The sequence below is a fragment of the Nipponia nippon genome, unplaced genomic scaffold, assembly GCF_047370975.1.
Source record: "Nipponia nippon isolate SJK-2023a ecotype South Korea unplaced genomic scaffold, ASM4737097v1 scaffold_6, whole genome shotgun sequence".
NCBI classification, from domain to species: domain Eukaryota; kingdom Metazoa; phylum Chordata; class Aves; order Pelecaniformes; family Threskiornithidae; genus Nipponia; species Nipponia nippon.
In genome coordinates, this window is record NW_028262380.1 from 60635615 (window position 1) to 60689953 (window position 54339).

At 42.8% G+C, this 54339-nt stretch overlaps 1 protein-coding gene across 3 annotated transcripts; it reads right to left on the reverse strand.

Annotated features, from left to right (window-relative positions):
• Window positions 1-24656: 24656 nt before the first annotated feature.
• Window positions 24657-53819, reverse strand: LOC148051507 (uncharacterized). Of its 3 annotated transcripts, XM_087737521.1 has the most exons (6): window positions 53559-53819; window positions 35744-35820; window positions 33529-33601; window positions 32529-32741; window positions 31560-31763; window positions 24657-24693 (listed from the first exon to the last, which is right to left on the reverse strand). In XM_087737521.1, exons 1-4 carry the CDS (start codon window positions 53664-53666, stop codon window positions 32661-32663), a joined length of 339 nt encoding a protein of 112 aa, XP_087593647.1. In that variant the 5' UTR covers window positions 53667-53819; the 3' UTR covers window positions 24657-24693; window positions 31560-31763; window positions 32529-32660. The 3 variants fall into 3 exon arrangements, 2 of the variants coding, with proteins under 2 accessions (XP_087593647.1, XP_087593646.1); XM_087737520.1 differs by lacking the exon at window positions 24657-24693 and having other exon boundaries at window positions 30297-31763; XR_015700018.1 differs by lacking the exons at window positions 24657-24693; window positions 35744-35820 and having other exon boundaries at window positions 30297-31763.
• Between the last annotated feature and the right edge of the window lie 520 nt (window positions 53820-54339).

Consider the following 54339-nt stretch of genomic DNA (forward strand, 5'->3'; position numbering starts at 1 on the left):
ACGCAGTGACGGTGCGGGTAGCTGTTCTGGGAGAACGGTTCATGGCACACTCCTGTTCACCTATGGGCCCTATGGCATGCAAAGGGATGCCAAGGGAGCCCCGGGGCTGTGTACCACAGAAAGTTTGTGCTGCCCTCAGTTACAAGTATGCAAGAACATAGCCCCCGTTAGGTTTTCAGACCCTTATTTCAGCTCCTCCAAGACACTTCAAAGGTGTTCAATCAGCAGCTCCCCCTCACCATGATCAAATCATTGCTGTGACACCTTTAATTTTATTCTTTTTAACAAAACGCCTACTATGCATGTGTTGTTCCATGCAATGAGGAAGAGAAAGCTGCCCAGTGCTTAATGTGGCAGGCCAATACGTGGGTAGCCATTGATTTAACATCTCCTACAACATCCTGGAAAGGCACAGATTGTCTGGCTATGGGACTGAATGTGTGGCTTATTGAGTTTTTAGCCACTCTGCAACCTGTTCCTTCCCTGCAGTAGAGCAGAGAAAGTTCCCATTCCCACCACCCTTACAGTCAGTCAGGCCTGGAGGGCCGACTCACAAACACGTACACAACCACAGCAAGCTCAGTGTGCATACAGCAGTCTGCTAGGATGGCGTTGCACCCAATGGCAGGCAGATGTTGGCCTTGCGGCGGCTCCAAGCCAGTATGGACTACTTCCAGGCACTTAGGTGCTGGTAGCCCACACTGTACGTAGGCTCAAGAAGCCACACTCCTGTCCCTATTCTGGGAGCCAAGCCTCAGACTGTAGTAGCATCTGTCTGCTGACCATCTGAAACAACTGCAGGAGGTCTGTCATGGGCCAGATACGGATTAGAGTTAGTTGCTCTCTTCCAGACAGAGTATTTCTGGTCCTGTGGGAGGTCTCACAGTACTGCTCGAAAGAAAACATCAGTGGCCACAGTACCTGGCAAAGTAGAGGCACAGAGAATCACCAGCAGCAAACATATGAATTCAGGTTTTCTGAGTCTCAGGCCTGCACATAAGCCATTAAGCCAAGCAGGGACCATCTAAATACATTCAAGGAAGCTTTTTTCCATTTTAAACACAGTTACTGTTTGAGAACAGACAGAAAATTAACAGAGTAATCATTCTGCCATGCACTATCAGATGTTATTGCCAGCAAGGCCTTTGCTAACCACTTTAATTCCTGAAATAGCTACAAGAAAATGGGGTCAGTAAAGTGCCAATTGTTCATTTAAATTACAGGGATGGAAACCAGGCTCTAACAATATTTGCAGAAACAAGCTTCAAAGGAACACAGGTGGCAATAATTAATTCCCAATTTCCTCCTTTTGCGTAGACTGACCTGGATGAAGAAAAATTGTCTGAAACATGAAAGAATACAAAATAGTTTCTTCAAAAGCACCTCTGATGAAGTAAACTATACTAGGAGAAAGGAGCAATTCTGCTCATTCTGCCCATAAACAAGCAGCTTCATTAGTCTGAATCACATCCAGCATGGACAATACTGAAGGAGTGTTTACTGGAGGAAGGATGCTATGTCTGCAGATAACTCTTCCAAGGATGAAATAGGAATTAGAAACTGAATGCAAACAAAGAGGTCTTTGTTGAGATGACATGAGTGTACACTGGGAAGACTGGAAGATTTACCAAGCTATGTAGCAATATCATCCTTTTTTATTTGTTCAGTCATGCAACAGGAATGGTGATATTTAATTCATCACTTAAATACTTCTACCTCACACAAGTGATTTTCAGGTGGTGGCAGGCAATTCATTCCATGCTGGATAGCTTCATCACCAAGATTCACCTCAAGTTACATCATTTCTTCTCTTGTTCCCTGGAAGGTGCATCAAAATTCTGCAGTTGAAAGAAAAACAGAATCTCAAAGAGTGGCCAGTCTGACAGCTACAGCAATCATTTGGGCAACCTTTACTCACAGAGAGCCAACAGGAGATAGCCTGAAGATGGCTGTGCATAAGCAATGAACCTCCTTATGCTTTTTGGAGTCGGTGAGATAACTCACTACACGTGAGGAAGGCTGTGGATGACCCAGTGCAACTACTTTGGGACAGAAATGTAAGTTCTTCTATGCTTAAAAAGGCAATGATCAAGGCCTCCAACTCTTACCACAACCCACAGAAATACTCATAGTAGTAATAAGTGACTTACAGCAGATGAAAGGCCATAAAATCTTGCTCTCTACCATAACTGCACCTCCTGAAAATGCTATAATTGAAAAAGCAGTGGTCAGTAAGGAAACGCCAAACAGGCATGAGCTACTAACCATTCATTTCATTCAGACGCCCTGTGCTGTAACCCTTTAAATGAATTTAATTTAGAAGTCCCATCAATAACTGTGCCAGCATCAAAACACCTATGGGCTGAGACTCTGCAAACAGCCATTCCATCATGTCAGAGTTTCTTCGCTCTGGAAACTCTGGCTGCTCATCAGCTGCAACATTTCTGACAATGAACCATAATTCACCAAGGTCCTTCACAAGTGCCTATTTTCTCAGAGTTAGTGTATTTTCAAAGCTTAAAAGAAAAGTGACTCCTTTAGCCAATTCTCCATCTTGGCAGTAGTTTGCTTTATCTTGCACTAGCTATATTTTGCCAGGCATGTGATAGAGTAAAAACTGATGTTAAAGAGATGATGGTGGTGTTTAGGTCAGTATTTAATCTTGGAAAAAATCTACTGTCAATTAGGGAAGTCAGCGCATAGTCTAGGACAGATTCTGAGTTGGAATAGTGTACCTCCCTGTACAACCTCCCTGGTTGTGCTATACTGATTACTGCAACTGAGGCCATGGATTTCAGCAAGAGTAAGCTGATTTGCACTGGCAGAGAATTGGTCTCATTTTATAAAAATTTGCTAACAGTCCTGTGTGCTCTAGGACTCACTAGGGTGCCTGGTACTTCTTGGTCCCACTGTAATTCAGGTGAGTGTTCCCATCAACTTCTGTACAGCATATATTCTGAAAGGGGCACTGCCGTGCTCAATCTGGCCAAAACTAACATTATAGGGTCCACCTCCCCTTCCCCAGTGGAATACCATCTTTGACTAGCACCCTTTCCATCAGGTGTCAAAGGGACATGGGTGCTATGCAACTCCGATGTGTTTGGAAATCTTGCCCTTAGATAGTAAGACTTCTTGACCTCTAGACAGAAGGTTTTAAACCACCCAAACATTAAAAGAGTTACATCTTCACCTCAAAACATGATTACCCTTAAAGGGGATTTTTAAACAATTGGTCCTCCAAAAGCTGTCTGGTTTTGGTTGGTATTAACAATCTACCCAGGAGAATCAGATCCTTCTCCTTCTCACAGAAGCTCTTCCTTCTAATGTTTAAGCTGTGTTTACAATAATGACACCTCCTACTTATTAAACTTAAGAGTTGTCACTAATCACTGCTTACAAACATTATTGCAGTCAGGCACTTAGACATGTAAAGTTTCATTCAAATTAAGTACCACCTTCTTCTCTGAAATGCCAAAATCACTGCTAAACAAGACTTCTGAGCACTCTTAACACTTTTCAAAATGCTGCCTTTACCCAAGGTAGGGAGAGATTCTTTTTGATGTTTTGTATTAAACACTTCCCGCAGGATTACTCCAGTAAAAGTTACATGTATCAGCGAGCTGCCAGAGTTGGGTGACTTCTCAAGGGAAGGCAAGCTGGGAGCTGAGGGTGGCCACAACGCGAGCAGGAGAGTGACCTCACCGACTGGGCACGGTCCTGCAGTGTCTGAGCTGGGCAGCCCAGGCTGAGCGGTGGCAGCGACAGCTTCTATCAACAGTCCAGCATCCATAAGGGAAAGTAACAAGTCAGGTCCACTGTCAACCCAGGAAACGTGAGCAACAATCTGGGAACAGACCTGTAACAGGTGCACCTACAACTTTTCTCAGGCCAAGACTGAAGGCCTAGGCTTGAGATTAAATGGAGCTCCTGGCCAATGAGCACACAGTGAGGGTGGAGGTCCCAGGTAAGGTCTCTTAGGGTAATCAGAGCCCACTGGTGCACTCTGGACTCTGACAAAATGCAAAAGAATACAGATTTTAATTACAGCAGGACCAATCACACAGTATGAACAACAGATTCAAATGAGTCTTAGCAAGTATTTCCGTAGGCTGAAATATAGCTGCAGAAGATACCTGCTTAATTATTTAGAAAGATAGAAAAAAATCAGTCTCATTTGCAAACAGTGCAGTACAAAAGTTTAAAGGGGTTAAATTAACCAAATAAATTATTAATTACAATTAGCTCATCCATTAGCGTTATGGTAGCATCCAAACGCACCAGCCAGCATCAGGGTTCTTTGTACTGGTCCCAAAGGGGACCTTGCAAAGTACAAATGCAGTCCTATAGGGAATAGGAGAGACAACCTCCTTCAATTGAATGTTCCACCACCAATCTGCCAAGGTCAAACTACTATTCTTCTTACCTGGCCCAGGAAATCATTATGTTCTACAAGTGAGAACTTCAGCAAGAGTGACTGTGAATGTTGCTTAGCAAGACCCTGCAACCATGAGGTTAGGCCATCCTGGAAAGTGGAGAGCAGAAGGACAAGGGGAAGAACATTCTGGGCAAGATCAGAGCTGAACTGAGCCCATTTGCTTCTTCTGTAAAGAATTTAACCACTGAATAGGAGCACTGATAGGGTGGGGGTTGTGCGTGTTGCTTTTTCCCCTGAATATAGTTCAAAAGAAAATAATTCCTTTTGGAAGAGAGGGAAAAAGCATTTATCTTCCAAACAGTGAATATGGGGATTGGGAAGATGTCCCCCAGAAGCAGTATGTCAACCAAACTCTATGAAGGTTGGATTCATAGGTTGATGGTTATTTCCCCCCTTCTGACATCCCTGCCCCTATGCACCCAATATATGCAGGCAGGTGATGGGATCCTGGATTGTGCCCACGAAAGAGGGAGCACACACCTCAAAGTGAGCATTACAGCACTCAGCCTGGAGGAACTCGGGTCAGCAGCTTAGAGTTTCAATGACAGAGCAAGGACCAGGGTGGGGGTCCCACAAGTCACAGTCTAGTACCTGATTCACTGGACCACAACCCAGATTGCTTAAAAAAAGCCTTAAAATATATGTAGCATGAAACTTTTACCTATTTCTCTATCAGGATCAATAGGACAATTCCATTCTGCAGAACTATGTTCTACTAAAACTCAAAAGACTGATTAGAACAAAAGTTTCAATAGTATATTTTTGTGATACCATTTATTATCCCACATAGTTTGACACAGTGTAGTATATTGCACCTATAAATCAGTTGCAGCAAATTATTTAATGATGCATTAACTGTAGAATTTCACATATATTACAGTTCTTTAGCCAATGTTGAATGCTTTTTCAATAGCTTAATCCATCCCAGAAGTACCGAAGCAGGCATATTCATCCATCATCAGAGTGCACATAGTCTTCTCTTTGTTCTTTTTATTTTATTAAAGCCCTCGATCTACAAGCATGGCATTAAATAATTCCCCAGAGCTTTTTCTGCACAATATTCCCACCATCATCCTCACCCTTCTATCACAAAAAAAATCTTTTCATTCTCTATTACATTCTTGCCATCCTCTGGCACAGCTTAAGCCTGGCATTGACCTGGGCCACGTTGCTGAGAACTCACAGATGACCCCACAGCTATATGTGCGAAGGGATTATAGCCAATTACTTTTACATTACAGAAATTAAGTATTCAATTTGATGAGCAGTAAGTCTACCTAGAATAGGACAGAGAGGAGCAAAAGATAGGAGAAAGTATGATTATAGAAGATGAGATTTTAATTTTTTTTTTTAACTTTGAAGGCACCCCTTGCTGGAGATTCACCTGAGGTCCTTGAGGCATCCAGAGTTGGACCAGAAAAGGCTTTTGGAATTGCTTTTTAAGAACACCAGACATTGAAATAACCTTCTCTAGTTTTATGGTATTCAATTCATGGTGCTGAACACAAATGGCACTTTCACAGATGGAAACCTAGTAGTTTTACTCCTCAGCACTACATTTGGCACCTGCGTAAGAGGATGAGCGCTCTGGACCTTCATGGAGTTCTAGCTGTGCACCTCAACAAGTTCCTCCATTTGGGGAAAATCCTTACAACCTTTAGCTGTTAGGATCTTTCACGATCACCTTTCCAAGCATCTTCTATTCCCTCTAGCTGCTGCATGAAACAGCTTCAATCCTGGAGAGCAATGTGGAGGGTGATGATGGATCTCCCTTCTGCCACTTGCTAGCACAGAAAGACAGAATAACTCACTTGTGGCTATTCCTCTTGGCAGTTGTCCCTCCTCTCCACTCACTCACAGAGATAAATGCTGCCATGGTAGAACAGAGCCTTAAGGTAAGTCTTCTGTGCAATATGCAATGTTAGCATTGCATTTCATTGTATAACGTTGGTTTTAAAAGCTCCTCCCCTTCAGCTGGTACCTCTTTCACTGTAATATTAATTCTCATTTTGCTATGTGCTTGTTCTTCTACCTATTCTTTGTGTCCTCTCTCTGGTAACAATTCATGCAGGTCCTGCCAGTTCAATCTTCTTTATGCAGATTAACGATGGCACAAGGACAAAGAGTTAGATCATGTTGCTTTCTTTTTCTTCTTTAGAAATGAAGTCTAAATCTCTGAGGCATTGTTCCTGGATCTGGATATCCTCCTTAGATCGAACCTTAGGATACTGAATTTGATAAATGGAAGCACTTTGGAAAGTCTGTGTGGTCTCTAGGAGAAGAAATTGGGCTAGAACTCTGGAGGCAATGAGGAAACCAAAAGCCTGTAATTCAACAGCATACAGGGAGAAAAGGTCACCCCAGCTGCCTTTGCTAACAACTGCTGTGGAAAGAAGGAAGAGGGACAAGACCAGTTTTCTTAAGACACAAAGCCCCTCCTTTCAGTGGAGCCAGGAGGACGTCTCCAGCCAGCGTACTATCCTAGCACCCAACACTGAGCTGAGTTACAGCTACAGACTTCTTATGTCACCTGTACAGCGCGCACACACGCAGAAACACATGCGTAAGACGTAGGAAGTAATGTTGCAGCATTGTAGCAACAATGTGGGAAAGGTCAGCGAGAGACCTCACAGGAAGGGAAAGTGACTTATACTGGCACTCTTATGCCACGTACTCACAAGTACCGAGATGTGTCCATGCAAACAATTTGCTCAGCATTCAGGTACGAAGAGGCTTTTATCCCACAGTCATCATTCTCCTAATGACACAGAGAACGAGGGACACTGGCCATCCAGTCCACCTTAACATCTTAGGATGACGACCACATGTTGGTTTTTGACATGCCTTTTTTTTTTTAAGCCTGCAGAAGCTGGCAGCAATCCCACTATTAATCCATCTCACCTTTCAGGCTCATATAAACAGTCAAGAAAATTTCCAAAGACAAAATATTTCTTAAGGAAATAGTCCTTTTATAACCAGTCCTCCCAGATGCACATACTTCAGTGAGTAATATCTCAAGGGTTCAGAGCTTATTTTTTTGTGCTGAAAACTAAGCAGGTTACAACATTGCTTTTGGAGCCCCTCGCATCATCCCAATACACAAGCACTTTCCTAAAGGTCAACAGGAAATAATTCAAGGCTCACAGTTTAGAATCAGCTTGTTAAAACCACTAGTTGAGGTTGTTTTATGCAAATATCTCTTCCTGCCCCACACAGGATTATGTTTTGCACCTTTCCACATGCTCCTATCTTATCTAATGAAGTCATTTCTAACTTGACAATTCGGGTATTCATCTCAGCTAAGCGTATTTTGCAATGTGTCACTGAACTGGTAATCCATCTCCTCCTTTCCTTATCACTGGGTACGGAACATTTAATAATTGACACTTTATACAGTCAGTATTAAATCATTTTGGCAGAACTCTTCATTTATTGGTCTCAAGAGAATCCTTTTTTTCCCCTCCCTGTGCAAGGGGTGGAGGAGTAGGAAGAAAGGAGAAGCCAATCTGTACCCCTGAGAGGAATGGGATTTTCCAGTGAGAGGGTGGAAGAAAGAGGGGAACTTGTTCCATTCTTGGGTGGACTCTCAAAAAACATGTGGTAGCAAAATCCTGGCCTGACCTCAGTAAGCACAAGGCACTGTCTGCGTCTACTTCAGTGCCGCAACTTACTTCCTCTAGCCAAGGATCAGCAAGTTCAGGGCTGACTCTGACCTTTCCCTTACATGTATCAATGCACTAAGTCTTTGTGCATGGGCAAAGAGACAAAGAGCAGAGCTATGTAGAAAAGAAAGGAACACAAGAGCTGAAATTAGGGGCTTGGTGCAGTTTTTCCGAACCTCCTGCTCACTGTCCCTAGCGTGCCAGGCCAGGGAGCTCCAGCCCGTCCCCCTCCAGCACTGCGCCTGCTCTGTTCACTGCTGCTGTCAGGGTGCCCTCGGTACTGGGGGCATTGCCTCCCTCCCTGTGCTGGCAGAAGCACTGGCTCACGTCTCATTAGCTGCATGAAGTCAGTTGCTTTCTCTCCACTTACAGTTGTGCAGACTGCATATCTGTTTCTATTCCTATCTCAAACCTCTTTGTCCCTTTGATCTCTCTGGGCTGACAAGTAAATCTCTTTCACCGCACATGCAAGTTCTGCCTTCCCTATCCTCCCCTTCCTTCACAAGCCTGTGGTCTCTTTGCACATCTGTCCTTGCCCTCACCCTAAGAGGTAAACGTCTGCTAGGGGTGAGCGGCATCACACCCTGCACCCAAGGCGCCTCCTCTGTCCTGGCTGGGCAGCAGGTGCCCAAACCATGCGGTTCCTGTCTCTCTACGTACACAAGTGCATTGTCACCTTCCAAATGGGAAGTTCAGGGGACACGTCTGAAAATGGCACTGTGTCTAAATGCAGACAGATCTGTTTGTTGGGCAACTGCCTGGCCTTAGCACCCAGCTGCCTCTGGGAGTCAGTTCTGGATGTTCCCTACTGATCATTCCCCTCTAATGTCCTCTGTTTGCTGAAAGGCACTGAGATTATTATTGGGAAACTTACCATTTGAGTCATCTCTCTCCCTAATAAATTTGGTTTTATAGTTTTGCAAACAGGAAGATTTATTTTCCCCTCAAGATAAATATTGATAAACCTACTTCAGTCAATATTTACAATCTGGTTTTGGGAGGAAGCAAAAGTGTAGCCCAAAGTTTAATAGAGTTTAATATCTGTTTTTTATCTACACTACAAACACAATATCATACTGCTGCCTTGGCAGAGGAAGAAAAATCAGTTTTTATTCATATTACTGAAACGCTACGGGGCACTTTGTAGTGGGAGAAGGATGGGAGCCTGGGGCTTGTGCACCAGATATAGCCACGTTTTTTACGGCCAGCAGCTTTATGTTGGTTTTGTTTTTTAGGGGGAATACTGAGGTGTGGGTTAGACATGACTTGCCACTTCTGTTATAAAAGGCTGCGCCTCCATAACACAGAGGCCCTCCTCTCATTCCTGCAGGAATAGATGTTTCACAAGCACCTTAAATACAACAGTGCTTGCTTATGGAGCTCTTCACTGTGCTGTGTGAAAACATGTACATTAATTTGACCTGGCATAACTTCGTAATTCTTGACACCTAGAAAATGAACATATTACCTTATTAAATGCTGCTCACTCACAAATGTGCAGACCAGCTGTTTCCTCCCTCCATTATTGAACTGTAGCAAGCACTTTCCAGAGGAAAATTAAAAGTAATGATTACAATCAATTAAAAAAATTCAATTTAAATTCTTCTGCTACACAGGAAGCTACAGCATATTTTCAAGAATGTTGGGTTCTGTCTTTTTTTAAAGTTCCTGTGTGTTATGTTGGACCCCCTATAGATAAAATATCCTTCTTCAAAAGCACAGGTTTGTTTACTTTGGAGAATGTGCATACACCTAAGCAGAAAAAGAAAACCTGACTGGAGAAATATGGGACTCTTTTCAACCTAAAACAACCTGAAATTGTGGTGAAATATAGATACAGACATTTCCTCAGGCAGCTATGTGGATGATGACTAAACTCTCTAAAAGATGGCTGAAATTCAGGCATCCCCTAAACCTATCTGAGGGCTCTGATCAAGTCATAAGAGAATTTGGAAGATTCAAGCCATTTCAACCAATATCAAGCAACTACACTCTTTTGCCAGTTCTGGTAATTTTTCACGGTTCAACATGGAATACTCTAACTTTCCCTGCACGTAAAATGCCTTTAGATACGGCTCGCACTGAATTGCACCCAAAGAACATTTTCAGTGCAGGCATGGGATGAAAATTACTCCCTTGCAGGGTTATTGATGCAGGTAGGCAGCAGGTGTCATTCCCTGTCCCCCTCCCCCATTTTTTCTTGCTTTGTAAAGTATTGATTTTTAATGGTTACTTTTCCTTTGTATTTTAGCAGCTTTGATTGTAGAAAGCAAAAACCATGTCTTGATAAATATGCATTCTGCAAGACTGCTTTACCTGGCAGAACAAATCGCTAGCATTGGAGGCAGCATGCAAATCTTGATTTATGACCGCCGTCAGTGCTTGCCAAGTGATGGCTCTGATGAAGGGAGCCAGAACAGCCTTTGTTTGCTGTTCTGATTTAGACACATCCTTCCTTCCCCTTGCAACTTTTCTTTTGTGTGCCTGTGTATGTCAATGTGCATCCACTAAGATTTGTGTTCCAGTTACTTACTTGTTTTTTATCACATAGTGATTGCTGCTGGTCCAAAACACTGACATTATTTGCTGGGTGCTATTCTCCCACTCACTTGATGCTTAGATGACCTTAGCTTCATTGGTATTCAGTCAGTGTCAGAGATGCGCTTGCTTCAGCTGCTTGGGCCTTGGTGAGCAGGTGGAGAAATGACCGGTTGAAAATGAGTTGTTCAGACCACTATAGCAAGAAGATTGATGCAATTAATTTTTCATTACGTACAGTGTCTGTGGATTGTAATCAGCTTGGATTGTTCTTCCTCTGAGGCACAAATAAAATGCAAATGGTTTTTGAACGAAAGGAAATCTTCTTTATGAGGTACTGTGCTACTCAGAGCAGCAAAATGTCTTGAAATAAATGGGGATTATGAGGGATGTTTTATGAATCCACCTAGGAGAACTTAATATAAGTTTCATGCAGGGAAAACCACAGGTGAGTTTCCCATCAGATGAACATATTACTGCTCAAGCAACTGCAAACAAGAAAGAGCTGAAGGTTTTAAGCCTTATTTAATAAAACTAATACCTAGCTCTTTTCATGAGGAGATGTCAATGAGCTTTACGGAGAAGGTACTTATCTTACAGATGGGTTTAAATTAAGTATCTTTTCCAAGCCCCCCTCTCCTCTCTACAGCAAGCAGTAGAAGGTATGTCTACTGCGCCCTGCCAAGCGCTTTACCCCTTGGCGATGCATTGCACCACAGCAGCGATCAGAGGAGTTCTGAGCAAGCCTATTCACACGGCAAAGCATTCAGTCGGACAGAACAGTTGTACTGTAAAATTCTTTCAGAGGCTTGGCCACAGAGACAGTGAACAAATGCTCTCCATACCGGGAACGCAGTACCTAAAGACTTTTATAACACACACACATTTCAGAATTGGAGCTCCTGCCTTACAGGGCAGACACCAGCTTGGGAGTAGGGCAACTATATCAGCTACTAATTGGTCCCACAGCTCAGGATAAATTAAAGATTTCCCACCTGGGCCAGCAGACCCAGGACTCAGCTCACCAATAGCCTTCCTAGTCCAGGAAAGTGGAGTTTAACTGTGGGAGAAAGGCCCTTGATTTCGGCAGAAACTCTGAATGCCTGTGCATCTCCTGGAGATGGTGCTATTCAGATGGGGATTTAGTGAATAGGGTGGTAGATCCAGAAACAAAACAAAAATTAATTCTGTGTTTCCCCCAAGACAGAGTGAGAGGGAGATCTTGGTAGGAAGAAATGGGTAGTCTCCCCACAGTTAACTGCAAGTGCATGCAAGTTGAAGAGAAAAGAAGCGGGAGGGAATGCAATGAGGTTTTATTGCTTGCAAAACACAAATGGCTTTGTTGTCAAAGGAATTGCCACCAGCACCAAGGCAAGGGTTTTGCTAAATTTCCACTGTATTTCGTGCAGTGGGTTCTTCCTTCTAGGTATTGCTATAATACATGCATATTTTATGACTTTTAAGGCAGTGTAAACTACTGGATAAAGGGCTGAAGGGACCACATGCCTACGGCAGTCAGTTGAAAGCATCGCATTAGCAACAACCTGGTATGGGAAATCCTAACAAACACTGACACTCCCTCTTCAGAAGTATGAAGTGACTGGCTCCCATAAGTCCTACACCAGCACATATGTGCTTAAAATCATTCATCAAATCCTGGTGATACCAGTGAGCCATCTAACTTCATTCACAGCTTGGGGACTGTTTTCTTCTCCTGTAGCTCTCTAAGAATTAAGCTAGACTGTCAGGCTAGAAGATGAAGACTCTGACAGCTACATGCACCAACAACTCCTGCTGGAGGAGCCCAAGTTGTGTGCGCCACTGTTCAGGTCAAATGTAGCTGGCAGTATGTGCTCATGTGTGCAGCAGGGGTTACAACTGTTCAGCACTAACTGAGAGGTCTGCTCCACTGAAGTCAGTGTTAATTTTGTTGACATGACTCACAGAAGGGCTACACCAAAGATGACTGACTTGGAAAATCCCAGCACAATTTTTCCCCGATTTTCATTTTAAGGCACTGCTGTTTGGTTGTTTTGCATGTTTGGGGTTGTTTTTTCACAGTGTATATCGGTTTAAATCTGAGTATTTAATTTTAGATGATTATGGCGGAGGCTAGCCATTTATCTGAAATCTGATGGTTTTGTTTCACCAAAAGTACAAACATTTAAATCCATGAATATATTCCAATGCTTTGCTTTCCTTGTTTGCGTTCTCAAGCCCTGACAAAAATCCATGGATATCAGCTGATACCAGTAGGCACATTTTCATGAGACCTTAATGCCTGTTAACAGAATGATTACCTTTGAAAGATCTAACTCAACCAATTAGACTTATCTGGGCTCAGTGTTAGCCTTATGCAGCTCTTGCTATAGTTTAAACATCCTCTAGGAGCTGAATTATATCAAGGACATTTTAGCACAATAAAGCCCTCTTCTGGCTTGGAACCTTTGCAAGTCAGCACAGCATAACATATAGACCAAAACGTCTTGACCAAAAATGTAAATATCTAAGCACAATATTTTCAAATTGCATTTGGCTTACACAGTACATGTTTTCTAGCAGACTAAAGACAGATTATCTTCAACAACTCAAAACTATTTCATGTCCTGCAAAGAATGTGTATGGCAAAGTCAGTTCACTGCTAAAAAAGATCCACCTATGGTGCAAATTAGAAATGAAAAGGAGATGGACAGTCAGAATCTGGATTGCTTTGTGTTTTAAACTGAAATTGCACACAGGCTTTTTCATTATGCCCTTGCAGGATATATGGCATTTTTCTAAATAGGAAGAAATGAACACTCAGGAGAGAATAGAGAGAGTATGAACCAAATTAAATCCTTAATGGTTGGGAAATGGGAAAGAAAGACTGTCAGTCAGACTAGGTCAAGTCAGGGCTGTGAAATGTAACATAGTCCCACCTCTGCCCCACAAAACCATCAGTCTATCAGCAAGGCCACTGGCCTTTTCTTCATGGTATGATTTTTAATGTGTTGGTTCTTTTTTTTTTTCAGCACATCTCTAACCTCATCTGAACTCTTTTCCTTCCCTTCACTCTCTTCTCTCCTCATTTTCTTTTATGGTCTCACTTTGCCCTTCAAAACCTCATTTTATTGTGTTTCTGGCCTTAGCTGGAGAGACTCAGACTAGGTTTTTTTTCTGGATCTACATTTTCATAATGGGTTTCTTAAAAATGAAGCTCCTTTGTCACAGTCTCTATTTGCTTGATATCAACCTAGAGCAAACATGCCAACATACATAAGAGCCCCAGATCTGAAGAGCTAAAGACTTAAAGGCGAGAAGCCCTTTGGGACAGGGAGGATATTTTGGGTGGAATTTTTCCCCACAGTGGAAAATTCCTGTGTCACTGCAACATTTGAGTCCACAAAATATAAAGCAAACATTTCATATTTATGTGGGTTTGATTTTAAAGGAAATGGCATGTTATGCTGAAAGAAATAAAGATAACCAGCCTGGGTCTGCCACTCAGTATGCAGTTTATATGAAGACTTCCTGACTGACTGTATGCAGAATGATGCTAAGTGGCATCAGTAGGATCTAACTGCAGAATAAGCACCTGTGAAATTTCTTGCTCTGTAATGCAAAGATCTCTACTTGTTTTTCACTGTTTTGGAGAGTGGTGAGTAGCAGATGCCTATGTACAAGGATAAGACCAAAGCAAGATCAAAGTGGTATTTCCCAGGTACACTTAAGCTTACAGTAATCCAAGACATAAGGCCCCTTGAATGGGATGTGGCGATAGGGATTAGCACTCTCCAGTGATTTTTTTTTTTTTCCTGAATTTATTAAGTCACTTTTTGAACCTTTATAAGCTTTTAGCATCCACACCATCCTATGGTGACAAGTTCCACAGATTAACCGCATGTTGTATGAGAAAGTGTTTCCTTATATTTGCTTTGATCCTGCTCATCCATTACCTTGCTCCTCTTACAAAACCTGTTCTGCACCACTGATCAGACTGTAGACCTTTTCCTGCATACTAGATTTCAGAGGCTGGTATACCATGACAAAAAACCCTAGCTTCAGGACAATGGTGAGCTCCTGCTACATGCCTGGACTCTTGATACAAACATGTATTAGTGGCATTTCTGATGGGGGTTGACAAATTTGTTCTCAGGTGATGATATGCCAACAGATGTTCCTGAAACACACAGAATATGTTTAAGCATCTTGCCCTGATCTGAGAATGTCTGCAGCATAAAGCACAAAGAGAAACGATGCTGTCTGTGTGACAGCCAAGTGCCGGCAGTTTTAAAAGAGAACGTCTACATTCATATTTCTACTTTATTGCTTTGCATGTATTTGTGGGCCTCCAAAGCAATAAAAGGAAAATTAAGCCCTCAATGTCACAACCCATAAACTAATTTTGCTAACAAAGAACAGAAAAGAAGGAGTTCAAGGGGAGCAGAGGTTTTTTTTCCATTTCTAGGAAGCAGCCAAGCAGCCATGTGGTATTGCCCTGACCTTTCTTTAGCCATTTGTTCCTCTCTGCTTCTCCCTCAGATGTGTTTCTGTGTCACTTAGCAGTCGCATAAATAATGTCAAGAGGCTTCACGTCATGGAAAGCTGCAGTGAGCCATGAGACATTCCAGCTTTAATTAGGTATACAAACTAAACCCAGCAGTAATATGTCTGGGGTCCCATGAATGTCACAATCACAAGTCCTTTCTTGGTGAGGGCAAAACATTGTTAGGAGGCATAAGGAAAGCTACTATTTATTACAGAAGCAGGTTTTGCTTTCACTGGTTCTGTTTCAATTGGCAGATCTCCACTCTGTTGAACAAAGACCTCAGGGTATTCCTCTCTCCATCCTATTTGCTCACCTGCCAGTTTTTAAGGCTGGGTTTTTCTAAGAGGATATGGTGAGTAATGCTCACAACCAGCTGAGATACTATCTTGAGGTAAACATGACATAACTATCTGAGCAGATCAGGCGGCATTCCCAACACAGGAAATACTTTGGAAGAGTTTCTGGTTTTCTGAATAATTCTTTGAACCTTGAGGGTATTTCATACTACCCTGTAAAGTGCTCAGCTAGGCCCCACTCTGCTCTCAATGAAATAATAAGCCCGATGCATCCTGTGTTCAGTTATTGCAGATGACAGCTATTTTTGAAAGCATGGCTCTACAGCATAGCTTTTGAAGAAGCACATCTTTAAAAGAGTAGGGATTAGGGTTACGAAAAGACTTTGGGCTAGCTGCCTTCCCTGTCACGTGCCTGGCAGGCTGCAGGCCAAAAGTTTTGAAGGCAATCTATCAGAAGCCAATGATGCAAGTGAGGACGATTCAAATGCTTTCATGAAATATCCAGTTCTTGAAAGTCTGCTTGTAGCAAAATTATTTGACAAGTGTGGCTAATACTAACACAAAGCTAACAGTCCCCAGTAGAAGCAGTTGAAAAACAATTTCCCTGACATCCCTATAAGCACTTTCATAATTGTTGATATTTCATAGAAAATTCATAAGCTACAATATTTTAGAGCTGGTTAAAGACACAGGGTTTGTAGCTTCTGTGGAAGTTATAGGCCCATTTTTTTTAACTTGAAAAACACTACCATTATTTCAGTGTTTGTTACAGCTGTTTGAATATCCTGACAGGCCTAGGTGAAATGAATTGAAAGCTCATGACTCACCTTAGATCAACTAATGTTTCTTATCAGCCAGCTTTAATTCACATTTACCTTGTGCAGTTTGACCAGTCATTCATTCCCGCAGTTGAGAGGTAAAGTTACAATTTGTTTCCCTTCATTTTCCTGGTCAGTTCCTCTCAGTTGTGTGTAAGGGACTTGCTTGTGTACTAGCTGAGTTTTCTGTACAAGCTTTCTTACGCACTATTTCTGTCCAGGTCTGCTCCTCTGGAAGTTGTCATGAGTATTCAGTGATACATAAAAAGGATGCAAGAACTGATGCAAGAGGGCTAGATGCATAAGGTAGGGAGGGAGAATCTACGACTTTCACTATGGTGTGAATCAGGCCACAGGAGGCCAGGTTATAAAATATATTTTTCAGAGGGGGAATTTAATCACCTTATAACCGTGGTATGCAGCACATGTTTAGCACTACTCTAAACAGTACAGCTGCACAAATCAGTGGGTTTCAGTGAAACGGTTTTGCATAGGAAAAAATACTCCTGTTGAAACTGTTTGGAGGAGGGAAGGCAAAGATTTTTTGACAGATAACAAAAGCACTACATGAATTGATGATTCAGTATTCAGAAACGCAAAAAAAGTCTATGCTTAGGAGCAATCATCTCTTTAATAAAGTATCAGAACTTAAGCACTTCTTGTTTTCTTCCTTTGCAGAAAGTTCAACGTTTAATCTAATTTTGGAATTTTCTGTGAGGTCACTGAACAGATAAACAATATACTAATTCAGCTGAGCTTTCTGTATTAAAGAATCAACATAATTTACTGTTCAGTGCAATCTCAAAGGCTGACCATGTCTTACCCAATTTTGGCAAATTTCCTGCCACTTCCATATTTTATATTAAAGGAGATTCTGATTCAGCAAGGTAATTCAAACATGTCCAACTAAGCATATGGCAAACATTAAGCATTTATCTAGTTCCAATACAATCAAAACTGGGGTTTCAGAGTATAATCAAAGCCTCTGATTTGAATCTAAATAAAATACCTGGTCTTTAACAGAACTTCTTAGTCTTTAGTTCAGCTCAAAAACCGAATATGGATTTGTACGCAACCAAATAACAGAGCTTGCATCCTAATCTCAGCGAGACAACACTATGTGGGATAAAGCGTATGCTGAGACAATTTGCATACTGCACCCCTGGTTTTATCTGCTCTTCTCAGCTTTGGCTGTGGCAAAACTGCACTCTAGTGGAACTGAAGCTGAAACACATGCTCCGGGCTGACTCCTCCGTATCTCCTCAGCCCCTTTGCTTGCCTACAGCTCTGCAGAGATGTTTCCAGTGCCTGACAGATTTTACAGGCCTGGAGGTCACTTAGAAAATATTCCAGCCTGAAATCATCCCAAATGACACTCCTGATGTATGATTAAGAGAGAAGTTTGCACGCTGTTTTTACTGTATGGCTACTCACCTCACTGGATTAGAGAGCAAAAGCATTCACAAGCTATGCTGTGGAGTCCCTAAATCTCCATGGGGTGCAAAACCATTAAACCACCAGAATATCTGGGGTTGTCAAGATTACGGACAGGTTATTTTCCCAAAACATCTCAGCTCTGCAGACCCCACTGTTTTAAGTGACCACTAGTTTCTTATTATTTAAAATATTCACAGATTTTAAGTGCCTTGGTAGGGCCCGAGTTCTTTATAATATCTGTCCCAAAAGCACCTGACCTTCAAGCTGGTTAAATCAGCATTGATACACAAAAGTCAAGTCGTACAGCCAAAGCTGGAGTTATTGCCAGTAACTGAGTTAAAGTGAGGCTAAGATCAGTCCCTGTTATCTGAACAACACAAGATGTGCCTTGGATAATGTCCAAATCTCACCTGACAGGAGAATAGACTAGAACCAAAGGGCTTTTGGTTACTACATATAGCAAATAGCCACCAGAAGGAACCCATTCAGGTCACGTTAACTTCACTTATGTGAACTCTATGTTCTGAACCAAAGCCAACGATGAATCGAAAGCGTAAGAGGACCAATGTAACCAAGCAAATGACATAGGAATTAGTGCAGAGTTATCAAAAAATAAAGGAAGGAGCAAATTTGGGGGCTGAATACTACTTACATTGAAATCTATTTGGATTTACAAGTACAGATACTGCTGTAAGTTCTGCTGCCACCTTCTGTTACAGAGGCCAGTATAGACATGCTGCCACCAAGTAGGTCTGGACTCCAGATTTCTGTGCTGCAGAGCATGGTAAGCAATAGGTGAGGGTGCCAAAAAGGCTTCTGTTCTCAGATTAAAGAGAAGCTTGTAAACACTTCTACACAACAGAAATTAACTTTGTTTCATTTTCCAAAATGAATGTAAAACTTCAGTAGAATTTGGCAAATATTCTTGGCCTGAAAAGTAGAAGTGAGGAAACATTTCTTTTTGGCATTTTTAAAAATGAAATACTTAAAGACTGAATTTTTTGATTACCCATTATCTTAATTTTGTCTTTGAAGATTGAAAAAAATAGTCAGAACAAAATAGATGAACAAGAAATTGCTTGTTTGACCACTGTTTCTGTAGAAGTATTCATTCTAAAGGTTCTGGAGTTTGTGGCCTGTGCCATGTTTTTGCTGCTGGTAGGCCCTCACCTTTTAGATGAAAGGTGGATCAGGCAGGTCACGGTTACTTCTTTACTTCTCAGATGTACTCTTGGTGTGTACAGAGCAGAGGGCCTTTGAATCTTTCCTACTACCTGTGTGTGCAGCACAAAGCACAAGGGGACTGTAAACTTTGATTGATGATCTAGGATTCACACTAGTACCGCAAATAACAAAGAAACCTTCACCGTCTGTGTATCAAGACCATATTTTGTGCTTAACTTTTTAACCTGTACACTGAATTGCAGATTTTGTGATAGAGGCAGCACTTCAAGATGCTTGTTTCAAAAATACAAAGATAGTTTAAAAGCTGTTCACAACTGATTTAGAAAAAAAAAGAAACACACAAGAGACTGTATTTCTGTGATAGCTGTGCCTTCATCTTGACCATCAGCAATGTGATTCCGTCACAGGCTTTCTTTGCAAAACATCAAAATACCTCCCTTTACAGGGAAAATGTTAGCTATGTCTTTTTGAAATGGCATCAAGAGAATGTGTTCTTCTAACTTCAATTTCCAGAATGAGAAGCAGAGGTTGAGCTCTTCTTCTTGCACTGAAGAACCAAAGTGACTGAACATCTTCTGTTTCAGAGAAGAGACTCCTTTTGTACTTAATATCCCATGGTCTTGATCATTACCTCGTTTTTTAAAAAAAAACCAAAACAAAATACAACAGATCTCTTTTTTTCCTATTACTATAAAGCTGTAGACGATACATCATCAGTCAGGTGCATGAATAAAACATTCTGAAGCAATTTTTCCATGAGCCTTGTCCTGTTTTGGTCCCTGTTCAAGCTGTTGGCTTCAGGCAATAATTTGTTAATGCAGGCGTGTCATGTTTTCTTGTGACTGCAGAGGCTGGAAAAGTGACTTTGAATAAAGGAGAGAGGAAATTCTAAGGCTGTAACAGAGGTGGGCCTAAAGGTAAGGCTGTGGACTGACAGGGACTATCATCTTACAGCCATGCCTGTAGAAAGAGATTTTTACCTTCAGAGAAGGGAGAAGACTTATTTCAGTAATTGATTGATACACACTAATGTATTCAGTAAAGCCCAATAAAAGGGCTTAGGCTGTAGTTTCATGTCTGTCTGATGCTCTTCTAAACATGGGCAGTTCCACTAGCCTCTCACACCACCTTCCCATGGTTAGGTGGTGAGGCAGAGCAAGGGATGGATCTGGCACTGTGACAGCAGCACCCTACTCAAATTAATTTGTCTTACTGAGGCCATAAAACCACAGTCCAAGGTATAAAGATATCCACTTTTCCTGAAGAAGGCTGAAACATCAAGAAGGGTTTAGAGGTTACAGATGGATCTCCAGACACTGATGCTCTCCTAAATCATAGGTCCTTATTGCTCGTTTGCTCCAAAATCTGGCATCAGCACATTTTGAATCAGGCCCTAAAATTCTACTTTAATCTTTGTGCAGTGAGCTTTGAGGAGGAGACATTTGCCTCTTGCAGGAAGGAAAACTGTTGAAATAAAATAGAAGGAGAAATAGAAGGAGAGTATAAAAGATATTCACATTTAAATAAAGCCTATTTTGCAGATGCTAGGGTTAAGGTGCACAACAATCAATACAGCTGACATGTTCTCCTCTAATTGTCATCCTTGTTGTTCTTTTATATCAAGCCCACATGCTATGAAAAGTAGTGAAGAGACAATTTCATATCTACTAATTATTATCATGATGTTATTAATTTAGACTAAGGATAATAATAAGATAGGGCGTGTGTAGAAAGAATTCATTATGAAATTAATTGCTCTGATTAGGGTCAACACATAAGATAAGGTTTATAAAGCATTTCAGAAACAATTAGTTTTGATGGCTATTTGGCATCCTAAGACATGTAAATCTAGAGCATGTATTTTACATTTCTCCCCCCTCCCCATTCATATGCTAAGTCCTCTGATAAACGCTGCTTGTTCAAAAGAAAATTGAAATCAGTGGATTGAAGCAAAGCTGCATAATGAGGTATTATTGACATATTCTGTAAATGCTTCAATTATTTCTGCCTTTGGTTTTGAAATTATTTCAGAAAAACAAAAAATAAATTAAAAATGGCTTTTTACAAAGTCAATTTTAATCTCTCCATTGCATTTGTGGTTGTTGTCTTTTCCCCTTAATAGACATGGAAGGGGCTTGATTATAGTTATCTTTCTGAATATACTGTTGCTCTTTGTAATTCCTTTCTCTTGACTCTCAAGGGCTCTCTCACAGAATGGTGCCCCTCAGTTATGTGAAGCACCTGTTCCCAATTCATCTCTGTAAATGAAACTTAACATGGCTTTGTCTCCTTGCATCTTAAATACACTTTCTTCTTTTCTTTCTTTCTCTCCCTTGAATTCTTAAAGAAAATAACTGACAGAAGGAGCTAACAGAAGTATCCTTAACACGAAAGAGTGATTGTGCATTCAGGATGTTCTTTACCACAAAGGTCTGCAGCAGTCTACATTCCTTCCTAATGCAGTTGAGTTTTGGCACTTGATTTCAACGTGATTACACTTGGTCAATCATGACAGCTTTCAAAGATCCTATCCTAAATATAGGCTGTTTACAGCAAAGAGACAATTTAGCTAAGCTAACTGGTTTTGGCCCAACAGTGGTCTGATCTTTGTCTGCCACAACACATGGGCTTTCAGAGGATCATCGATGTAGCTGCCCTGATACCAGACATATCCATTTCAGTTTTGCTCATCTCCTTTTCTCGCTGTCCAGTCACTCAAACTAACAATGGAAGCAAACAACTCCTCTATGCAACAAATTAGAAGTCCTGAGGCATTTTTTTTACGAGAAGCAACTATCATTAACTTTTTATCTTTGCAGATGGGGAAACTGAGGCCCTGAGGTGTGTAACTAATGTACCCAGAAGACCAAAGTGCAGCTGGGATACAGCCTGTTTCTCCAGAGCCCTGGCACAGAAAGAACATTAGGGAGCTGTGAGTGCATGAGCACAGCATATAGAATCATAGAATCATGGAATTGTTTAGGTTGAAAGAGACCTTTAAGATCATCAAGTCCAACCGTTAACCTAGCACTGTCAAGTCCACCACTAAACCATGTCCCAAACACCACATCTACACGTCTTTTAAATACCTCCAGGGATGGGGACTCAACCACTTCCCTGGGCAGCCTGTTCCAGTGCCCTTTCAGTGAAGAAATTTTTCCTAATATCCAATCTAAACCTCCTCTGGTGCAACTTGAGGCCATTTCCTCTTGTCCTTGGGAGGACAAGTTGTTACTTGGGAAAAGAGACCGACCCCCACCTCGCTACAACCTCCTTTCAGGTAGTTGTAGAGAGCAATCAGGCCTCCCCTCAGCCTCCTCTTCTCCAGACTAAACAACCCCAGCTCCCTCAGCCGCTCCTCATGAGACTTGTGCTCTAGACCCTTCACCAGCTTCAGTGCCCTTCTCTGGACACGTTCCAGCACCTCAATGTCCTTCTTGTAGTGAGGGGCCCAAAACTGAACACAATATTTGAGGTGCGGCCTCACCACTGCTGAGTACAAGGGGACGATCACTTCCCTGGTCCTGCTGGCCCCACTATTTCTGATACAAGCCAGGATGCCATTGGCCTTCTTGGCCACCTGGGTACACTGCTGGCTCATCTTCAGCTGGCTGTAGGCCAACACCCCCAGGTCCTTTTCTGCTGGGCAGCTCTCCCGCCGCTCATCCCCAAGCCTGTAGTGTTGCATGGGGTTGTTGTGACCCAAGTGCAGGACCTGGCACTGAGCCTTGTTGAACCTCATACAGTTGGCCTTGGCCCATCAATCCAGCCTGTCCAGGTCCCTCTGTAGAGCCTTCCTACCCTCCAGCAGATCAACACTCCCGCCCAACTTGGTGTCTGCAAACTTATTGAGGGTGCACTCAATCCCCTTGTCCAGATCACTGAATTATAGAATGCTTTGGGATGGAAGGGACCTTTAAAGGTCATCTAGTCCATCCCCCCTGCAATAAGCAGGGACATCTACAACCAGATCAGGTTGCTCAGAGCCCCATCCAGCCTGGCCTTGAATGTTTCCAAGGATGGGGCATCTACCACCTCTCTGGGCAACCCGTTCCGTGTTTCACCACCCTCATTGTAAAAAATTTCTTATATCTAGTCTAAATCTACCCTCTTTTAGTTTAAAACCATTACCCCTTGTCCTATCGCTATTGGCCCTGCTAAAAAGTCTGTCCCCATCTTTCTTATACGCCCCCTTTAAGTACTGAAAGGCTGCAATAAGGTGTCCCTGCAGCCTTCTCTTCTCCAGGCTGAACAACCCCAGCTCTTTCAGCCTTTCCTCACAGCAGAGGTGTTCCATCCCTCTGATCATTTTTGTGGCCTCCTCTGGACCCGCTCCAACAGGTCCATGTCCTTCCTGTGCTGAGGACCCCAGAGCTGGAAGCAGCACTCCAGGAGGGGTCTCACCAGAGCAGAGGAGAGGGGCAGAATCACCTCCCTCGACCTGCTGGCCACGCTGCTTTTGATGCAGCCCAGGATACGGTTGACTTTCTGGGCTGCAAGAGCACATTGCCGGCTCATGTCCAGCTTTTTGTCTATCAGTACCCGGAAATCCTCCTCTGCAGGACTGCTCTCAAGCCCTTCATCCCCCAGCCTGTATTGATACTGGGTATTGCCCCAACCCAGGTGCAGGACCTTGCACTTGTCCTTGTTGAACCTCATGAGTTTTCACACAAGCCTGTTTCTCCAGCTTGTCCAGGTCCCTCTGGATGGCATCCTGTCCCTCATGCGTTAACTGCATCACTCAGCTTGGTGTCATCTGCAAACTTGCTGAATAAAGATATTGAGCAGAACAGGCCTCAATACCGAGCCCTGGGGAACACCACTTGCGACTGGCCACCAACTGGATTTAACTCCATTCGCCAGAACTCTTTGGGCCTGGCCATCCAGCCAGTTTTTTACTCAGCGAAGAGTACACCAGTCCAAGCCACAAGCAGCCAGTTTCTCCAGGAGACTGCTGCGGGAAACGGTGTCAAAAGGTTTACTAAAGTCTAGATAGACAACATCCACAGACTTTCCCTCATCCACTAAGTGGGTCACATTGTCATAGAAGGAGATATCTAGCTTCCTGTATTCAAGTCCCCAAGAAACACAGGAGGGCACAATTAGGAAAGGAACCAGAGCTTACTGAAGTCAGTGGAAATCTTTCCAATTATTTCAACAGGTATCTGGCACAAGTCCCTGATGAATCCTCTGGGGCTGCCTGTTGCCTGCTCTGCACGGCTCATTAACATCAAAATTCATCTTGAATACTTAACTCCTCAACCGGCAGGTTTGCAGGTATCTTTGCTTATCCTTCCATTGCAAGCAGCAGCTAACAGAGACAGGATGGAGAAAAGAGTGTAAGAGGGGAGAGATCAGCCACAGCAAGTCACAAGAGGAAGCAGCTTACAGGAATGGCAGGACCTCTTGTTCCCTTTCTGCCTGTCCCCCAGGAGCTCGGCAGAAACCTGACAGCTTGTGGCAGTTAGTCGAGCAAACACCATTTCTCAGCTTATTTTCTGTTGCAAAGATGAGTGGCTTGATACTGTGATTGACTGATGCTCCTAGTGAGTCAATACTCAGATCACATGCAGTAAATCCCAGGAGCAGCACCAAAACTGCAATGAGTGACTATGTCTCAGCACACTGCCAAGCTCTCCTTCCCCTCCCACACTGGAAACTCACCAAGCCGATGAAGCTGGTGCAAGTCGATGTCAGCACACCAGAAGATAGAGGCTGGCTCATTTCAGTCTCTGAGACATCATCATTGGATATATAGCTCCAGGGGAAAGGTCTAGAAAAAGCAGCACTTTCGCTAGAAGAGAAAATAGCACCGACAGGAATTTTGGAGAGCTGCAGTAATGCAGTACACTACACCAGGTGATGTGCCACTCAAACAATGCCCTGTATCAGAGCAAGCTAGGCTATTTCATGAGTCTAGTGTAATAACCAGAAAAGAAAAAAAAAAAAAAAACCAAAACCCCCAGATTATACAACAGCAGGCAGCCCTGCCGCTCAATACCAAGTAATAAAAATCAACTGAATGATCAATAGACTTTTCTGTCCACCAGGGCTTTGAAGATTCTGCTGTCATGCTCTCTGCTATAATTAGCACTTGATGAACTTAAAATGTTTAATGACTGTGAAATTGCATTCCTATAGAGACAATGCACATCTGGAATAACAGCATGCAATTCAGGGGTCTATAGAGTCCCACATCATTAAACACAGAACTTCAAATAGAGTTTTCACCGTGAAAATGGAGCAGGCTCTTTGACGTGCTGACATCAGCTCTGGTCCACTTGCTTCTCAAATCACTGGCGTAGCAGACAAACTTCAAAGAGCTCAGGATACAATTTAAAGCAACTACAGCGTTTGCTTGTTTAGGAATGAATGTACTCTCCTGGCAGTAGACGAAGAGAGCCAGACCACCCTTACCTCAATTTCACCCTCATAGTCAGAATGAAGGCAGAATGGGGTATATTACTCTATATACCTATATATACATATAGGGAGAGAGAACTCACTGACCAATGAGCCCATTCCAGCTTCAGTATAGAATAAGCTGCTTTGTGATACAGATTAGAAAATAGAATCCTCTGCAGGGAGAAAAAGGAAGAAATGCATTACAAACATGATTGAATCCAACTGACAGTTTTGCAAGACTGAGAATGCAATGGAGATGTATAGGAAAGTAAATGGGGGGCACACATCTGAAAAGGAAAGCTGAATTAGCAAAGACAAGACAAAGGGCAAGGAGAGGCTGATGTTTTCCTTCCCAAGTTCAGCAGAAACTTGGCCATGAACTCAGTTTAGAACTGATCCCTTCATAGGGCCAGGATAACCTGGACTAATGTTTCTAGCTGTGCTATTCATTACTCGTCCTGGCAAGTAAAACCCCATAAGAGAAGACCCATTGTGTCAGACAGATATTTCCAAAGAGCATACACACAAGATAGATCAGGTAGTGCCATCAACCTTGCTTTAAGGGCTAATGCCAATAGAGTATGAATGTGACTTTCAGAAGACATTCACCCTGAGAAGCTGGCGGTCTCAGAATGAGGACCCACAATATGGGAGCACTATGTGGCAGCTCAAACTGGCCTAAGCTGCCTTTCACTCGATGCAAAAGTCTAAAAAAAAAAATAAAGGCCTGCAAATGGATTTTGTCCTTCTAGTGCTTTTCAGGGCCAGCGTCCAAAACCAGAACCCTGGTTTTCTAGTATCATGCTGGGCAGATATTAAAAGAAACTGAGGTAGAGTCCCCATCAAAATTATCTCCTTTAATGCTGTCTCCTCAGTCATGCAATAAAATTCTCTTCTGTCTCCCTACACCTCCCATCATTGGCCTCAGAGTCCAAGGCCACAGAAACATAAGCCTAAATATTTGTAAATATCATGATTTCACTCTGACTACATGTGTGTCTGCACAGAAATTCAATAGGGATTGCTGTTTTAAATCTCATGCTTGATTTCTCCAATTTTTAAAAGATTGCTATGGAAGGCTCTTCATGAATTTATTGTGCAGAAAGAAAAGTAAAACTGTTAGCACTACGCTAGCATTCATTATGCAGACAAGGTCGGTGCAGGGTAAGATATGAGGGCTGGATGTGAATGTATGGTGCTTGATCTCAGAATTCAAGCTGAACTGCTTAAATGTTTGTCTGTGCTAACACTGCTAGAATTAGCCAAGTCACTCCCATTTCCGATCCATAATGTCTGAAAGCTAACAATTCTCTGCCACACAAAAATGCAATGAAGTTCTTACATTGCTGAAACAGAACAGTATCTCATATTTAAATAAACCTGCAAAAATATGCATGACTAGGGATTAAAAAAACAACAAAAAAATCCCTTCATATATCACATGAGAAGTACCAGTATGTATTTTCTGTCTGCTTTTGTAAGGTGCATGTAGAACCTTTTAAATCTAGGGGTTAAACATTCAACCTTTACTTTGAACTTTCCCACCTCTGAAGTGTTTCCATAGATACTTAATATATAAGACAACCTGACCTTTGAAGGTGCTCTATTGAGTTTTCAAATATTATCTGACTGTAACGTTTTATCCCTAACCTGTTCTTGGCTTCTGTTTCCTATTAGTATGATGAATCTCTAGTTTTCACTCTGTAGGGGCAAGGTTTTTGGTTTTTTTTCTTCAAACTTTAGTAGCACAGCACTGGAGCCAGCCTTTGCTTCACCAGTTCTTTGATCACCTGAGTTCTCACAACAGAAACACAGCAAACCCATAAGCACTAGAAAAGCTTTGTGAATTCAAGTCCCTACTGCTCTTAAACAACCCCCATCCCCCTTTTTTATCTTCTTCCAGAATAAGCATAGGTTTAATTAGCTGTTTGCCACTTCAGCCATGACAGGCAGCAAGACAGCTTGAAGATATGGCACATCTTTGCTTGGCTGTTCCTCAATCTGTTACATGGGTAGCAAAGGCCATGCCAAATTCCTACCCTGTCCTAAGAGCATGTCCCAGCACACAGCCTAGTTACTGATCTACTGCATCTGGGTTGTTACATTCATCTGAAATGACTGGATTATAGTTAATATTTCAGGGAAATATCCCAAGTTACAAGAACTGGAAGAGCTGGGCCATTGACCTCAATGAAGACATGATAATTTACATCAGCCAGAGTAGCAGCTTGGTGGAGATTAGCTGATTTAAACCAGTGGAGGATTTCACCCATTATCCCGGGAAATGTTCCACAAAAATACAACGTTCCCTCTCATCCCTGTTGTCATTGTCTTAAGCAATTACTGTACTACATTCCCAAGAAAGGGTATAGCAATATACATTTTAATCTCAAGGTGACTTGCTGCCTGTTTTTCCATAACGAGAGATGACTGCTTTACTTCAGTAGCTTTTATTAGTGGTGAAAAAAGAAAAGGCAGTGATGATATTTTGTAATTGAATAGAGAAGGTAATTTGCACTCCAGTCTTCTTGGAAATTAGGTATTTTATTAGAAAAAGAAAAAGGTCTGAAAGGAATAACTGTCTTTCATGCATTGTGGTACATAAAAAAGCAAGAGAATAGTGGGGGCTGTCCCTTTCTTCCCTTGTGTACTTTTTTCCTGGAGAGAAAACCAGAGCTAAATCCTAGCCAGATCTCTGTGGCACTGCCCAGTTAGTTGGCTTACTATCTCTCAGGGGTCCTGAATGCGTGCAGCCCTTATGATTACAGGCCTTGTCTTGCACTGAAAATACCCAGAAGCAGCACAAGGAAAAAGAGGCATCAGGTTCTGGAAGAGTGTGTGAAGAGCGTGTGAAGACCTGCATTGTGTTCCAGCCTGTACCTAAGGAAACATCCTTTCCACATCCTACCTGCCACCAGCCCACAGGTGCCAGCACTGCAGAAATTATAGAAATGGACAGTAAATACATCCTTCATTGCTGACATATTTGAGGCTGCTCCTGCCTGCAAAAATCAGATGTCATGAAAAACGAGCACTGTGTACTCTAGCTATAGCTCAGGTGGCTGTCTGAAAAAGTAGAAAGCCTCAATTTTAAATAAAAGGCTTTGATTTAAAAATAGTGTCAAGAACTTAATGAATGAGACTGAAATCAGTGGCTCAGAGAGCTATGTTTCCACTTGAGTAGACTAGACGGTGGTTGAAAGCCCAAAGATTTTTGTTTCACAAAACATAAAGTAAGTTTTGACACCCTTTGGTAAAGTTTCTAGATAAAGCAAAAAAGCCTGCTTACAAGTCAAATTTACATTTCCATTTCATTATGAAATAGCAATTTCTTTTCATTTGCTTATTAAAATTCAGAATGAAACACAAATGGAAGGTGAAAAAGCCTGGTTTATTTTGGATTTCTTCAAGAAAAAAAGCACAAAAGCCAAACTGCAGAAGAAGTTGAAAATAAAGACTCTCCCATCAGAAAAAAAACCTGCTCATCTCCTGATTAAGGAACAAAAGTAGGAACAGTGATGTTTTTCAGACATTTAAAAAAAAATAAAATAAATAAAGAAAACCCCTGAAATACTGTTTCCTGACTGCATTTCATTCAATGGGATGGATTTTCTCACTGTTTTCATCTCAGACTTTTCTATGCCTGCAGGCCATGCCTGCAAAAAACAGATAATGCCACTGATACGTAACTAGAGAAGAACTCACTGGAGCACAGAGGTGTGAATGGTTGAACCAGCCTTGACAGGAACTCGAAAGAAGTTGATGACTTGTTGCTCAGAAAGGCACTACATGGTTGTGTAAGATGGGGATGGCAGGATCAGCTGTGATTTCAGATTTGAATCTGTCCTGAGTCTGGAACAGCCAGAAGCTGCAAGACTACAGCAGAAGAAAAAAACTTCTTAAGCAAAAACTTCCCATTTAGAAATCCTGGGTCACATGCTCTACCAAGACAGTCAGCTTCTTGAAATGAACAGAGCCCAGAATCGGGCCATCTGGACTTTTTGTTCATGTTTTCAGAGCATGGGAAATTCAGCAGCAACAGCTGTCATCAGGTGCAGCTGAACAAGTACATTTTAAGCACCACTTCTGTACATATGAAGTTTCACAGTTCAAAATTGCTTGGAGGATCTTCAAAAGGGGAAGGGAAGATGAACTGTAGATTTTAATAAACTGGTATGTTTTTGGTTTCTGCCTTTACCTTATTTGGTTGCTAAGTATATGGCAAGAATAAATGAAGATAGATAACCTGGGGGAAAAGAAACTGCATTGCAACAACAGTTCAGCCAAGCTTTATTTTTCAATTGGCTAAAGAAGCAGCTTCTTAAACTTAATATGACCTAGAAACTGCACATTCCCCAACAGTCCCAGCAGCCCTAATTAGTTGAAGAAACTGAGCGTTTTACCACATAACCTTCAAATTATCTCTTTGAATTCACTCTTTGCCTCTAAATCTCACTGGTTTCCCAAGTGTTTCCTTGTCTCATTTCATACAGCTAATGAAACAACTCAATCAAGGAGCAGGTTTTTATATGTGAGCATATGTCTGCATTCTAGAGGTCTGAAATTTGAAATAAATTACCACTCTGCTTTGTTTCTTAAAGTAAAATGAGCGTCAGCACCACATCCTCCTTCTGACACACAAATGGTTTGTCAAGTACCTCACCTCCCTCTTTACTCTCAGAAGAATACTTTCACATCTCAGGAGAAGAGTTTGGGCACAGGAATCCAAAATGCTTTATTTCTCATGTACAGTTGCTATTTGATATGTTTGGCCCCTCTCCAGCTTTACCTTTTGAGATGGGGAATTTTGCTCTGTACCCTGTGAAAGATTTTGTGAACACAACACAGTTCCTACTTGTCACGGCATTGATGTTGCCAGACCTGGCACATATGTATAGAAACAAAATTTTATCCAGGGCAGAGGGGGAAGGGGGCATCCTGTTCAGCAAAGGCTTCTCTTCCTTTTTCTTTTTTCTTCCAACAGCTGTTCAGAAATTATTTGTCTTTCAGTGACCCTTAGCCCAACTTCCAGGAACAGACCCCTAACCTAAGACATTTAACCTAAATGGACCAAAGCAGTGTGAGCTCATTCCCAAGTTTTGGAAATTGACCCACATGGAGGAAGCCTGGAATTTGTGCAGTATTTCTAGACCTTCTTTTGCCTTTTTCCTTGTTTTCTTTCACTCACTTGTTTTCACTATGACTAAATAGGACAAACACAATCAAAATTGCTATTAGAGTTATTGCCATTAGCAAATCCTCTACTAGGGGAGGAAACTGTTGGAGTTTAATCCATTTGAAATATCAGTCAATAGTATTAAGCTGGTTAAAGTGTTCACATCCTATAGGTACCTGATTACCTTCAAAATTTGGGGTCTAGCTGGCTCAGTCAGCTACCCCAGAATCCTCAATGTAGTCACTTTGCCTCTATCTCACTTTCAACCAACCCTAGTTAAGAACAGGCACTTAAGTCAAGAGATTTGTAAGCTTATCTGATCAGTGTTTTGAGGACAGCTGGTAAGCAAAAGAAAATGAAGTCAACTAGTCTGTAAAAAAATTTTAACACTACTTTTTTCTAAAAATATTCAACTAAAAGCTTGCTTAAAATATGAAAAAAGATTACTGGATTTTCACTAAAAACCCAAATCTGTTCCTGCTAAAGTTGTTGTTTTTTTAGAATAACTGAAGAACATTGTGCGTGTGAAGGTGTTTCATTGAAAAAAAATTTGGCCAGCCCCAACAATTCCTAGAGAACTTCTTCCTTTGTCTTGTTGTTACTCGTGGGGATAAGTACATAATGGGGTAAAGAAATTACGTATCAGCAAAGGCTCTTATCTGTCTGCTTTCTGAAACAAGCACACATTGTATATTTGATGACTATAAAAACTACAATGAGAATGCAAGCCCACAGTCTGCAGCATTATAACCCATTAATGCCAAGGCACAATGAAGAGAACAAAGGAAAACAAAAAGGGAAAAGATGAAAGAAAGCAGGGCATAAAAATCTCACCTCAAGAACCAGCTGGGAATTTTCCAACAGGATGATTCCCTGATGGAAAGCAACTTCCACAAAAATCAAGATTGCATTTTTTACAGTAAATATTTCAACTCCACAGTGAGGGAAATTGCAATGAAGCTACGAGATTTCAACAGTTTTCAACATTTTCAAATCCTACTTTAGGACAAAGACAAATGCTCAAAGACTGGAATATCTGTTAGGAGAAAAAAAAAAAAAGTCCAGATTTGCTCACTCACTTTGACCTTCCCAGGTAAGCTTTTCTTTTGACAGCCAAATTCCCATCAGATGGAAGCAAGCCAGTGATTCAGAACCAACTGAGATGTCATTGAGCTCACACCTTTGACAGCTTCTGCTTTCCTGGATGTTCTTGGAGGAATGTTATTCAGAGAAAGTTTGCTCAGGTTGCAATTCCTTTCAGATGCATTTTCTTTTCAGATTAACTGGGAACACAAACAGAAAATGACACCATCAATAAATGATCTATCCCTGTTCTGTACCATGTTCTGACTTCTCACAATGGGGTAACAGAGTAGGTTATTTGCTGGGCGTGTTCAGTGTCACATAAATACATCATATACTTCTGCTACAACTGTTATTCCTTTCCTAAGAGCTGCTCATTTTCTTCACGTGCAAAATTTCACAGCTGCTTGAAAATCTGCTTATGTTTCTGACACTATTTTTGCCTAGTAAGAGATCCACTCACACAACTAACTTGGAACTTTGCGAAAAACGCAACTGATTCCAGTTTTGTGTCAAAGTTCAGTACTGTGCGCCTTCCATGGCCATTATATTAAAGAATTAGAAATAGTAACATTTAGAATTACCAGACACTTCATTTACATATCTGAGAACCAAACTCTCTTGGAAACCTAGCTCTATGATGCTGAATTGATGTTCTACCAGAACATCTCTGCTCTGTTAATTGTGCTCTGTTAATTAACAGAGCACAAGACAGTTCTGCAGGCCAGTGAACTTGCTACGCAACTCCAGTGCTCACCTTTCTGTTACCTGGCACTGAAATCTTTAAGCAAACCAAAAATATTTCTTTCAACACTGTTTCTTCATGAGAAAAATTTACACTGCAGAAACTTTCTAACCCATTTAAAAATGTATCTGTAGTGTAAAGCATGGCTGGTTCAAGGGTACACAGTAATGCACCTCTGTTTCTTTCTCATTCTAACTCAAACCAGTTCGGCTTTGCCTACCTGGGCTTCTGCAAACTGAACGGAGCTTGTTGTCCTCACCCCGAGGTGTCCAGCCCAGGGCAGGGAGCTAGAAGGTGGTGTTCCTCCAGGCTGAGAGGAGCAGTGCCGGAGCTGGTGGACTGCTTGCACCACCTAGTGATGCCTGAGGGCTTGCACAGCTCCTCCTTCTTGCCTGAAGCACAAGTGAATCCTGGCTGAGGATGCTAGTGATCTCTGGATGGGAAAAAGGGAAAAAACAACACTTAAAACACAAATATTGTGACAAGGGCTAGCATTCCTCCTCAGCATCACCATTTTAACTGGCTTTTCCTCTGACACACCATGACGCACTAAGTTAAGTACATCTGCACCACATTTGTATGGATATCAGATGAACTACATAGGGCTTACAGGGCACAAGAGTGGTACTGGACTGAACTGGAGAAAGCAGGATGCAATGGGGAGGGTCAACAACATTTCCACATGCATTTTTCTGTAAATCCGAAGTTTTCAGACAAAAAAAACCTCTAGAGGGTCATTTATATTCCCCAGAAACACCACTTCCTATATTAAAGAAACTGCTTTCCGTGCAAAAACATTGTCACCACTTCCTTCACACTCGTCTATGAAGTGAGCTTTCTCTAGATGTTTTCCAGGATCCAGCTCATTGCAAGGAGGCAGCAATGTCTACATGAATATGTGACTTTGCAAACAGCTAAAGCGCGGTCTCTACAGGGTAAAAGGCTGTCCCCGTTGAAGCAAAATTCAAAAGATGACTGACTTAATTTGGCCCAGGAATTCACACTTACATTGCCACACACTTTGGTGGGAACAGTAGTATGTTATAAAAGGCAGGGATTTGTGGTTTTGGGTTTGGTTTGTTTTTTTTTTTTTAATTAGAAGTGGGACACAGGAGTCAGAAGTCTCAGGGTCTGTGCTGTAAGTTACTATGCACTTATTTTAACTTGAATTGTATTGCCCATTTCAGTTGACCTTTGCATAAAATAGGGGTAATTCTTACCTGTATTTCAGACTGTTTCCAGGCTTTGCTGGCTAATGCTTGAAAAAGGTGTAGAAATCTTTGAATGAAAATTCTGTAACGTAGAAATTCAGGGGATCAGAATTAAAACAGAATTTTTTTCTGTGCAAAAAAACATTTCTCTAGTTCTGCCATGGGAAGCTATTCACCTAAAAATGAGCTTATAGGCTACTGGTGACTTCATGGCGATTCTCATTCTTTCTGTCAAATTGAGCTTGAGGGCAGGGAAGATGGGAAGGGACGTAAGCAGAAGTGAGATGCACTCCGTTTTTCCTGGTACAATGTTAAAACCCAGGTTGAATTTGTGTTCCCAGAGATTAACTCAAGTATCTACTCACAGTCCAGTCTTTTATTACAATTATCCAAAGAGGTCTCACCTGAAGAGTTAAGTTGCTGAGTAACATCTATATATGAGCTGAGATACACACTTTTGGAGTCTGCATCGGTCTAGTGAAGAGCCACAGGAGCTTTTTCATTGTACTTTGGGCTATGAAGATACACATTGCCTTTTCTCTGCCTGAGCATTTCTCTGATGACTAGTCACTTAATTCCATTAGCAACTAATATTAGGCACTCTCCCATCTGTGGCTGCAAAAATGAAAATGCTATTACTTCAGGCAAGCCATAGGTAATTGGGCCTGAATAGGGGTGAGGGGGAAGGCATGTGTGTGTGGCGTGGATTTTCTGGTCTTTGTTTTACTTGATGGTCTCTTCTGCTCTTAATTTCTTTGGTTCTCGCATTTAAAAGGGCAAGCCAGTTGAGCTTTAAATCAATCATTTTTTATTATTAACTTGCAAATCCATAAAGGATTTCAAATGTTATTTGCTTTTCAGTGAGGGCATTATTAAGAATTAAACCCAAAAAGAGCAGACTTTTCAGGATCCTCCAGCAAACACAAACCCAGACAATATTAACACTACTCTGCTTCTCTTAATACAAAGCCACTCCATTGCTGTGTTTCAAACTAATTGAATGTTTATCTGAAAGCTTTCATTATGCTAATATCAATAGGATCCATCTCGATGCCAGCTTCTACTGAGATGACTCATTTTAATCTAGATTGTTGCAGAGCTCCATTGCACAGTAATATGAATTTAATGACAGAAGGCTTCAATTAAATCTCTGAGGTTTCCAGGAACATCTTCAGCTCTTCAGAAAGTTATTATCTCCCAGCCACGTTGATTGGCCAAAGATATTTTAAAGGCAACCACCTCCCCCACCTCATTATGAAGGCCCAAGCAAAACTGACATCCAAACAAATGGTGGTTAGTGAATCAGCCTTTTTGTAACGATAGCAAGAGTTAATGGAGTTTGGACATCTTGACTTTAGTATGTTCTTTGAGATTCATCTTCCTTTTTCTCCTGACTTTGCCACTTTGATGTTAACCTTCCCTTGCTATCATTGTACTTGTCCTTCTTTCCTTCCCCGGTACTCATACAACACCACGGGTCTTCCCATGAAGCATGTATGTCATGGTTTAACCCCAGCCAGCAACTAAGCACCACACAGCTGCTCACTCACTCCCCGCTGGTGGGATGGGGGAGAGAATCAGAAGAGTAAAAGTGAGAAAACTCATGGCTTGAGATAAAGACAGTTTAATAGGTAAAGTAAAAGCCGCGCGCACAAGCAAAGCGAAGCAAGGAATTAATTCACTGCTTCCCATCGGCAGGCAGGTGCTCAGCCATCCCCAGGAAAGCAGGGCTCCATCACGTCTAACGGTTACTTGGGAAGACAAACGCCATCACTCCGAACGTCCCCCCCTTCCTTCTTCTTCCCCCAGTTTATACACTGAGCATGATGCCATATGGTATGGAATAGCCCTTTGGCCAGTCTGGGTCAGCTGTCCTGGCTGTGCTCCCTCCCAGCTTCTTATGCACCTGGCAGAGCATGGGAAGCTGAAATGTCCTTGACTAGTGTAAGCTCTAGTCAGCAAGAACCAAAACATCAGTGTGTTATCAACATTATTCTCATCCTAAATCCAAAATACAGCACTATACCAGCGACTAAGAAGAAAGTTAACTCTATCCCAGCCGAAACCAGGACAACGTACTACTCACTGGTATATGTCCCAAGAAGATTTTGTGCATTTGTGTAACTGCCTGAGTGGGGTCTCCAGTGACAAAAGGGGATCCTTGACCCCGCTGTTCTTGAGCTCCAGAGTCTGATTATTAAAGCTTCCTGCTCTTACTGCTTACCCCTCTGATACATTGGAACAAGCAGGGGACCTCGAGACCCATCTTCTGCCAGGATAGCTCTTGTGAAGACAGTGGATCTGTGCCAGAAGAAAATTCCAGAAGTGTTAAATATCAGGGACAATTAGGTCCTTTCATTTGACCTCCTTTACAAACTCAAGGACAGAAAAGAGCCCAGATATTCGTATTATTTAAGAACACAATGCTCACACAGATACACACCCAATCTGAGGCCATCAAGTAACGAAGAAACCGAGCAAAGATTCTCATACATTTTGAGCTGTTAATTGGCCTCACTACTAATAGCTGATGCTTATTTTTAAGGTTTTTTTAATCTAAAAGTACTGTGTCTTCCTAACCTAAATCAAGGTGCTTCCCCCTCATACAATTACTTCTACATTATTGCCAAATCACATCTCAATCAGCTTCATGTTTAGCAGAACAAATTGCATTCCTTTACTCTCCCACTTTAATGCCCTATGGATATAATTATAACACGCAAAAATAGCATTCCTTGTTAACATTTCTGTGTCAATAAAACATGGGTGTGCTTGACAACTACTGTAATTTTACATCAAGGATCTGAAATCTGCCCTGGGACTGCTATACTTGAAGTCAGGTACAGTTTCCTCTCGACATTATTGGGATTTGTCTTGAAGATGAAAAATTCCCAGAAAAGCTCTGCTGTCTGTCACTCCTTGCCCCACACACCTTCTAATGCAACTGCCTGCATTCAAACACCAAATCCTTTATTACTGTGCTTTGCAACCTCTGGCAGATATGAGAAATTCCACGTCAGTCAAGAGAAATATGAATAAATGCCTTGTCACCACTGAAAGCAGAGACTAATGAATTCAAATTCTTTTACAAAGGCTAGGTTCATGTATAAATCAAATTGAATAAAAGATTTATCACATCAATCTGCATTATACACATATCTTCCAGGAGTTATGCTACTTTAAACATATTTGTCACAGTATTTCTGACGTATGCAGGACTTTTATATCAGTAACGACATCTAAGTAGCATCAGAATATCACCAAACGCTTTCAAACCTGTGGATCTTTATTAGACATTGCCAGAAATAACTTAGTTTCCAAAGACATTGCAAGCATGCAGGTTTCTTTAAGCAGCTGAATGGATTTAGCCATCCTCAGAATCAAGCTCTGTGTGAATACAGATATGGCACCTAGATAAGAGACATGATGGGCTTGGCTTCTGTTCAGCCCTTGGGTTGGAACTTGCACAGACTCTTCACGTTCTATCTACACAGGTGTTTACTCAGAAGATGAGTTGTCCCAGCTCCTTCAGTTACTGTCAGAGTTCAACAGCTGTTACATACAATCTGTATTTCCTATACATAGGCAGCAAGTGTTTTCAGAGCTGCCAGTGTTTGGAGGAGTGATGGTACTCTAAAGCAGCAGGACCAGTGCTCAGAGCGTAGGTTTAGTGGTGTTTATTACCAAGAAGTCCAAGTCATGACCCAGTAGCAACTGGTCAGTCTGTACAGAAACTTCATGTCTGCATCTCTTGTTTGTCTGCCAATTGGTTTGCTTTAACATGCAGAAGAAGAGGTCCTCAAACCAAAACCTGTACGAGCAGTCCAGCAGCAATTCTCAGTAGGCATCTCTGAAGAACCACCGATGATCTTTTTGCCTTTATGAATTGGACTGTGCCAGAGCATGCCTGAGCATGCAGCAGGCCCTGCTCCTTAAATGTGGTTTGAAAGTGGCTGTGAACAATTTCAGCACCCTCAAGAGCTTTGGAAGTTTCCAAATCTGTGCCTCTGGAATATTTTAAATTACTAGAGCAGTAACAGCCCTAAAAATTTCTCAGGCCAAACAGCTGCTAGCTGTCATGTTCCCATATTTTTAAAATGGTTCTGGGGACCAGTTATGACCAGTGCCTTGCAGTTTGGCATGGAAAGCAGACTAATTTGGGAACTACTGCACCTAAGCCAACAGGCATTGGCTGGCTCCTCCATTACTTCAGCACAGACACTCTTGTTGAGCTGAAGAGCTTAATGGGGACAGAAAACTGAGTATCATTGTGCTACCCACAGAGATGATTGATACCTTTGAGAGAATGATAACCTAATCTCCCCTTATCCCTTGGAAAAGCCATGCTGAATTGCCATCAATCTGTTTTACTAGCAATTTAAAACTGACTCCGCATAGAAACAAAGAACTTAACAAGCTGTGAAAGGACAACATTAGAGCAGGACTGGAGATTTTGTGCCCTGAAGTTAAAGATTCTTGGTAACATTTAAGCCAAGACTTTCATATCTACAGAAGGTATTCAGTATTTTTCTGTGCAGCCTTAAATTTTCCTGCTACTTATTTACATTGCTTCCACAGCTAGAGATACCTGGTACCCTGTGGTACAGAACAAAAATTCCTGCCCAACAAGCTCAGAAAGGCCTAAATTTCTGGAAGAGTCCCTAAGAAAATAAGATCCCTTCACAGTGAGCAAAACTCTGCCACCCAAAGCAAGCAGCCTTTCTGCACCACTTTCTGCAACTCTGACACAGCAGCCTTACCACATCAAGCCGTCTTTCAAGAGCCACGGTACTGCCAGGGCAATGGGGTATTACTGGTGCAGTTAGCGGCACTTCTCGCTTGCAGAAAACAAATTGGTAGCTGTGCCCCATGGGCTGTCCATTTTACAACTGATGCATCGCTGAACTAAACAGGGCCAGATCCATCCTTACCAGAAGCAGGCAAGGCTCACCCAGGTCTGGCTCTGGACTGGCTTCCCACAGGCACATACGACCTTGGTCACAGGAGCTTCTCTCTGTGTTTGCAAGCAGCAGTAAATAAAGTCACTCTCAGTCACTGCACTTGCTATACTCAGAGGCACAGAAAAATGAGGTCACACAAAAGGTTCAAAGGCTGAGTCAGGCTGACCAGAGCTGCTAGTTTCCAACTCTCAGTCCAGCAGCGTAACTTCCCACGTCACACAACTGATCGGGTGAAAACTGAGTGTTGGGGAAAACCCACCTGCTCTGACAAAACACCCATCCAGAGAGATTTCTTGGAGAAACTCTGAATCATCACTAGTGTGGTTCCTCCAGATCCCTGGGAGGCTCCCCTTTGGGTTACATTCCTGCACTCCGCAATTCAGACTTGGATCTCAATCTTTTCATCCTGGATAAGTACCCTGCACTGATCTGAGGTTGGTCTCCTACCCTCTCCCCAAGAGTTGCATCACAAAGCATACAAAAAGAGATTTAAGCCTCAGACTTCGCAGCACAGCTTCAGATCTCTTAGCACAGCAAGTCACCAGCCCAAGCAGGTGCATTTTACGACACCAGCATCAACAGAACAGCCAGTCAGCCCAGTCACCCTGCAAAGAGTGCCCGTGGGCGCTGGCCACATCTGCCTGGATCCCACCTGCAGAGCAAGACCTACTGATCATTAACACAGCAGTTGACGATGTTGCCAAATCTCACAACTTAATCACAAATATTATGGATTCTCCCCCCTCCAGGAGACTTGACATTTGATTTTCTGAAAAGCAGTTAGGTAGCTAATTATCATCACAGCTAGGAAGAAAAGTCATTCAATCCTGTGCAGGTTTCATGCAAAGTTTCAGCTTTCTTTAAAACCACCACCTCTTCTGAGCACTTATCTGCAGAAAGACACTTGGAAGCGGTATATGTTTACACTTAATAGTCAATGAAAAGAAACACTGGAGCTTCCTTTGTCAGACAAAGCCCCCAGTCTCATTATCTGGTGCCTTAGCTGATGATTTTCAAATAGCTAGGCTGCATGACTTCCGAAAGCTGGGAGTGCAGCAATATTGCCCCCAGAACAAGGAAAACCGGAGCACACCAACTCTTCAGAGAAACTCTGCTTTAAGCATTCGTCAGACATACTTCCCCCCTCCCGGAAGATCACAGGGCATACTGATAAGGATGACCTGAAATGGCTGTGCAAATGCTAGACCAGTGATCACATTAGCTGCAGCCTCTTCCCTTCTGAGGTACTTGGGTGGCTGAGTAGACGGAAACAGCAGGCATTTATTGCTGATCAGCAATTGCTATGCACAAAAAAAAGTCTGTTTTGGAGGTGATATTCTTATGCATTAAGGTGCTATTTGGCACACATGATGCCCTGTGCAGCAAGACCTGTCTATATACTGCTTTATTCTATAGGGTACTATAATCCTTCTTATCTGATTTTTTCAGTGCTTCTTCCCCACACTCAAAGACAGGTGACTGTATGTACATTACAGCTTTTTAGATCCTCTGACTAAATGTCACTTCCCTTCGTGAAGATATATTTGTTACAGTCAACACCTGCCAGCCAAACAGAGGAGCAGCATTTGATTTTTTTAAAGCAGCTGGAATTTTCTCTTTTTGCTTTCTTGTTGTCACATCAGCCAGCCCCCTGCTATAATCCAGAACAAGCACAGGCTGCAGAGTCTGAAGGCAGCACGCATCTCTGGGGAAGGAGTTTTGGGTATCTTGTTACCTAAATGTTGATAGCATCCATTCCTTTTTTAAGAGTACAGTATTTGCAAAATAATGTTAAGCCTATGAAGCATTCCCACGAATGCCTGCAGCATTTGTACAATCATCAATTAGACTGTATCACAGCCTTGTACATCTTCTCACGATGGCCATAAAAGCAGTCAGGTTACTTGTCTATGGTCAGAGGGACTGTATCTGAAGCAGGAATGGAGATTGAGCATTCCTTGTAGAAAGGCATTGCTATTTTCTTCTGCCAGCCTTCTGTAAGGAAACAAAAATCTGCATCCACACTGGCTGATTTTTGCCTTTCATAAAAACCAAAACAAACCCAACAGACCATAAATATCACGAGAGAAACTGAATTGTTTTGAAAACATTTACTCGGAAGCAGGCACTCTGGATCAAAGCCTGTCCCAGCCCTTTTCTGGAGAACGACGACGCGCCCGAGGCCTACCGGCCTCACGGCCACCGGAGAGGCGGGAGGGGCCCTGCCGCCACCACAGCCGCGCCGCGCCCCGGCGCTGCCCTGGGTCCCCCGCCGCCCCGGTGGCGCAGGGCGCCGCCCCCGCAGCCCCTCAGGGCTCGGGCCGCCGCCGGCGGAGCTTGGGCCGCCCGGGAGCCGGCACAGACCCGCGCCGGCGGCTGTCCCAGGCGGGGCGAAACGCCTCCCCACACGCGGCCTGGGCCGGTGGCCCTGTGAGGGCCTCCCCCCTTCCACCCGCTCCCTCCTTCGGCGGCTTTGTTCCCAGCAGGTAATTAGCGCCCGGGCTGGAGAAGAAGCGCTTTACCTGGCTGCCGCCCGCGGACGCTAGAGGTCACTCCTGCCCCACGACAAGGCGGCCGGCGCCGCGGGACGCTGTAGAGCGGCGGCCCCGAAGGCCCTTGGAGAGGCCGGGGAGGGGGCTCAGACGGCGGGGGAGCGGGGGCGCGGCGCCGCGGAGGGGCGGCTGAGGATGCCGGGGCGGCAGGGTCCAGCCAGAAGGAGCTGGGGCTCCTTTCCTCCTCCGTTGCTGCTTCGTGCAAGGGCTGCCGCTGGCCTGAGGCAGTTCAGCGAGTTGGTTCCCCTGCTGCGCGCAGGCGTTCCCCTGCTCGGCCCGCTGCTGCCAGCGGGAGAGCCGGCACCTAGTCGTGCCTAGCACCACTGCCTTCTGCACACCTGAAGGCCGTTCGTTTCACGGTGGACTGTAAAGTGAGAGGGAGGTTGGGAACTAGATCCAGGAAAATGGGAGAGACCCTGATCCTTTATAATTTCTTCTCATTCACCAGGGAATGCCGAGTACTGACTGCCACTACATCTTATCTTCATGTGATTAAGGGAAGATACTCTATGCTTAGCATGAGAGAGGACAGTGACTGAACTAACAAAGTGTCCTGCTGGTATATCAGTAAAAGGTCAAATTTTGATCTTCTAAATACCAGAATAGAGCCAGAGGGGCTTCAGTGGAGGACTCCAGACTTCACAGGTGGAAGTGACAACAGAATTTGGCCAAATAGCTTAATTTCAGTTCCCCATCAAAAGCTGCTAAGGATTAGCAAATCCATTAACCCTACGGAATGCATTATACTTTTTTTTTCTTCTCACTAGTAAGCCAAAACTTTAAGCAATGCTCAAAGGAAGCCATGGGAGGAAGAACAGTACCTTTGGCAGGGTGGGTGCAAGGGAAGCAAGTTTGACATTAAGCCATCAGGTAGAATCCCTGTTCTTAAAAAAAAAAATTGATGCAACTTCATTTTCCAAACAGAAAATGGCCTTCCAAGCTTTCCAACTAATCAGGATGATAGATATTTTAACATTACTCACAAATAACTGCAGGCCAAGTATTTCCAATGCTTTGCCTCTCAAGCAGCCATAAAAATAGCCAATCACAGAAACTGCCATATAACTGAACAAGTTTTTCCAGTTCAGTGTCTTCACCTTCCTCTGAGTGGCTCATGATAAAGTAGAGTTGAAAACAGCAGCAAAAAATGTAGAAGTGCAGAACTGGCCGTAATTCAAAAGATGTCACTAATCATAGACATAGGGGGGACTCTCAAATGAGACAAAGTGGCAAGAACTGCCATTTGTGGTTCCTTGGTTCTCTGTATGAAACTTTAGTGCACTCTGGATCGGTAGATATATTATGAATGAAGAGGGAAGACAAAAGAATGAAGAGTGGAAGCAAGAACTATCCAGGCCAACGTCATTAAAAGTAAAATTGCTCCTCCTTTTGTACTTGCTTTTTCAGAACATTAGCTCTTGCCGTTAATACAATCCAAAATGACATGGCGCTTCACATCAGCCTAAGCATCAGTCTAATCAAACAGCAAAATACAAGGAGCCCAAAAAAAGGTCTCAGAGGTGCTCTGGGAATGCAAATGATAGAACAGGTGCGGAAACAATGCGTTATAAGGGGAGTTTGTCTACAAAAGGAAGAGCAGAAAGAATGATTTAATAGTGTGGCTGATGAGCAACAGGGTATACTACATACAACTGTCAGCTGATTTGGTATAGCTGAGCTGGTAAGTCTGTCCGACGAGAAGACACTGCTTTTATTTTACCTTGATTCCAGCTCAGGAGTGTTTTAGGATGTGCACTAAGATGTAGCAAAAAGACTTACCAATTTCTGAAGCTAGAAAGCTGCTTGGGAGTGGCTAATTAGCAGAGAAAAAGCAGCTACTCTGCTGCAGGTCTCCAAGACCTTTTAAGTGCCTGTTCACTCTTTTCTGCAGTGTGCTGTAATCTTGACTGTTAAAAAAAAACAAACCAGGAGCCACCATCTTAAGTTATGGGATGTTTTATGGCTCATGAGCAGGGTTTGAGGTACACGAAAGGGATGTTCTACAAACCTTTCAGCATTAATAGGCTATTGTGTGCTGGCCTGTGATGGCAGAGAACTGGAGTCAGTGGTCAGCACGGCCTCTCCCGTCCCGGTCCTTTTTTGCTGGCAGTGATCCACACACCTAGCTCCTTCTCCTGTACTGTGTTAGGACTCTAGGCACATGCTGGTAACTGAACTACTGCCATACTTCAAAGGAGGAAAAAGGGTTGGAGAATAGAGATATTCAGAACTAGGGTTACACCTATAAAGCAGTGTAGAAAACTTACTACACTGAACAACCCTGCCAGAGGAAGTTTGCATTGCTGGCTGTGATGTTCCCTACAAATTCCTTAAGCTGAATACTGATACTGACATCAAGGGACCATTGTATCAGCCTGGAAATGTCACACAAATTTCAAAACCATTTTCACTTTTTTCTAAAAAAAGTCTTCAAGAGCTTTTGAGTCTCCAATCAATGTAGTAATTTTATTCTACAACACATTTCAAAAATCTATGAGGTCTGTGAAAGGAAATATAATCCTAACATTTGCCTTTCAAATATTTGATGCAAGTGAAGAACAGTTCTGTAGTATCCACAGCAATGCCTTGTTATTAAATTCATTGAGTGTGGATATATTTTAGATCTGTAGATATTTGCATAATTAGCATACTTGATAAATCATTACTAAGTTACAGTTAATTGTTCAATTAATTATGAGAAAAATCAATTTGGAAATTGGAGAAGCCTTACAAGTTGCAATAAGACTGAAGAGCAGATGAAAGGAAAAGGTAAATTCAATTAAAACCTCATCTAAGTCAACTTCATCATTTTTAAGACAGTGAAGAGAGGTGAGCAATATCCATCCTCCTGTACTGCTGTGAGTTACTGCTTCTCTGCCATTGAGTTTTCTGACACCATTAGCTCCGATCCTCTGAGCTTTGCACGGTAGCTCAGCCTGTTACGCAGAGACCATTAGTCTCCCTCAACTCTAGGCCCACTTTCCCCGAGGAAGGTTTACATACACCAACAGAGATGCTTGAAAGCTCCTCGGTTTAATAGTACATTACTGGGAAGTAGCTTTCTATGACCTGGAGTCTTTTCATTCATTTCTGCAGGCTCAGCATAGGGCTTATAGCAAATATAGCGAGACCCTGAGTACACCTGCGATGGGTGCTGCCTCTAACGCTGCCTTCAGCTTCGGTGACCCTTCTTTGATACAGAGCTGTGAGCAGCAAACTTCAGACCGACTTCTACAGAAAGCGAGAGCCTGGGTGCGTAGGACTGTGCATCACATTATCCACACTGGGGGGGAACAGAAAAGCTCATTTAAGGTTTGCTTTTTAAAGAGGAAAGAAAAAAGTCAGGGTGTTACCATAGAAGAGCTGAAGAGCAGAGGGTGAATTGCCCTTCCCACGAACCAGCATTGCAGTCACATCTGCAGACAAGGCAGAAGGACGGCTCACCACGGTAGGGGGAGGCAGCATCTTGGAAGAGCCTGGGAAGTTCTGATGTTCTTTCTTGGACCACTTTAAAGCACAGCCTCTGCTTTTCACATGTTTCTTAGTAACATGTCTTAGCCGTACCCTCACCCACCAGCAGGTTTACTTTTCCAGCAGCATTTGAAGTGAGAATAACTGCAATTTTAATAATGAATGCTTTCAGATGTGTATTTATTTTTAGTGAACAGTCTGTTCCTCCCTCCTTTCCTTGCTTTCCCAGGTAATTGGGTACACATCTCCTACTAAATTACCTTTCATTCTTTGCCATTGTCTTCTGATGAACTTTTCCCCGTCACTCACACTTCCTTGGTAGCTTAGAAAGTCAGCCAGCATGTAATATATTTGACTGTTTTCGTTATGATATTAATAATGAAACTCCCTTTGGTTTTTTTTTCCAGTTTTCCCAGGCTACAAATTACATAGCATGCAAATACAGTAACTTAAAATCTTTGCAAAGTCTAATTTTTGCTCTAGCCGTTTAACTATTAGAAGCAACGTTCTTCTGTTTGACATATAATGTGTTGCCATGTCCTTTCTTCCTCTGCTTTCCTATCTCCAGCTCCCTGTGAATCCTAATAATAAAAAGAACACAACACCTGGAGACTCCAGCATGACAGATACTCCCCAAGGAATAAATGAGGGCCCCCTTTATGCTCCTGTGAGCTTTTTTGCCAGGGGAGCTGGCTGTGGGTGAGAACGCAAATACAGACAGATATCCCAGCTCAGCTGACCATGGATGACTGTATTGAATGTAAGTCTTCACAATTAGTGAAAAAGAGGAAAGCTGGATGTTTCATAATGCTTTTGACAGTGAGAACAAGCTGCATTAGAAAGGAGGTTTGTTTTGTTAGCTTTTAGGAAATAAATGATTGCGGTCCTGATTCAGACATCTCTGTGTTGCTAAACGCAAAATGCTGATGCTCCCCAAACAGTCTTTCAGTTATTGCTCATATTGTTCTTTTTCTTGACATTTTCCTATTCTGTTATTTCAAATGTCTGCTTCAACACGTCTGTGATTACCTGCTAACCACATGCTATTTTTCTTACAGAGTTGCACTCTAACACAACTGCATTACCTTTTTTCATCAAAGGAAGCAGGCGGCATTGAGATGTGTTTGGCATCAGGCAATATCCAGGGAAAAATTTGCTTGAGAGTGAAGTTCAAGGTCACCATAAGAGAAATTCAACCTGTTTTTGCAAGGTAACTTTGTCTCAATAATTTTAAAGAATCTTTATCTGAATGTTAGCCAAGCAGACTATTGTTGTTATTCAAGGTGCAGGGCTGTATTAAAATGCTGAACGCTTGCTCTTTCTCAGTTTTTCCTGTTTCATTCAGCAAATCCTGGAAAGTTCTAATTAAGACGGAGAAAAAAGAAATCAATGGAAATTGTGCTGCGTTCATCTCAGCTGCATCAAGCAAATGCTGAAAATCTGGAACAAGTGCAATTGCCAGAAGTAGTTCTGCATAGGCTAATATCTGCTGCTTGGTTCCTCCAGAACTGAAAATGCAGTGATAACTCATAAGCGCTCTATATGAGGTAAAAGCAAATATATGCCAGGCTAGTCTGAAAACTAGCAGATCAGCTTTATGATGCTCTTGGTCTTACCAACTGCTACACCTAGGGCTAGGGAAACAGTGGGTTTGTACAATGTATGTACTTGTATGCCCTGAGGCATATCACCGAATACCATATTTGTAAAGGTATTTAGGGGCTGTTAACTTCTGATTTTACTGAGTACGGGTGCCTTACCAGCTCTTCAAGTATGACCTTTCCCTTGTATGTGCTCAAGTTACCTGGACATAAAAAAAAAAAGCAGTAAAACGTTTCCTCACAGTAACATAGGGATTGATGTATTCAGGTTTGAGATACTGAGGTAGTTTGGTGATGGAAGGGGCGTAGGTCCCCCAGAAATTCCCCAACAAGGATTCTTCATGTACCTAAAGTCATCCCTTCATATCCCCGACCCCAATCAGACATTTCTGAGCCCAACTCATCAGCTCCAGCATGGCTGGAAGCCATACAAGGAGGCAAATGGAGGATCTCCTGGTGTCCCCACATCGGTGTACAGGTCTTTCACCAGCCAGGCGCTACCAGCAGGTCCCAGATGACAGCAGCAGTTTCCCTTCTGGGCTGAACTGAACTGCACTGAAGTCAGCATCATCTGTCTGAACAAGTCACGCTGCTCATCAGGTCCTCACAAGGGCCGTCCAGGAGCTGCTGTGTTCTGTTATGGGGGACGTACACCCCGCTGTATGGTAATTAGGGCTTCGGGCAGACTTTGAAAAGGTCAGGTTTTTATATAAGCCTGTTACAAGAGCCTCGAAGGCTGTTGAACTCACAGACATTTGCCCCTGCAGTTACGTGCCCAGTAACCCCAGCCATAGAGCTCTTTCCCACCTAGTGTTATGGCGGCATATCAATATTTGTCACTTGTTATTTACGGATAAAAAGGTGGCATTTCAGGGGACACCAGGTCTCCTGTATTTAATAGGCTTAAGCCAGAGGATCAGTTCTTTGCCAGGTTCTTTCTTGCTGTACCGCTTGATGGCACACTTGCATTACCACACGGCAGGCTGAAGGCAGGACAAATCAACAAGCAAATCCTATCCAAAGTTGTTCCACTTAATTTGTTTTGCATCATGAATGTACCTGTTTAATTGATTAAAGGAATCTAACACTGTAGTATTGAGTAGGAATAAGCAGGGCATACAAAATAATTACACCAAGAAAGCCCTGTATTTTGCAATTTTAATCCCAGATATTGCCTGGATAATTCATTACTTTTTCATTCTTTCAGTAAGTTTGGCAAGAAACTTGCCTTTGTCTTACTGAAACTTTTCTGTCAAGGGTGTCAAATTTTCCTTGCCCAGTATTTTCTCCTTTCTCTCTATCAGAAGGTTTGTAGCAGGTTTGTCCATTGCATGTGCTCATGCGTGGTTCAGGGTTTTCTTTTGTCCTTTTGGTTCAAAAGCAGCAATGAATTGCTACTGAAACTAAACAACGATACCTTCTGTTTGGCTAGACGGTAAATGGAAATTAATTTATGTCCTCTGAGTAATAAAATTATGATTCAACTTCATATCAAAGGAACATTCTCCAGTGGGCTGTATGAGGTTAGTAAGTGAGCACGAAGTGTTACCACATATGCCACTTCTCTCTAGATGGTTATAAATACATCAGCGAATGCTGCAGGTGGTTACAGGCCACAGGTAGAAACAACTTGCTGGTCTGTTGGATTTTATGACTTCACGAAGAATGTATTAAAACATTTATTAGCTCTTTATATGCAGAATCTTAATGGCAAATGTAACTGACCAGGACCTGAAGTTAAAATGCTTCAGGGACGGAGGTGAAATCTTCAGCGGGTGGCTGACTGTCATAGGAGCATCTCCTGTTCAAGGGCTGGGATCCAAGTTCTGAATGAGAACCTCAAGGGGAAAACTGGAAGCATCTCAGTACAAATGACTGCCAGATGACCCTGGGATTTACCAAGGCCTAAATACCACAATCTTTTTTTTTTTTTTTTTAAAACTTTACCTCGGCCACAATGCAGTTGCTAACAATCTTTCCTGACCGTGACTTTAACTGTCTGATCCCTTACTTTGACACTTAATCAGCTCCCCTGAGGGCTAAATTAGTGAGCACAGACCTCTTACCTTTGTTGTGTAACTACCCTTGTTTAACTTTTTGCATTTGTTCCCCTCCTCCCCCAACACTCCTTCACTACTTCTACAAATGCACAGGTAAAAGAGGGGCTAGAGCTTTAAACCAGGGAGAGCTCATGCTTTTTATTCTCCCTGGAACAACAGAGGAGCAGAGTGGGAGCCTCACAAATAAAGTGTCATGGGTAGGCAGCACCTGAGAGGTTTTGAAGCATGTACTGTCCTGACTTCCTCCATTACCCACTGAATTGCATTGGCAGCGATAATTGCAGCTTCAGGAAAAATAACTGCTAAACAATGATAGCAGTAAAGCCCTACAGCCTTTCTCAATTAAATTAAGTGGAAATTTAGTCCTTGAGTACTGCTTCTGAAACTGGCTGAGCAGAATAAGAGCAAACGCCCTGGTGGGTTGGAGGATAGTTTAGCACAGGAGGAAGACTGCTCGCTTTGCTCTGTGGCCATCCTTCATATGGCCCCCATCTGAAAAGTCAGTGGCTACCTCCGCCTGATATCTAATGTTGGCTTGAGAATAAAGGCAACAGATTGCAAGTTGAATCTACTCCAACAGGCCATGTAAGCTGGTGAATTTAGGGGAGGGCCATTGTCATCATCATACAATGATCTGGATGAGGGGATCGAGTGCACCCTCAGTAAGTTTGCAGATGACACCAAGCTGGGTGGGAGTGTTGATCTGCTGGAGGGTAGGAAGGCCCTGCAGAGGGACCTGGACAGGCTGGATCGATGGGCCAAGGCCAGCTGTATGAGGTTCAACAAGGCTGAGTGCCAGGTCTGCACTTCAGTAACAGCAACCCCATGCAAAGCTACGGGCTTGGGGAAGAGTGGCTGGAGAGCTGCCTGGCTGAAAAGGACCTGGGGGTGTTGGTTGACAGCTGCCTGAACATGAGCCAGCAGTGTGCCCAGGTGGCCAAGAGGGCCAATGGCATCCTGGCTTGTATCAGGAATAGTGGGGCCAGCAGGACCAGGGAGGTGATCGTCCCCCTGTACTCGGCACTGGTGAGGCCACACCTCGAGTACTGTGTTCAGTTTTGGCCCCTCACTACCAGGACATTGAGGTGCTGGAGCGTGTCCAGAGAAGGGCACTGAAGCTGGTGAAGGGTCTAGAGCACAAGTCTTATGAGGAGCAGCTGAGGGAGCTGGGGTTGTTTAGTCTGGAGAAGAGGAGGCTGAGGGGAGACCTTATTGCTCTCTACAACTGCCTGAAAGAGGGTTGTAGCCAGGTGGGGATCAGTCTCTTCTCCCAAGTAACAAGTGATCAGACAAGAGGAAATGGCCTCAAGCTGCACCAGGGGAGGTTTAGATTGGATATTAGGAAAAACTTCTTCACTGAAAGGGTAGTCAGGCACTGGAACAGGCTGCCCAGGGAAGTGGCTGAGTCCCCATTCCTGGAGGTATTTAAAAGATGTGTGGATGTGGTGCTCGAGGACATGGCTTAGTGGTGGACTTGGCAGTGCTAGGTTAACAGTTGGACTTGATCTTAGGGGTCTTTTCCAACCTTAACGATTCTATGATCTCTGTAGCCATCATTTCTCTTCTGGTTTTGCATCAGCAGCTTGTACTCCCACTGTTATTTATCTGTCTCAGCCACAACCTCTTGATCTTTGAAGGCTATTTTGGTATTGTTAGTATACCCTTTCAACCTCATTTATTTCTACCCTTTCTGCTTATCCCAGTACTTGCAGTTTTTATCAACACCAGCTGCAAACATTTCACATTTGTTAATGGGTCTTACAAACTTTAGTCTTACAAAGTAGAACTTTTTGTCTCTATACGTTCCTGTGTGAAGGGGAACTGGAGTAATTTTCAGTAACAAAGGAAATATCTTTACACTGATTTGATGTAAACTACCCAAAATGAAAGAATGAAGCAAAGAAGTCTTTGCCATAATACTCAGTGAATCCAGGAGATTTTTTCAAATTATATCTGAAAGAGCATTTACTTCAGCCTTCATAAAGGAGAGGGAACTCTGCCTTAATGAACATTATTTAGGATAAAGGTGGGTTAGGAAGGACAGGTTTTTCTGGAACAGAACAGCTGAAAATTGATATAGCCTTTTAACCTCTTTCTTCAGTGCTTAGAAACAATAACCCAAATAAGTAGAAAGGTTTTTAGCCAGCCTTTACATAATGTAGCTCTTTTAAGGAGTGCTGTCTCAAAGTGATGCTGTCAACTTTAGTATCTATTAAATGAAGACCATGCAAAAAAAATAAAGGTGAGATGAATTGAATGTTTTTCATTACCACTGAAATGGGGTTTTCTGCAGCTCAGGGTATTTACCTGTCTGTACAGTATGCAAGATAGTGTGTGGGTTTGCATTCAGAGTTTAGGTGACTTGTATCAATGCAAATTCCTTGAGGGAAAACAGTAGCTTGTGAGTTGGTAGGACAGGCAGCAGTGGCATGGCAGAATAATGGTGACTTCTGAAGAGTCTGCTCAGCCTGTTGGAGACAGAATTTATTCAGGTCAGTCTCCAGGGGACATGGGCTCCAACTGGTGCTCGGGAATAGAGGCTAATTTCTCCCCTCCACTTCCATGTGGCATACCTTGGTTAAGGGTCCCTACCCCTGGCACAGAGGTGGTCCCCAGTGGCAAGTCAGGAGTTTTTATCCTAAAAGCATTTTTGTCAGGGGATAGTATTGCTTCCCTACTCACATGCATCAGGCCTTCCATAAAGCACAGAACTGGATGGATGCATGCATCTCACTGCTGCTCAGTGCAAAAGGGAGGATGAGGACATGGCCTTACACTTTCTCCCTTGGGTCAGGCAAATCTTACTCACTACAGTGCAGTTCTTACGCGAAGTATCTGGGAAGATTTCTGTATCCAAATTGTTCACAGTACTTAGAAAAACTAAAACTTTGGAAAGCAGGTAGACACAGCCCATGGCTGTGACACAAGAAAACGGGGTGCATTCACCTATGTCTACCATCCAAAGCTTGTCCACTGAAATCAATTTGTGTCATTCTCCTCATAAGGTGACCAAGCTCTTCACAGTGCTTGGGTCTAGCCTGAAGTTTCCTTTCTCCCTTTCATCATCATTTCTTGTGCCAGTTCCCCATTGCTTTTGGTGTATTTTGAGCAGCACTTAACCCCAGCACTCTGCGACAGGCACTTTATCAGTGTAACAAAGCATTTCTGGTCTTGTGGGAAACAGAAGTCGTCGTCTGTCTGGAAGTGGCCAAGACTTACTACAGGTGTCATGCAGAGTCAGAGGCTGAGAAGAGAGAACTTGTCAGCTTTACCTCGATAAGCCCATGAGTGTGAAAGACATGCCACATGCAATTTCCATTACAGAGATCACCAGGAATCCATGAGAACCATGAATGAGTGGAAGGAGTCAGGCATGCAGAAAATTATTCAGACCAGAAACCTTGGGCAGTTCCACGTGTGCCTGCTTTCCATAGGAATCAAGAGGATTCTCAAAATTTTCTTACAAGATCAAGAGAAGATCATCCATTACAAAGTACATCAAGATAGCAAGATAACATTTTCAAATTAATCTTCCTATTTTTTTTCCCCTCAAGCAAAAAAGGTGATAAATTCTCTCCCAGTAGGAAAGCAGTTTTAGTATCATCCGAAAATGTTTTAGTGCTTTTCCACCTAGTTAGGACCATCTTCCTGGTTCACTTTAAGAGCAGCATACTCCATCCTCCTTGTCTTTCCCTGACACTGGCACCTTCATCCACAGGCAACTTCATCTTCTCCCTTTGTGCTGGAGGAGGGGTATGGACTGTTGGAGGAGTTGGCTTTCAGAAGCCGAGAACCTCAGCTGTCCTTGCAATAAGAGATGAGAAACGAGGATCCTGTTCTTTAGCAGCATCTCAAATTCTGTAGCTGCACAAGCAACTCGCAGCAAAGGAGTTGGCACGCGCCATGCTGCTGCGCAGAAAGATCCAAGACTGCAACTTGGCAATGAAGAGGACTGGCCATCAGCTGGACACCTACCACACCTTTTCCTACCTCTGAAGCACAGCAATGAATAATGATCTACAGTAAATACTTGCACTGTGGCACCATTGCCAAGCAGTAGCAGATGTCACATCCTTGAATTTGGGGTTTATCATTGGATGAGAAGTCATGATTTGAGGCTCATCTTCCTGAAGTTGGCTGTTTGGGGTCAGCTGGGGGAGATGCAGGGAGCCATCCAACTCAAACATGTTTGTGCTTGGTTTCCAGGCACCAACTTTGCTTTAAAAGCTGATTGCAGTTAAGGAAGGAAACAAGCTTTTGTTACTTGCATTCACCCCCTCACACAAAAAGCTTCTGCACCTGGAAGCTGGTAACAGCACTGCATATTTGTACAAGTTAAAAATATTGTTTTGCTTGGGAAAAATAACACCCTTTTGAAAACTGCAATTAGTTGAAAAAGTGATGTAATATGTGTATAAGATCTTTCAAACCAATGTTGCCCCCAGACAAAGTGTTTGTTCATCAATACAGTGCTAAAATAGCATCGCTATAAAAGTTCAGTAGCCTAGTTTAAAGAACTAAAGTCAGATAATGGTTACTTTTGCAAGGCAAGTAGAAGCAAAGCCTGCTTCTGTCAATCAGTATGAAAATGTAATTTAATTCAGTGCAACAGAAATCAATTTTTCTCCTAGGATCTGAGATAACTAAATATCACACAGTCAGCTTAATTACTTTCTGATATTTGTACAACTTCACCTTTAAACTCTGAAAAAAGCACAGTTCATATGTTTGTTCTTTATAATTCCTTTCTGGTCTGCTTTACTGCTTAGAAGGAGGAGGCTGACAAAGCTTCACAGTGGCAATAAAATCTTACTCCAATTTGGACTTTCTTTTGGCAACCAGGAGACAGAATCAATGCTCCATCAGATCCCTCAGGCCATCTCATTAGTATCACTAAAGCAAGCTCAACAAAAGGAAGAACACAAACCCAGAGGTCCTTAAACCTTTGAAAAAAACCCAACCCCTTTTCTCATCAGTTGCCATCCCTACAGAAGTAACAGCACATAAACTGCACAAGACCCTCATTCAAACAGTTATCTATTCCCCACAAGTATCTGTCCAAGCCTTTTTCAGTATCAGTGGCTTCTCTTAAAGCCCCTGTTCTGCCACCTTGCAGTCCAGGGGCACCCAGGTCCCCAGGTTTGGGCTAGGAGCTCTCACAAAGCAACCCAAGTCTCTCTACTGCAAACAAACTAAGGGCCCTGTGCCTTTGTGTTGCCCTGCCCCATGCGTTGCCCAGCTACATTTTCTGGGCTCTCACACCACACATGGCCCTGCAAGGAGCATTAAGTTACCAACACCAGAACAAGTCATGAGGCCTATGGCATGGGCAGACCCCCAGCCCCAAGGGGTGCGCAGCCAGCCTGACCAGTCACTAGCATACAGGGCACTTACCTTGGGGGTAGGAGGCCAGCAGCAGGGTACTGGAAGAACAGGGCTGCTCCACTGAGTAGGGCAAACCAGGATGCACAGGTTACTATGCCACAGCAACCTCACCAGCATGCAGCACAAGCAGAACAGAGTTGGTAGCAATAACAGATCCCAGCAACAGCCCAGTGACCATCAGACAAACATGTAAGGATGAAGCAAATCCCAGGGCAAGCTAGGAAGTCTGGTAAGCAAGTCAGGCCCAGCAGAGAACAAGACTGGGCCTAAACTCTCTACAACACAGTGCCCAGGAAGGGCTGAAGTGGTCAGACCTGAGCTTATGTAGAGCTCCTGGGCTATGGGTGGTGGCTGGAGGCACCAGGAGAGGTTGATGAGGGCAATTAGGGTCTATTAGCACCCTCATGCCCTACCAGCTGGCTTTCCTTCTCAGGCTGATTTGAGTCAAGAATTTTACCACTGGTCCATGAGACACAGTAGACACTTTGGTTTCTGAAATTCGGACTGCACTTCCTCAGTTAAAAGAATTTTACTTGTTATAAAAGTTTTAAGCAGGCTCCTGCACTCATCCCTCATCCAAGATGAGGTTTGTAGTGGTTGAACTAAATTGGCTCTTGCACTTGGGTTTGCTCCTCTAAGCCCAAGAGAAGGGTGATTTCTGAGACCCCTGTGATGTCTCTTTTCCAATTAGCCCTGAAATGCTGTGCTTTTCCCTCATACACCCTTGTGGCTCCATAGTCCTTTTCCAGGCTCATACACTTGCCATGAGCGCTATCCTTGAAGAACAAAG

Excerpts from the sequence above, each read along its gene's own strand:
- LOC148051507 (XM_087737521.1), bottom strand. The coding sequence starts at position 53,666 with ATGCTGGTGAGGTTGCTGTGGCATAGTAACCTGTGCATCCTGGTTTGC. Across the intron at positions 35,821-53,558 it reads GCTGGCCTCCTACCCCCAAG|ATCCACTGTCTTCACAAGAG; the intron begins GTAAGTGCCCTG and ends CTTCTGGCACAG. Across the intron at positions 33,602-35,743 it reads TGTTCCAATGTATCAGAGGG|AATTTTCATTCAAAGATTTC; the intron begins GTAAGCAGTAAG and ends TCTACGTTACAG.